Genomic DNA, 65,313 nt, shown 5'->3' on the forward strand with positions numbered 1-65,313 from the left:
CTTCTACTGTTATAACATTGTTAATATTATTAATAATAGAGATTAAAATGTAAAAAATAAGAATCAAAATATAATAGAATATTTATATAAGAACTATTTTATAAATGAGTATAATTATAGAGACTAAATATATAATTTAATTTACATAATATATATGGAAAAAGATTACTCTTAGAACTTTTTATTTAATTTAAATCTCAGAACTAATGAAATAATAAATTATAATCTGTTAGATTTAAATTAAATGACTAAGTGTAAGAGTTTTTACGCTTATACTAATATAAAAAAATCCTGTCCATATATATATATATATTTTAGAAGAACTATTTTATTTGAAGTCTAATCATTATCCACTATTTATTGACTCTCAACTTGAATAGGCCAGTCTAAAAGCAGACATATTTATGGACGGGCAAAATGCTTTAGGCAGAGATAGATTCATTTTGGATTAGCTTCAAAAGCATGTGAGAGTTGGCATGCGAAGATATGTTGATAAGGGTATCTGATAGGTAACTTTTTAGGTTTATGTTGAAAATCCCACTACTAATATTGGAAGCAGATATTTTTTGCCATCATCATCCCCGTTGTCATAGTCATTTACATTAAATTGCCTATTTCCCATCATACTGACATATTAATTGATTCACATAGAAGCCAATCACACAAGATAAAATGGTTTTTGATCCCAATCGTTGACATCCTATATATAACTCTATTTACATTTGAATACCAACCAGTTCCAAATTGTTTGTGATCAAGATTTTACAAACATCACATTCAGATATGTTCATTTCATGGCTCCTGATGTGACTTAGCATGCCTTGATATTGTATAAACCAAACGAATAACAAAATCTGATTTTTTTTTTCAAAATATGCCATTCATATCTATTTAGGCTTGCAATGAAAGGACATTTTTGAAATCATATTCAAGACAATAGTAACTGTATTAAACGGGAATGAGCACCATATACATGCAAGTGGCACTAATAAAGCTCGTATTTTTTATTCACAAATTAAGCATAAGGTTCAGAATTAACAAACTCTCCCAGCGCCAAAAAGAAATTACGCTTCAAAAACAGGAAAAAGAACACCTCATGATACTACACATACTATTTAATAAATATTATACAATAATTCACCAATAAGGCAATAACAGCATCATCACAGAGATAATTATAGTAAATCTATAATTGAACTTTACTACAAGCTAGAAGATAATAGTTATATAAAGTTCAAGAAGACAAGAACAGTTACAATGATGTACCTATGCTGCTTCCATGTCCTCGGTTTCCCTCTCCTTAAATGACTTGGTGTGAAGATCACGTGTGATTTGAGTGGTTGTATCCAAGAAATACAAAATAAATGATGTCAAGCAGCAACAAGCAAACATGGGTATGGGCCCATAAATCCATAGGACAAGAGGAAATGACAAGTAGAAAGCCCGCAACCCAAGAGACCAAGAATAACTACCACGGTTCAAGGCTTTTGCAACATATTCAATAAAATCCTTTTTGCCTTTCAGTGCATGTGTAGTGATTAAGAAGCTCACATGAGCATAGTGTCTAATAGACTGCACATTGCATAGAAATGCAACAAGGAAGCATAAAGAGATAGAGAGGCGTTTGATGGAAGAATTAAGGGACGTTTTATTGCCATAAACTAATTTGGTGTCTGAGTCATTGGTTGCAAAAACGCCAATGAGTGAACTAAGCGTGATTGCTGTTGTGGCAAGAAGAGTAGATGCCATGATATTGTTGCGGATTGTTTGAACTGCCAAAACCCCATTTTTCAAGGGATCCTGAAAGCGATGCAAAAGAGAGTTTGTTATGGAAACAACTGTCTCAGTGAATAAAATCAAACTACAATTCCCATAATGTCCAAAAGTAGCTTCGAACCCCGATCATAAACAATCTAATACTTCTAACCTTAGATGGCACCAGCTTGATCAGATACATATAACATAAACAGCAATGATACTAAATCTTAGTAAACTCGATATCACAACAGTAAGGATAATAAATCTAAGTCACCTTGCAGAGAATGAGTATGTCTTTGTCAGGACTTGTCTTTTGAAAATGTAACATAAAGAACCTAGTATATAATACAACATAATAATTTTGCAGATATACATTGACTTCCCTATAAAATCCAAATTTTATAGAAGATCCTTCAAAGAGAATGATCACAACCAACTTTCAACTAGCTAAACTCTCAAGAGATGCATATGGGTTTTATATCTATTAAGTGGTACTAACACTGCACCATTTTTTCCCTTGCCTCATAAAAAATTCACAAAGCAACACCTATCTGTCTTTTTCATTGTTCAAATTTACTACCATCAACATTGTAAGTATTACCAATCAACATGGATGTTCAAAGAGGGCAGAAGATGGCAATAAGAACAATTGCAACATGTTAGGGATACATATAATGACTATATGTGTGAACCTATAGAAGTTCAATACCTACTTAGTAAATAACTTCAAAATATATTACTGAAACAATCTAGAATTGTATCTAAATAGTAGTTACAGTACATACTACATACTAAGGACCATATGCAGGGACTCAAGCAGCTGATCAATGAACCTATAGAAGTGGAACTAAGACCATTAGATGGTTGAATATCTACTTTAAATATCAATTAAAGAAGTAATCTATAGCTGTTTTTAAAAGTACAGGTCAGGCACTTGTCAAATTCCCTTCAGAAACAAGTATCAATGATTAACATCTCCTAGGGACCCACACAAAATAGACCTAAGTCCCACAGGATACTGTAGCAAGTATCTTTCTTAAATGACTAATAGCTCGCAGGCATTATTAATTAAATATTAAAGCAAACCCTCCAAAATGAAAAGTGCAAACTAAGATATAATTCTCAACTAACAAAAACGAAGCCGTTGGAAGTTGGAATTTTTTTATAACGTGAGAGAAAACAAAGGAAAAGGGAAACAGACAATGATTCTTTGCAAATGTTTTACGTAATTTCATACAGGGCAAGATACTCTCATGTTAGATTTTCACAACTTTTGATAAGATTTCACCTATTTGATGTCTATCAAATAGAGAAACAAAATTTTTTTAGAAACTTAAGGCAGGAAATTGTGAATTCAGTAATTTGTCAACCAGATTGAGGCTAAATAAACTAATTAATCCTGTAACAAAACCTATCAATCAAGACAGTATGAAACACCGACTTCAGCTTAAATTTTCCATTGTTTATATTATTATATATTTTAATAAGCTATTGAGGACTCAATCTTGGTGAAAGAAACCTTATCTAAAATTGCAAGAATTAGGATAAAATTTCGAAAACGGCGTGACAGTTGAATCCTTTATTGAAACAATAACAGAAATTCACAGCTTTTAACAACATTGTCATGAACTCCTAGATGTCTGAAGTGTACAAACTACAAAGTTATCAAACAAGCATGAAGCAATGAACTTCCTTTCTAAGGTAATTCAAATATGTCATTCACCAATATCCAATTAAACATTAATTTGATTTAAAGTTGAGTAGAATTGATTTTGAACCGTTGAATGTGATTAAGATGTGTGCCTAAATTAATCTACATATTTTTTTTAGAACATATGTATTGATTTTGAAACTTAAAAAAAAAAAAAAAAACAAGACATAAATTGCAAACACAAGTTTACTCTCACCAAAAAACTGGATACCAATATAGACACTAGTTTATTTTGAATACGAGTCTTATTACTGGATAATATTGCAAGAGAGAATGAAACAACCAGAAGCACACAGGACAAGGTCCAAGCCATGTGAAAAGGCATTAATAGAAGGGCTGAGGAATTAGCCCAAACAACAGTACCCAAAATGACAAGAAAGTACTAAACTAAAATTCTATCAACAGCAACAGATACCTAAAGACAAAAATCCAACACTGCTAAAGCACTCCCTTTATTGTACAAGATAAACAGTCTTTATGAATAAGAACAACACTTAACATCTCTGAGCAACGCAACAGTCAGTCCAAGAAACAATTATATGTCGGTAGTGTATCAACACAAAACCACAACCATATTTGGGCCGTTGTGTTTTGGTTTGTTTTTTACCAATTCCCTTAGAAAGGTACCACAACAAAATAGCTGAGAGTAAGAAACAAGAGCCAACTTATATCATCTATAAATAGAAAAAATGTAAAGAGAGAGAGAGAGAGAGTACTGACAGCCATGATGGTGAGAACCCATTGGTAACGAGACTGAGCATTCAAGCCAATGACAGTGCGAGAAGGGTGGTGGATTATAGTGTAGAGAAGCCAAAAGTGATATATTCCCAACACCAACAAACCCACAGGCACCACTATGTAGTCCAAATCCTGTTCTTGCATGCTGCTTCTTCAATTCTTCAATCTTCAAACTTTACCTTTCACCATTCACTGCTACCTCATAACATAACCAATAACGCCTCTCCACTTCAAAATTGTAATCTTGGGATATTATTGAAATTCAAATTAGTTCCCTTTCCTTTCACTCTTACCTACCTTTGTCTTTTACACCCCACTTCCACACACAAAAACTTGTCTTTTTTTTTCAAAACAAATAAAGATAAAGAGGCTCCGTTTCCTCTGTCAACTATTAAAGTTATCTGCAAAAACTGAAATTAGATCCACCTTTTATGACAGCGAAGAAAAAGTGGGAAACAGGTTTTATTGCTAATACTATTTGTATATATAATTCACAAACCACAGAGAAAAAGATATTGTTGTTTCCCATTTCCACCTCTCTCCACGTTGCTCAATTATGACACGATTGTGTCCTGTTTGGAATAGTCTCGGATCCGCATTTACTTCAACACTAATAAATGTCACTTTTCTGTTGCATCAATGTTTATAGGTTTTTCAATATATATCCAAACACGTGTTAAATTTGACTAAAGAAACAAAAAAGATATCGAAATTTAGAGATATGATGCTATTTCAGCAAGTTGTTCTCTTCATATTTGTCAGGTCTAATTCCAGAAATTCTTATACAAGAAGCCATTACAATCGAATCAAGTGTCCATATCCTGTAATTTTGTTTCACGGTAACATCACCGATGTGTTACTTATACTCTGGAAACGGCTGAAAACCATTTCTTGGCAAAAGACATTCTGCTAAAGTTGAATTCTCAAAAGATCAGTTTCATGCTTGAATAAGGCGTACAAGGAAGGTATGATGTTGATATCTCAAGATAATCCAGTTTTAACTAGTGTTTAAGAAACTTCAATGAGATTTAAGAGAATCCAGTTTTAACCAGTGTTTATAAAGAAAAATTGCGTAAATATCTCACATAATAACTAAGCCTTTTCTTTATACATTGGCCTTGTATATAGTATGGAGCGCAAGATTTAAAAAAAATAATGATAGGGATTGAGAAGCATCAAAACTTAATAGCCTCACATATCGAGTGCTGCTGATGTATGCACCATTTTTTAGTGTTCCCTTTAGACCAATTCAATTCCTGTCCAAGTATTAGTTTAATTATTTAAGAGGTTCCAAGTGTGTGGATCACACATTGCCATAGGTACCAATCCCTAAATGATGTATGCATGAAATGGTGCATGAATCATTGTGGATATAATATTACAATTATGTAATTAACAACCTTAGCAGAATAAACCACGAATCTTGTTTATGTAGCTATCCAAGCATGACAGTACAAGGCCCCTCATAAACCATGACTAAACAAATTGTTTCTGACCTTTTCACGATAAAGTTTATGCTAAAAAAGAGGGGAATTGAATTGTACAGCAAAAAATAATAGAGAAAATTGTAGGAAGGTTCATCCCAAAGAAGTGAAATGTAACTAATGCTAAGGCACCAAAAATTAAATCTACGACCACTAACAAGAAACAAAAATTACTAACTAGTACTTTAATTGGCACATATTCGTACTTCTCAATAGTAGCATACACCAAAATTGTTACATTTTATAATAAATTATACACAATCCACACCTGAGTTTTGATACTAATTGTTGTCAGGTAAAGGAAAATAATCAGGTTCCGCCGCAGACTCTACATCCTGAGTTCCCCTCTCCTTCTTGAAAGAGTTACTATGAAGATCCCGCGTGATTTTAGCTGTTGTATCCAAGAAGTACAGAATAAGTGATGTCAAACAGCAACAAGCAAACATGGGTATGGGCCCATAAATCCAGAGGAAGAGTGGAAATGACAAGTAAAATGCTCTAAGTCCAATGGACCAAGAAATACTCCCACGATTCAACGTCTTAGCAATGTATTCCATATACTCCCTTTTGTCTCTGAGTGTAGGTGCAGTGATTAAGAAGCTGACATGGGCATAGTATCTTATAGACTGCACATTGCATAAAAACGCAACAAGGAAGCAAATGGTGATTGAAATACGTTTCATTGGATAATCATTGTAAGGCATGAAAGCCGTGTCATCAGTACCCCATGTATTGCTAGCAAAAATACCAATAAGGGAACTTAGTGTGATTGCTGTTGTTGCTAGAAGAGTAGATGCCATGATGCTGTTGCGAATTGTTTGAACTGCCAAAACACCATTCTTCAAGGGATCCTGCAAATATAGCAATGGAAATTATTTTCACAGCTTGTCAATATGATTGAAAGGCCAAATATCTGTAGCAAATAAACAATAGCAGAGAGAGTTCATGATGACACAGTCAGAAAGGATATTCAATCAAACATAAGGCCTATCACACTCTAATGCGTTCCTTTTTAAGTTCTTTCTCTTCTAAGCTTTTCTTTTTCCTATACTACAGTTAATCTTTCTATATAATAAAATGGAAGCCAAAGGCAAGGCCTTATTATTGTTAGTAAGGCGTGCAGGTAAGAACGTTTGGTAGTAGTTGTTCGATGATTTTATTTCATCATCAACTTTTAGTCATCTCTTGGGAGTTTCATAACTGGGAGTTTGATCACTTCAACTTTCGAGTGAGTGGAGTCAAACAAGAAACTTTCTAACAAAAATAATAAGATAGAAAGATAGAAGGAGAACAAAAAAGAACCAAATGGGAAAAAACCCGGAAGATTCTCGATGGAGTTAAAGTAAAAAAAGGAAAAAGAAATGTATTTAGGCTTTATTTCTATAAATACATTATCATTTTGCCCTAGCTCAAAAACACTCCAACCAATCCTAGCCTCAGCTCAACTATGATTGTTTTGTGGAAATTGCAACTAGGCACATGCTGCAAAAACCTGCAAGTCTAAAGATTTGACAAGCCCAAACACCACCAAGTTGAATTACCTCTGATACTACAAATCTTATGTATGAACCTTAAGAGAGTATAATAAAAAATTTCAGGAAACTACACTTTTATAGGAAATATATTAAAATGTTCTCTTTTAGATAGACAGCAGAAAAACGCATCTGAAAACAAATTGCTGGAAAAACAGATCCTGTCCTCAATCAGTAATATAATAAACCAAGGCGAAACCATAAGTTTATTTAAAATTTTCATTTAAACTTTTGCCGCATATTTTATTAACACAATAAATTCCACTGACTCAAACACCAGGGGATATGAAACAGCAAAACATACAATTCGATTCAGTGAAAAAGTTTTCAATACTGTATCGTATTTATGGAAACCAGGAAGAACCATTTCCGTTAGCATTTACAGAAATCAACGGTCATTGCATTTACAGTTTTGGTATATACATCAAGCATTTCCGTTTGAAGTATATCTAATAGTAGGGTGTGTCGTGGGGGATTAATTGTTATTTGCAGTTTGTGGACAATGATTACTCTCTGCTATGTCTCTTTAGCAACAAGCAAATTGCTGTATTGTGTATCATTCGTGTTCAGTAATATATTTCATCAATTAATCTCTACTGCTCTATCACATATCAACAAGTACAGCCATGAATTTCATCACCCTATTGGTATATTTTATGTGTGTGAATTAACATAAATTATTGTTATTATAATTTTAATTTATTTTAAATTAATTAGATATTAAAATTATTGAGCCATGTTATTTAGCTTTTTTTTATTAATTATTATTATTATTGGATTTATTTGTAATAATTTTATTGTTAATGAATATAGGTTTAGATATTGTTATTAAATTGAGCCATAATAGATAGATTTAGCCTATTTTATTATTATTCAATAAATTTTATACTTCTAATTACTTCAAAATAATTATTTTAAAGTAACTGTTATTCCATTAAAACTGAATACATATTTAGAATTGGAAGAGTGATAGGAAGAGTTTCTCTTTGTATTTTATTTTTTGGTTGATTTTTTCTCAAAAAAAAAGGGAATCACTTGGTCATGAACTCATCAATCTGTTGTAAGTAATGATGATGTCTAACTCAGTAATGAACTTATCAATCTCTAACCTCCTGACTAATTGTCACATTGTCTAATCCTTTTATAACATGTAATTGTTATTTTTTGAATTAGATTGAAATTTATTTTTCCTTCACACACCACTTGTCTAACTAAAACAATAGAAGTTGTAATTTAGTTTGTGCAAACTAAAAAAGTGCCTTTCCTAACAGAATCAAAATCTGAACTGCCTATTATTACTCAGGTTATCAAATTAATCAGCCATGAAGATCACTCAAGGTTGTCATCTCTACAGGTTTAGTCAAAATACCCACTTTTGGTGTTGTAAATCCCCTTAATAGTCACCCGATAAAGTGTTCAGCCTAAGTGCATAATAAATAAAATAGCAGATTCAACAACTTAGATGTTGGCTTTACATGTTCATAAACATCATCATTCAATAGGCTGAAATTAATTCACACTCAATAGGCTATGCACTTGCCATTGAGGACCATAAAGAAAACATAACACTGTTATTCTGAACTTAGCACTCAACTTTTCATATCACAAGAAAATCAAAGGAAGTGCGAGAGAGAGCAAAACAGGCAGTCTCAGCTTGGTAAATAGTCAGTTCAGAAGCACATAACTGGAGACAATGATAACAGTTAGGATATCACTAATTTTATTAAAAAAAACAACTTTTTTTTTCTCTGCAAACTATCAATGACTCACCTGCGTGATAATCAAAATTTTCTAACCATATAATCAAAATATAAACATTTTGTTGTTATTAATTGAAAGAGATAAAAAGCTGATTGTAAAATCACTCACAGTCATCATGGAAAGAACCCACTGATGACGAGACTCTGCGTTTAAGCCAATGACAGTTCGAAGAGGATTGCAACGAATGGTGTAAACAAGCCAAACATGGTATATCAGGAACACCAATAGACCCAATGGCATCAACACATACTCTAAATGCTTCTTCTGTATATTCTCCATGCCACCAACACTCGCTTATCTATGACTATGATTGGTACGACAAGGAACTTGCAAAGTGAAAAAGCTTAATGATTCATTAAAGTATATCTATAGTCAAATTCATGATTCCATGATCAAACTCATTTTCACCAAACAAAAGGGTGAAGTAAAAAGTAACTGTCAAAAACCAATGTCTGAGTACCTATCACCCATTCATTGGTTAAAAATGGATATGAATCTAATATCTCAGATCAGATGTGAGAGAAAGTTTGAAGTGTGGTCACATGATGTTGTTGTTGTTGTTGCCACTTGCCATCTTGTTGATAATGGTATTCCCACGAAAGAATAAAATAAAAAACATTTCTTTATCAGTGCCAAACTATAATTATATAGTACATAAAAAAAAATTTAAGTTCATTGCCACGATTCAGTTAATGACCAAATATATTTTGTCGCCACATGTTCATATCAGAACCCATTCCGGTCTCAAAACTGACACACATTTTATAAATTATTTAATTCTTCATTAATGAAGAACTTCTAATAGCTTTCTTAATAAATTGTCAGAAAATCTTAATTTAACTAAATGTCGCTGATTCTGTTGGTGTTTGTTTTCTTAGGAGCTATCTTGTCTTTTAACAAGAAAAAACTAAATGTCATCCATCTTCCTTTTAAAATATTATTACGGTGCAAGTTAAATTGTTCCTCCAATTAGAATTAATTTTAAGTAATTAAAATTGGTAAATTTTTATAAAAATTATTTATTATACAAAAATATAGAAGTGAAATGAATATTTTTTTAGATGCTTAAAATCAATAATATAGACAAATATTAAGTAAACTGTTTTTAAAATGCAGATAATTTCACTTAAAATATTGTAGAATCTCTTTTATTTGTCCATATTTTATACAGTTATTCAGCTATAACTTTCTGGCAAAACTCGAGTGAAATCATTTTTAGTATCAACATCATTTACACAGGAGAGAACGATCAATAGAGTAAAAAAACACATGTGCAACTGATCTTTGCATGTTTATGATATATAAACATTTTTTTTAAAAAGGTAAATGTTAACCTATATTCTAAAGATATTAATTAAAAAAGTATTAATGTACTCTTATAATTTTTAATACATTTTAATATTTTAAAAAATTGTTTAACCAAAAGACACTAATTAGCAGCAAGATTGTTTTTTTAAATATGAATGTACTATAATCCAACTACTATAAAATATATAACTTTGTAAATAGTTGGGTAAATGAAAGATGATATATGGTATTAGTCACTGCTTGTTATTAATTTGATCCCTTGATTGAAATTAAAATAATTAGAGGAAGGCACAGTGATGGGTTGAGAGTGTCGTTTTCAGATTCCAATTGAACGATACAAAGCTAGCCACTCCATTTTTCCCATGTGGTATTATTCTTTGGCCTCACTTTCTTGTCTTTCATTTGTTTTCTTATTCTTTTAAGGCATACATAAGCATTCCATCCCTTTATGATTTGACATCGTAAACGATTCCTTGGGTCTTATCAAGATATTGTTAACAATCATTCTAATTTCAAGTACAGGCAAAAGGCTCCCCAAGCAAAATTGGTTTCAAACTCTCAATACAACATTGTAAATATGAATGATATCAATATAAGGTTTATTGGGTCTGATTTATAAATTTTTTATTTGGACCATTCTTTACCACTTTATTTTTAGGGTGGGTTATTTTTTTTATCCTTTTACAATTAAGGATCAAGGATTCATTAATAGTATTTCTTTTTGTAATTTTATTTTTTTAAAACCTCTACTTGGTCCTGAAAATATTAATGTTACAGATACTGTGGGATAAAATATATTTTTAATCCATATAAATATAGTTAAATTTGATCTTAATGTTTCAAAAAAAATTATTTTTAATCCTTTTAAATTCAAAATTTTCTAAAAATAGTCTCTATCACCACTTATTCATACATGTAATGCATTTAGACATGCCACCTTAAAATGATCATTATATGGCATATTAGATGCATGTAGAGAGGTTTTATCCTTGCAATTGCACATTTTGTTCTTGCTTCAAATTCATATATATATGCTTATAGTTGCTCTTCTAAATTGTTTGGATTCTCTTCACATATGATTCTGAAAAGTCACATGCTCGTTCTTTTTGCCATGTATTTCAAATTTAATTTAAATGTATTGAACAGATTGCATATTGTAAGTTTCTGCAATCTTGTGAAATTTCCTAAGAATATTTTTCCATGGCCTTTATTTTTTGTTTCAATATTCGTTTCTGACCTGTTTCTGCTCTTAAGACTAGTCAGTTCAAACTAAGTCTTAGCAAAATTGAAGTGTCCTTGCAGGCATAGCTTATTTTTGTGGTTATGTTCCTTTCTTTTGCTGTACAAACCTAATTGCACACAATAGGAATGCCCACCTCAAGTCTAAATCTTCATCTTTGTTTAAGTACAGATGTTCTTGGAACTACAGCAATTTGGGATTTCCTTCATGGACCCTTCTTTTTGAGCATCAGACAAGGCTTTAGACTAACCCTTGTAGTAATTTCATTCTATTTGTCCTTCTTTCTTAATTTTAAAAATATTTTCTCAAACTAATTACTTTCTTAATCATAAGCTATATCATATCAATAAGTTTCTATCCAAATTAGATATTTTATTATGCCACAAACATAAATATCTGGGATAGAATAGTTATATTGGGTGTTAAACCAAGCAATATTTGGATTAGATGGTTTGAGTAAATCTTCTGGTCAATGAATTGTTTTTTAACAAATTAGTGACCAGTTACAGCATATGCATAGAATTCACTGCTCTAAATGGTAACTAAACAGATATCCTTATTAGCAAATGGAGCGTGTACCGTGTCTTAAAGACTTAAACCCTTCATTTCCTTTTGTGATGTGATTTTCTATTCAGGCTACTAAAACTTTATTAAATGTCTATATATGGCTGCCACAATGTAGCATTGAGATATTAGGCCACTTCAATATTTTGCTGCAAAATACACATATGTCAAGGCCTTTATGATCCCAAACTCCAGACTTATGTGCTAGTTCTCGTCTCAAATTAACCTTTGTGGGGCCAAATGATCTTTGGTAGATTTAGGTCTCGTGTCCTGGTGACAGCTTCTTTGATGATTTCCCATTGGTCTTGTGGCAAAATTGCAATTTCAGGAAGAAAATCATATGTAAAGATCAATATTGCTAGTGCTTGTTTAACAAGTTTGATATGAACTTTATTTAATATAGCATTTATGCCATTTATTTGTTGAGTTTTCCAGCTGCATGGCTTTACCTAGTGACCCATTCTTTTAATTGGATCAATCGCTGGTGTGGATTTTACAACCATATATTTCTGGTTTATCACTAGACAGCACTTTCAATATCCATTGCCACACACATGGTCGTGGACACTCATGTCGTTGGAGATCCTATCAACATAGTTGAGGATATCAAAATTGATGACTGTGATGATGATGATTTTGAAGAGCCTGAAATTGGTTTCATTGAATTCAACCCAGGGCCAAGAATCATGCTGACTTGCTAATTAGGAAAAATTAGTAAATTTTAGTTCAAAATCGACAAGTTAGCTTTATAAATTAAAAGTATTTGGTAAAACTATTTATTAAATTAGTTAATAAAAATAAAATAATATACTAAGTCATAACTTAAAAATTAGTAATTATATATATTTTTTAATAATAAAATTATTCATTTATAACTTATTGTAACGCTCATTCAATATTATACTATTTATTTTATTTTTTAATAAAATATTTAATTTTAAACAAAAATTATAAAGGTTTTGTACTAAAATTTTGAAGAGTTTGAAATTAATTAAAAAAACATAAAGTTTCAATAACATAAAAATATATTTTTGCATGTTAAATAAAAATATAGAAAAACAAATAAATATATTTTATATTTATTAGCTAGTTTAATGATTAATTTTTATAAACATTTTTACTTAAGTCAATTTAACATCTAAGCACTGTTAGCTAAAAATTAGCTTGGTTTTTAGTTAATTTATTAGTTATCTTTGTCTGACATAACTTATGAGTGTATTTTACACGTTGAATAAAATAGTTTTTAGCTTTAATATAATAAATATACTTTTTAATAAAAATATTAATTTTAAATGTTTAAATTTCCTTTTAAAAACTAAAGTTAATAAAGTATTTTTAAGATATTTTATTATATTATTCTTTTCATCGCTTTCTATTATACCAACCATTTTATTATATCTCCTCTCTTCTCTTCCCATTTATCTTTTATTATAAAAATATATAAACACATTTACTCATAATAAATTGTCGTTTATAGTAAGAAATGCTGCACGCTTCGACTTTATTTCAAACGAAGTCGTAATTATGGTGCTTAAGCCAACAAATCACATCACAAACTAATCAGAAAAGAAGTCAAAGTTTTCAGCTATAATTTCTAAAAAATATGTGCAATAATAATTATTACTCTATAATTGCCTGAAAAATGAAATTACTCTATAGATTGAGTACATTATTTCTTACTTTCACATGATGGGACAAAATTAATTTAAGAAAAGAAAACTAAGAGATAGTGATAACAGGCCACAGCTCACAAGTTTCTGCTGAATTCAAAAAGACGCGTTGTTCCAATCCTGACCCAGAGCCTCCATACCCCTCTGAGCTGTATCCACATGGAATTTCTTTCTTCAGCCACCAATGAATCATACATTAATAAGAGAAACATTTTTAATTTATTTTTTCACTCTTTTCCATTACTTGCCACTCAATCAATCAATCATAGGTGCAAGAATTCTTGAGTGAAACTGGAACACTGATCTTTTTGGGATCCAAAGTGATGGAACATTCCACTCTTTTGTAGTACTTTGGCTTCACCAACCTCCCAAGCACGTAAGCTCTAGATCGAATCACAAAGCTCAATTTCAAAGGCACAGGCACCGTTGGCATACCCGTTGTGCTACTTAGGCTGGCACCACTTCCATACAATGGTATCTTGTTCCCCATCACTGCCACACTCACCAATCTCTGACTCTTCCTTGATTGATAAAACTTCTTCATCTGCATCCAATTCAATTCAAATCAAATCAAAACCACTACAACGTTACTTAAAAAAGAATAAAGGACATAAATGTGTGTGTTTCTTACATCACCGGTAGCAATTACGATTTCTGAAAAGGATAGATCCAATGGTGTAGATGTGACATGGACCCCAAAGAATGTGCCAGTGTTGCGGTACGTGAATTTCAAAGTGGAATTCATAGTGATCATATCAGTGGCCACACCCGTGGAATCAGAACCAGCTTGAACTCTCATATGATCAAACTTGATACTCTGCGAGACCCACAAAACAAAATTGAAAACTGACGAAGACCCATTTAAAAACAAGATCAAAGAATGAAACTTTGAGAGAAACCAAACCTTGATAACGATTTTGGGCTTCATGGGTCTACTGGCACCCCAGAGAATGAGGGAGAAGAGAGAGAAGAGAAGGAAGAAGCCAAGAACAAAGGCGAGGAAATAGTAACGACGAGAGAGAGAGTGGTCGCGTTCTTCGGATTGAAGAAGACCTTCTTCTTCGATGACGTCGATGTCCTTCCATGGCTTGTGGTTACGGTGGTTCATCTTGCGTGAACCTGAAAAACGACTTGAAGAAGAGTGAGAGTGAGGAGGAGAACCCATGGGGCTGAGAACAGGGGTTGAGTGCAACGACGTTGTCGTTTTCTCTCCATCGTGAGAAGGGCTCTGAACGTAGTACACTGCTCGCCGGGGGGAGCGTGTGGTGGACGACGCGTCCAGACTCGTTACCTCAGAGTCTGTCTTCGCATGCATTTTAATGAATCTAATATGATGGCGATGTTGGTGTTGCTGATGTTGCTGTGTTTATGATGTTGTGTTGTGTTTTTAGTTCCAAATCTAAGAGATCTTGGTCAGGTGTGTGATAGATGTCAAAGAGAGGCCCCAACAATGATGTATGAATATGAAGCACCAATGCAATTGCATTGGTTGGTGATTATTTGATGGGCCATTAATTGGCTTGGTTGGGGATGGAATGTGGTTCAAAAAAGAAGCACATTTATGCTTTCATGAAGATTAACGCTAATTAAAACAAAAAATAAGTTTATAGTTGTTAGTTGATAAATTAATTATAAATTTACAATTTATGTTAAATGATTAGAAAAAAGTGCTAAAGAGAATGGGAAATTAAAAAATAAATAATAAAAAATCTTAAACTAAAACTTATATTAGAGAGTCTGAGAGGGACAGCACAGGGGACACGGGAAAAGGAAGAATGGGAATGCTTGCTTTATTAGGGGTGGTTGTGTAATGTGTTGTGTGTGGTTTAATTAATAAACTTTGAGTGTGAGAAGAAGAGAGGAGGAAGGTGAATCCGAAGGTGACAAGTAATGACCCGACAGCTACATTACAGTTGTCACCGAAGAGAATAGAGTGTTGGGGTGAAGTAGGATTCAATCTTTGGAAATATATTAAAAGCAGAAGCACATGCACACTTGCACTAAGCAGAGAACAGCAAAGGCTCTTTCTTTCTTGGATTCATGTTTATATGTTCCTCATCGATCTTAATCCAACATTTGTTTATTAATTACTATTATTATTATTATAGTATTTTGTTCAAGAGAGCTCTTGTTTGCTTAACGATCATATTAATGTCGGTGCAGTGAGGATAGTCATCAGCTTCACATATTAAGCCATTGACTTATAAATTGTTGAATCTATGGACCAACCAAAATAATTAGTCACTTATAAATTGTTCAAGATATTTTTATATGATTTGTTGAGTGAATTTGTCTAATTTTAACATAATATTAGAATCTATTTAGTATGAATGTTGAGTCACTTATAAATAATTAGTCATGCAAACTTCATATATCAAATTTTTTCTTTTGTATGTGAGGGAGGTGCATTAAAATCATTTATATCGATTAAGAATAGAGTTAAAATAATTTTTATATGAAGTAATATTTTTCTAATGGACTAACTTTTAAATTAAGTCAATTATATTTTTATGTCGCGTGTCATGTCAGTGCTATGATGAAATACTTAACAATTAGATAATAATAGAAATTAAATTGTAACAATTGTAATAAAATTATGATCTTTTCTACAATTTGATAGCAACTACTGCTTAGAATTAAAACTCACTTGTACAGATGCTTTAAATGCTAACCATAATGTTGGGTATTTGAACAACATAAAATAATTATATTTATATATCCTACATGTATCTTAATTCAATGAGTAAAAGACTCATGATATGTATAATAATATTATATCTTTCTACAAAATAATCTTACTTATCGTGAATAAGGAAATAGTTAAATTGGCCCAATTGACGAAATTCATATTACATTTTTTATAAAATAAAAATCATAATAAATAGTTTAATAATAATAAATCCATATATAAATATCATACTTGAGTCTTTATTTTCAAAATATTTTAAAATAAACAAACTTAAAAAATAATCATTGACTAGTTCAAACCAATTTTTAACACGAGTACTTGTCCAATGTTACTTTATTCTTGATCAAATTTTTGCTCCACCAATTCTGTAGATGACCAAACCAATTACCTAACTAATTTCTAATTCAACCACTCAACCCAACTAACTCGATTCAATTTTAATAACTATGATAAAATAAATAAATAAATAAATACATTTAACATCATAAAAACATTAAAAAAAACTCGATTATTTGTTTAAGAAAAGACCTAAATCATCATTCTTTTTGTCTATAAACCCTCCTAGTTACAAATTGAAGAAAATATTTATCATTTTTATATTTTCCAAATAATTAATACTTATCCTTTTTCATTTAATACATACTTTAGAAATGTAGTAGTAAATTTTCTTTAATTAAAGAGTGCTTAAAATACTATTTTAAACACACTTTTAATTATTAATTAAAATTTATTAAAAACATAAAAAATAATAACTAAAAGTATAACAAAATAAAAAAGAATATAACCAATATAATTATTAAAAATTTTAATAAATTTTAACTAATAACTAAAAGTGTTTGAGTGAATATCTTATTAACAGTTCTCTTAATAGAAAGATCGTAAGATATAACAAAAGTATATTTATAAGCTAGAAAATTAACTCATTTTTTCTAATAAAAAACACATTCCAATAAAATTGTATAATTCAAATTAATTTATATACATATTTCGATTATATTAATGGTTCAAAATTAATTTTATCAAAATTAATTATACTCGACTTTAAATCACAGAGTCACGTTATAAGAGAATTTAGAATCATTTGATAAAACATATAGGCAGTAACTATTTTTGGATGAAAGAATCCAAGCGGTCGGTAAAGTTATCCCACTCCTTTGGTAATCATAGGCTCATTGGAATAAATAATTACGGCTACATTACTTTTCAACCATCCATTTCCACTGATCATCTGAACAAAACAGATTATGCAATTGTTTTGCCCTCCCTCCTGGACAGTGCCTGTAAATCATAAATTCTCATAGTTATATTCTGCAAAACATCAGACGTGCATTTTCTAATCTTATGTATGAGAAAGACCTTAATTTAGTAAGAACTTCTATTCAAGGGAAATACATCACAAATGATCTATGTAAACTTTTGAAATCACTTATTCTGTGGGTGACAAAACATAATTCAAAGTACTACAAACATACTATTGAACAGTCTTTTGTTTTTTTTACATATTCAACAGTGTTTTTATCACACTTGAGTATTTGTTAAAATTTATTAAAAATTACAAAATATGCGTGAGAATCATTAAATTAGAAGTGAAACTCACGTGCTTTTTATTGTATCCTATAAATTTTAATTAATAATAAAGAATGTGTTTGCAAGAATGAGTTACTGACATCAGAGAAACCAATGCAACAAAAAGCTTAAACCTTGAACTGTGGGCTATTCAAAACTTAAGCTTGCTGATGATGATATAATTTGCAACAGCCACATGATAATGACTTGCAAATGGACCAGCTACCCTAGCATTACCAATTTACCCCTCCATAATAACTTTTATCATTTATAGTGGAATTTTCTTAATTCCTAAAAAACTGAACTTCAATAGGTACTTATTACGGTGCTCATAAAGGTATTTTATTATTTTTTAAATTGACTGTTATGATTATTCAAATATTTTAAAAATTAAAAGATATTTATGTCTTTTTATGATGGACCACTAACCTTCACTGTCATAATATTAACAATGATGATTGTTCCATGTGTGAAAAAACATCGAATTCCCTCTTGTTCTTCAAGGCGCCATAAGAATTACCACTTCAATATCTGTTACAGCAACCCCCTCCCCCTACCCAAATATATATATATATACACTCAATTACAACTTTTTATTCAAGAGCATATTGTTCTTTTAATTTCCAGTTTTCCTTGCTATAGTTCTTAGGGTATGTTGTGTTTCACTTGATACGGGGTATACAATAATAATCAAGCTTTATTCCGCTGGGTAGGATATGCACTATATAAATGGATCAATCAATGCCACTAGGTCCTATTTGATTCTTTCAGCGCTTGTTGTACAAAGTTCCTCTGTCTTGCAACTGACGCAGAAAGCAATATCCCTAACTACCAGCAATTCGTCAATGCCGTCTATTATTGATCACAGGGTAGGACATGGAAACCATGTGACAACTACACGTTTGTGCCATACAGAATAATTGTTCTATCTTTCCTAGAATGTAATGCATGTGTGAATGAAGGATGCAGATCATTTACCAATCTGGTCTCATCAATTGACTCGAGCAGCCTGTTTTTCCTCTCTTGATAGCACACAGCACACCAGGTAGAGAAATCATTTTTATACCTTTTCATCTCTCTAAAAACAGAACTGCATAGAAATAATGCACCTTTCATCATTAATTTAATGATTACCAGAAAAACTGAATAGAGGACAACATAAATTTAAATTAATCAATCTAGTGAGGTAAAAAAATCAGACTGAAAACATAAGGAAAATAACATTCTTCGTTAATGCTACAGTCATGCTGTGACAATGAGACTTCTGCTGCTTTTCCCTTATAAATTTAATTTTGAAAAATTACTTAACAAATAAAGCATATGCCACATGGTAGAAAAGCAAAATGAGAATTAGGGTGGGTTAGGGAGGAAAACTATACAATTGGACTCCTTACTTCATGTTTATCCCTTTAATTGGTAATTTTTCACATCAATACATCCAGTAAGCATAGAACCAAATTCAATTATGTTAGACTGTAAAGAAGGCCAGTAGACAAGTCTATAATCAGAGTTACTATCTTTCTGTGAAGTTTGCTTTAAGGTGAGAAAATGCTAACTCCGCCCTAACTTCAGAAATTACACTGAATCAAAACTAACTTGAACACCCCATCCCCCTTATGTCACACATCCATACAACCTATCCATGAAGTTGATATATAATGAAAAGGTGTATGAAACAAATGGAAGTAGTAATGAAAGCAAGCAAAAAATGAAAGCACCTTCTGCACCATAGAAGTAGATTGATACGATAACCCGATGTTGTAGCTCTAGCACCATGGCGATGACGACCATGATGAAGCACAGCTTGTCCAGGGACATGGGAATAGTCAAAGACCTCCTGCTTTCAAATAATGGATAAAGTGTAAAAAAATGCAGAGTTGAAGTATATAAGAAAAACATTTTACTACTTCCATTTATTCTGGCATCAGATTGTATGAAATCATACAAAGATATTTTAGAGTACAATATGCTAATATATTTCCCTCACGTATCACATGCTCAAATCTTCTCTCAGCCAATTAAATGATTGCTCAGAAAAATCAAGACAAACACTTAAGCCAGCAGAATAAACTAGATATTCAACTGTGATTGCCATCCACATCAATATTCAAAGATCATATGGTCTAGTTTGAGAGTAAAGCAATGTACGCTTACCGTGAGAATTGAAAAACATTAAGCAACACATCTTCCTAATACCAATATATTTTAATGTTTTTCCATCTCCATTACTTACCTTTGAATAACTTTCTGTATGTGCATGCTGATCACATCGCATGCCCCGAAAAAACAATTCCCCTCCAGAAAATTGCCTACCCAAGCAAACATTTAAGCTTACCTCCGAGTCATCGACATGTAAACCTACAAATGTAAGACTATTTGTTAGACTTCCTTGCTTACAGTTACCAGACAATAAAATAAAAAGTCAAGTTCTACATCAAGAATGCAAGCGTAAAGGAATACTATATCATCTAAACATTTGTTTCCCAATAAAGGTTTTATGGCTCTCACTTAAAGCATAGGTTGAAACTACAACATATGCATAAAATAGAAGTTGTCAAAATTATTAGCAACCAAAAAGCCATTTATAAGTAATTATATAGTTATTACAAAATTCATGAATAAAGATGCTAGCCTTCTATAGCATGAATGTCCAGTTTCTATGCACACAGCCTGTAACAAATCTAGTTTTCCTTTTATAGGTAAATTAGCCTTTCAAATTTGAGAAGCATTTTCTAACACACTCTCACTTATTAGTTGAAATTTATTAAAAACTACAAAAGTATGAGTAAGAATAATAAAGAGTGTGTTAGAGAGTATGATATTGTTTCTTGTGCATAAAACTGTTAGAAGGAAACTTGGGGCAATGCATGCTACATTCTAAGACATACTAGAATATGCATTCAGTGTAAGATAGCTCCGCAGCAAAGATAAAGAAATTCTGATCAAGAATAACTCTTACCCAAGTCAACATCTCTATCTTTACCATATTCAACAATAAAGCCATGATGAGAATCTAGAGTTGATCCACCAATTTCTGCAAAAAATACTGTAAAACAAAGAATCAGTTGACCTAAATATATACAACTGAAGAGAATGAAAGACTTATAGGAGGCTGCCTGGCAGCTGGCTAATCTCTTTAGTCAATAAATACATAAATGCAATTGGTCAAATCACCACAAGCTAAACCAATACAGCAGACTTCATTCACCTTTTGACAAAGGACAGATAAAACCTTGCATAAGCTTGTCAAGCATGGTTTGAAGGCCAAAGTCATCAAGTACAGAACCATATTTATTCATAGTACTGGGACGCATAACCTGAAATTTTGCTGCTTTAACCCACTTCTCAAAATTTTCAACCTAGGGAAACCAAAAATAAATTTCAATATAGACAAAATATATGTGTAGGCATCCACCTGCAGATTCTAATTTATGGAAGAATGATGCATTGCTTAATTTATACTCCAGTAGTTAAAATGATAGAATACCTCAGATACCAATAACTCACAAAAGTGTGGCTGAAGCATCTCAAATGTAAAAATGCCTGGAGCGGGCTCAGACATTATACTTCTAAAGCTTTGTTCTGTATTATCATTAATTGCTTTCAGAAACTTTGGGACAAAGAATGTTGTAGGATCAATAGTGTACAACTCTTGATGCAGAGGCTGCAAAATTGTACATTTCCTGTAAGTATTACTAAAAGTAAAAAGGACCATAAAAGAGGAGGAGATGTGGGGAAGTTTGTCATTATACTTGGAATGCATAAAATTTGAGCATAAATCAAAATTTATATTTTCCAACTCTTGCTGATTTGAATAGAATATTAGCTCTTCTACATCAGCTTCATAGATGTTAAAACGTTAATAAACTAAAAAAAGAACCAAGTGCCCAACAAAATTGCATAATTTGAATTCATATTAATATCTAGCAATATGTGAGAGAGAAAAAACCAATAGAATGTGCAACATGCTATGAACTACTACACCTTTTTTTCATAAACCTATGAATTGATATGATTACAATGGCAAGAATAGAGCATCAATCAAAATTTTGAGCAAAAAAATCTTCTACATGTAACAAAAATATGAAATTTGAATTTTTTTTGTTTTTTTCACATCAATTAGCAAAGTCATACCAAATCAAGTGAATCCATCATTTTGCAAATTATTCATTTGAAAAATGAAAAAACTGAGAAAAAATGTTGTTAGAATAAATACTACAGAATGCATACTCTCGCATAAAAACCTACTTCATGTCATTATTATATCAGTTGAAAGACTGCTTTACTCATATTATAATCACATTCATAATACTTTGAGTGAGGGCAAGCCTTGGTGCAACAGTAAAGTTGCCGCCTTGTAGCTTGGAGGTCATGGGTTCAAATCATGGAAACAGCCTCTCCACTTGTGAAGGTAAGGCAGTGTACATCAACTCTCCCCAAGCCCCACTTGTGAGAACCAACCCCATGCATTAGGTCACCCCCTTTTATAATATATTTAGTACACGGATATCATTTTATTCCCTATCAATTATACAAACAACAACAAAAACCAAGTCTTATTCCACTAGGATTTACCATCAATTATATTAGTTGAAAAAAAAAAATTGTGTGACATTCTTTCCCTGAAATTATTCTTTAACAAAATCAGACAAGAATAGGCCAACAACTAACATTTGGAGACTGCATACCTGATAATTTGCTAATATCTTCTGTCTGTATTCTCTTTGTTTTTGATCCTACCAGAATCACATTCAACCCATCATTCAAGTATGCGCTAAAATAATAGCAATAACAAGAATGATAATAAATATAATAGAGTAAACTAAAATTGATATGAAGAAAAAGTTTTCTTTTACTATAAGTTATTAACACAAGTAAAAAAAAAGTTCAAATTTCACTTCACAACAAAAAACCAAAAGTTACAATAGAACTAAACGCAGGAATAATATTGTCATGACTTCTCATTCTCAGTGCTTTACTCTTCCCCCACATCATACCAATTTTCATAATTTTCCTTTCTATATCTCTGAATCCAAAAGTACCTAAACTATGAATCTTGGCTGGGTTTGAAACTAACTATTCCAAGAACAGCCCTTTCAAGTACCACCATGTTATTCGCACCACACAACCTAAAGTTGATGTCAAAGGAAAATATAAAAATCCACCACACACCTTAACACATCCCATAATGCTACTGAACAATAGCTAAAATATTCTGTTATGATTGCATCGACACTCAGTATATGTACGCATTACGCAAATATAATTGCCTTAAATCATCGAGTTCGATTAACAGTTAAAACCAATTTGTTTTAAATATGCAATCCGATATAAACAACGTTGCTTGAGACACAAGGTAAACATTTTCGGAAGCAATAACACACAATAATATTTTCCATCATTTTCTTCCATTTTCGGAGCAGACAAACGAATCACCAGCACAAGAAAATTCAAGAAATAAGAAAAAGGGAAATCGAAGCATACTCTGTTTCGCTCTCCCGGTGGCAGATAATCGAGCAGAATGTCGCGAATGTACTTGACCTTATCGTCACGGGACGCATCGAGCATTGTGGATGGGAGGTGCCTCTCCATCGAGCTGAAAATCGCGGGTGAGAAATCCAATTCCAAGTCATCGTACTCTTCCGGCTTGTGATTCTTGTGCGGATTCAGCACCAACCTCAAATTCTGGTTATCGTCAGTGTCAGAGTCCCCAACCGCGAAGCCGTCTCCGCCGCGGCGATCGGCGTTCCCGGTCGCCGGCAACGCTGCCTTCCCGCGGTCAGTGGAGCAACCGCGAAGCGACATGTCTTGAGCCCTGCATTTGGAAGAATTACGTTTTCTCGTAGGTCGAGGGTCCAAATGGGAAATTCGAATTTTGAGGGGGAAATTAGGGTTTTCAATTTTAAACTGTTTTATTTAACCTCTTTTGAGTTCTTCGGAGGTTTGTTACAAAGAAATTTAAAAATAATAATTCAAAGAGAGAGATGTGAATACGTAAATAGTAGTACCTCTCTGAAGCTCTTAGCCGCATGGTTAAATTTAGCAACCACTCAAATTACTCTTCAAATTTTTGAATCTGTTCGATTTCCATTGTTATAAACAAACCAACCTGTATTCATAATAAATTTTATTTTTTAATTATATTTTATATAAATTTTATTTTTTATCAACTTTTTCATTATTACTAAATATACGATGCATTATTTCTATTTAATTTAAAGTTTTTTCAATTAATTGTTTTTCCTTTTTTATCAATAATTTATCATTTTTTTCATAATTTTATCCTTTTCATTTATTTTCTTAACAAATTCATCTCAAATTTTGAGTTTCTGTTTAATCTAAATTTTAAAAAAAATCATATCATAATAAATTTTAAAAACAATGATAATAAATAAATAAAAATTCAAATAGAATCAAAAAATATTTATTGAATTTTATTTAATTGTCATATTATATTCAAACCAAATTGAATTATTTGTTATTTTCATGTTTAGTTCATGTGACTTTTTGAATAAAAATTGAACCAAATAACACTTTTATTCAGAATTATTCTTATTTAAGAATTTAATTTACAAGTTCTATACGTGAACAATATAAACTAACTTTAAATAAGATTTTAATGTTTTCTCAATTACAGTCTCTTAAGAGGAATTTACTAAATTAAATATATATTGATTATCTTGCAAATATATTTATTAATAAAAAAACAAGAATATATATATATATATATATATTATAATTTTAGTAAAATATTTGCATTGAAATTTAAAAAAGTGATAACATCATATTAATAAATTGTTATATTTTAGTACTTGAGATTAATTTTATAAAAATTAATAAAAATGTTAATTATAGAATACAAATAAATGATTAAAGTAAAAAAATTCAAAAATTATTTATTATGTGCATGTTAAATTGAAAGTAAAATTTTAACTAAAAAAAAGTAAAAATGTGACGTAAACATAAAAAATAAAATCTATAGTACATTTTCTAATTAAGAAGGTACGGTATTTTTTTTACGCATAAAATAATTCTTATTGTTAATCTTAAGGTGATAGATAATAAAATTAGTGATTTAGTTATAAAAGATGTTAATAATCTATAAATTTTAAAATAATAGATAAATTACAAATTACTATCTCAAGTTTACAAATATTATAACAAATAACAAATAAAAATATTAAGATAAATGAATAATCACAAAAAAAATGATAATATATTTAAAATTATTATCAAGTAAAAAATTTTAAAAATTATCTAAAATTATTTTATTACATATAAAGAATATTTTAGAGATATTAAAGAAAAGAGTAAATTCTATAACTTCTAACTTAATAAAGATAAGTTGATAGAACTAAAAAAAATTATTATTAAAAGTAATTTTTAATTTAATAATATTATATAATTTATGTAATCAACCTTATTTAGTAAAAATACACATAATTATTATTGACTAAAATATATCATGAATAAAAATATCATTGATAATATCATATTTTTTTAAATAAAAATTTGTTATAAAATAATGATTTATGAAATTGAAATATTAAAAATTTAAAATATAAAAGAAATAAATGTGTAAATTTTACACTATCACCTACGTCAATTCTATTGTTATAAGTTAAGTAACATGCTTCATGGGTAAATATTACATAAAAACAATGAATTACCGATAGAAAAATTGTATAAAAATAAAAATATTTTATGAAAAATTGTGTTTAAAAGAATTAAAGAATAAATAAGAAAGATAAATGGTGAATAAGTTATAATATACAGGGCTGAATTATATAAAGTAAAGTTTTTAAAAGACTAATGTTTTATGGGCTAATGTCTTATGTAATAAGTATAGATTATCTACAGGGAAAAGTCTTTTGTTAAATTTTGACAAAAAAATTATTTTTTATAGAAAAATATTGCCTTTGTTTGGGATTGTTTTTATTCTAATCTAGGCTAGATTTTAGGAAATGACTTAATAGCCAGATTTTAGAAGGATAGTTGGGTTTATAATTGTAATACCCTAAAATTTAAAGTCATACAAGGTATATCTCATTCTTTATAATTTAAGATAAAATACAAATTTTGTGTATAATGAGTTTTATTATAATAACATTTCAATGAAATTTTCTTTAAAATATATTTATTTATACAAAATTTCCATCATTTGTAATATTAATGGTACGACAATAATAATAATTAATAATAAATATCACAAAACAAGATTTATTAGTTTTTATTACAACAAGTTAATAAAAGTCACTTTATAGATAGATTTGGTGTAAATAAAATTTCCTATATACGTGCAATATAAGTGGAACAACAATACTTTTAAATAATGTAATAAAACAGTCAAATATTTAATTTAAGAAACTGAACATACATTTCTTCAATCAATTATAATAATTTACAGACTATTTGTCAAAATATATGAGACCTAAAATTATATTTATATCACCAAAATAATTATATCATATCTGCAAAATTAAGCCCCAGTAATGCTCTCTATCTCGGCCAAATCTTCCAAATCCAAATCATCATCTAATCTAAAGTAACGATCGCCTGAATCAGTTGTGACCTTTGTACCAGTAACGCGCTCAAAGGTCCATGTAGACTGTCTTATGAGATAGTCATGGTCATGATATGTAAATAAATAGGTGAGGGCTACCAAAATTCTAACAGTACCACTATACGTATAGATACACAGAGTCTGATGTATTTTATTCTTGGAAAAATTAAAAGGAATACTACAAAAGAAATCAATTTATAATATAACCTAGGTCCTAGGTACATCTTAAACAAGAACAGCAAACTTAAAGTAATACAATCTTTAATATTCATTAAATATATAATTAAGTCTATTATGTACTGAGCTATCTAATAATTTAACTCTTTCCTGAGGTTCTGTCATTCTATTTTCTTGAAAATATTAGCAAGGATGAGCGTCTATTCTATTAATTATAAGCATTTTATCACAAAATCATACTTTATAGTATAAATACAATATATCCATTTTCACACTAAATTCACATTGTAATCATATTCATACCCACACCATTCACAATTTGTTATCTAATACTCATTCTCTCATTCCAATACGCACTTCCAGTGCACTATAATCACAAATATCGATGCCTCAAGTATTTCTTAAGGTCTTACTCAACTAGGTAAACAATCGTCGGTTAGCCTATGCACACGGATACAACATATACAATAATCGGGCTCCTTAGCAAAAGCATCACTCTCAGAAAGAGTATGTACGCATACGCGAATGTCGCTCAGCACCATGCGCTTCTCCTAGATTTTCATCGTCTTTGGACTCTATACCCCCAATGTATATTTATAACTATTCACACTAAATTCAATCTATATTTGACTCTTAAAGTCATTCTCAAAGTTATCTTTTTTTCCCATTTATAAGATCATGCTTAGTAAAGCACTTCCAAATTAAATCAATTTCACCCAAACCTTGTTTTATCGTAGTTACAATTACTAAATCCTTCATATCAGTATTACACTACATCATATCATTTCACCCAAACATATTTCATAAAATCACATAATAATCACTTAGCAAGTTCAATAATATTTCACATTAAGTACTCATCATGTAATGCATATACTAATCATTTAGTCCAAATAACCAATCAGTTCAATCAATCAAACAAACATCTTTTCATCTATTATTCACACAACAGATATTTCAATCATATATTCTCATAAATATTCATATAACAATGCTCTAATGAGCACAAAGAAATATTGTAATATAACGATAAAATAGAGCTATCATTACCTCAAAGACGAGTTTATGAAGAGATGATGAATCCATATTTTTACTGATATTTTAGCATAATTCTAACTCATTTGATATGGAAAATATATGAAGAAAGTAGAAAAAACTCAGAAAAAAAGAATGATTTGAAGTTTTCTTTTAATTTGTAGTTATTTTAGCAATTGTGAAATTTTAGCTTAGAAATTAAATTTTTGATCTTGTTTTTGAAGGAACAATTCGAGCAAGGTTCATGAAAATGGAGGCTTGATGAAAAGGAAGAGGAAAATAGCAAGTCTGGGCTCCAAAACACAAGAACAAGGAAATGTAGGCTGGGCGAGATCATTATTGTCAGTGAAAGTGATCACTCCAGAGCTCAAAGAAAAAGTGAAGCTTGGGCGTTTCCACTTTTGCCAGGAAAAGTGAGAGTTCTAGTGATGCCTCAGACTTAGCATGTTCAGCGTTATCACTTTTATCATTAAAAGTGAGCGTTACAGAGAGGCAAAATATCAAGAAAGCTTCGCGTAACTACTATTGTCATAGAAAATGATCATTCCAGAGAGCCTTCAACTTGGAGAATTGCGCGTAGTCACTTTTATTCATAAGAGTGATCACGCACAACTACTTGAGCTCTGCAGTGACACTCTTATCAGCAAGAGTGATAGTTTCAGAGAGCTCTCAATTCAGCAAAGTTGCGCATGACTACTTTTTCTCATAAAAGTGTTAACGCACAAACAACTAACCTTCTGCGTAGCCATTATTTTTGAGAAAAGTGATAATGTGCAAATCTAAGAATTTCTATAAATACCAGAAGCGCTCAGATTTTTTGGATTCAGTTTTATTTTTTCGTTTTTCTATTAGATTGTCGTTGAGAGAGATTGAGAGAGAAGATTGGGGTCAAGTCTTGAAGCTTCCACAAAGAGGAATCGGATTGGAGCTTTTAGCCATGACTTGGAGTTTTTTTTTTTCTTCTTTTTCTTTTTCTTTCTCTTCTCCCATGTCTGAGTAGTTTCTTGTAGTTAGGGATTTATGGAACTCAAATTGATGTATTGATTTGATTCTTACTTCTGAAATTCGAGTATTTGGATTAATTGAGTTGTTAATTCTACACTTTTACATAATCTTTGAATGGAAATTCATTTGATGAACCTTAGAGGAACATTTGCCAATGGGAATTGGATTTGATTCTCTGATCTGAATGAACAACCAAAATTAGGGAATTTCTTAGGGATAAGGAGACTTAATTCTACAATCTTAAGGTTCTAAGTCTTAATGCAACTTGAAATTGAACTTCACCTAAAAGATTAGGGTGGTTTAGTTGCTTGTTAAGGTCAATGAGTTAAGGGATTAACCTTTGGCTATTGATATGAGAAACTGATTGTCAATTAACCAAGTTCTTGAATGTTCAGAAGTATAATTGAATCAATACGTCCATTCTTGTGAAGTAAATTCTTAACTATTCTTTATTCCTATCTTAATCCATCACAGCTTTTATATTCTGTTTTTACTGCAAGTTTAATTCTCTGTATTGTGCTGGTTTACTGCCATTATATGTTACAAATCTCATTCAAAATTCGTATGGCTCAAATGGTTACAATTTTGTGAATTGATACTTGAAATCTAAATTCCCTGTGGAGACGATATCTTGTTCTTAAAAATTACTCATTACTTGTTGCAATACTAGTGCACTTGCTAGTGTTTAGATTGCAAACAACAAGAGATATAGACGAAGATTAGAGTTTAACTATGAAAGTTCTCCTGAATACCAAAAGATATCCATAAAGAACAAAAACATGAAAAACGATCAAAGAAAACAAAGTTTAATTTGGAGAAACTTAGTTGGAGTTGTTTAGATTCAATGTCCATGCTTGAATTTGAAAAGAAATCAAAGTTTATGTGACTTTTATTTAGAAAAATGAAGAGAGAGTTCAGAGAAAACTGAGAGAGAAACGTAAGTTTGGAATGAAATGAAATTTTTATGCTGAAAATCTCTTAAATACCCTTCAGCCCACGCGCTCTCGCTTTAGTAAGGAACAGCTCGCTTAAGCGACGGATATCTCGCTTGAGCGAGATATGCAAACAGTGGTCTCACCCACTATTTTCTGATAAGTTCGCTTGAGCGAGCTCCATCTTGCCTGAGCGAGATGACGTCTAGAGAGCATGACATTTCTCCTATGAGTCCTCACATGAGCAACCCATCTCGTTTGAGTAAGATCTCAGCTCACCTAAGTGAGATCACTCTCGCTTGAGTGAGGTGACAGTTTGGCTGAATTTATCCTATCTCGTTTGAGCTAGAAGCATCTCGCTTAAGCGAGATAGTCCTGTAACATTATATTCTTGCACGCTCAGTCTCGCTAGGGTGAGATTTACCTCGCCTGAGCGAGATTTCCTACACAAAAATTCTTCCAAAAATTCTTTATACTTTCTTCTAAATACACTCTAATACTACTTAATATTAAATAAAATATAAATTACCGAAAAATAAAAAGAGGGTGTTACAATAATCATTAGGTATTGTCTGGCTGTGCCATTAATCCAATTTCTGAAGAAGAGCTAAATGACCTAGTTGCTACCTTTAACCATCAAGGTCATTCGGATTATAAGAGATTGTGGGATATCCTCCCCTAGTTTACTTGTAATATGCTTTCTCTCATTAGCCCCCTGCTTTAACTAATGATCAAGATAAGTTCTTCTAAAAATTTGTTAGTAATGGTTCTTTTTCAATCAAATATGCTTATGGTCTAATTTTTGATATAAATAAAGATAATTTTATTTATAATAATTCTTTTAAGTTGATTTGGGATTAGAATGGTCCTCCTCGATTACCACTTTTTTATGGAAAGTTGGTCGTGGTAAGCTTTTAACCAACAAAGAAAGGGTCTTCCACAAAATGGTTTTCTCTCCTCTTTGCCCTAGATGTATGGAGGCCCCTAAAACTATAATTCATGTCTTAGGGATTGTTGGGTGGCCAATAATATTTGAAATTAAATCCTTCCCTCTGGCAGGTGGATGGAGTTTTTCACTCTTGGTTTATCCAACTGGCTAGACTTTAATATTTCCAAACAAAATTTCCCTTTGTATCCTCATTGGAGTTTAGTTTTTGGGGTAGTTTCTTGGAATATGTGGAAAAACAGAAATAATTTTATTTTCAAGAATAACCTTTTAATTGATCAAGAGTTGTTTTACAAAATTTTCATTAATGTTGATTATTTTCTCTCTTGTTGTAGGCCAAATCAAAAGCAGATTGCTAGTAGTTGGGGAAATGATTTCATGGTGAAGTGACAGCCTCCTTTGGAAGGTCACCTAAAGCTTAATAACGATGGATCAATATTTTGTTCTTTGGGTGTTATTAGTTGTGGTGGCCTAATATGAGACTCTGTTGATGTCTTTATAGCTGGGTTATGCAAAAATATAGATGCTTGTCATCCAACTGTTGCTGAACTCTAAGGCCTCAATTTGGTCATTAAAAGAAACATTCAAGTTATTTGGATAGAATGTGATTTCAAAGTAGTTATATCCCTCTTAGTTAACCTTCAGAGTAATTTTCATCCTTTCTATTTTGTAATTAGCAAAATTAAGGTTTTGTTAAAAAAATATTAAATTTATTTGATTTAGTCATATTCTTTCGAGAAACAAACTAGAGTACTGATTGGTTGACTAAATTAGGTGCTTATCTTGGACAGCCATTTTCTTTTTTTGACATAACTCTTTTTTCTTTAAAACTTTTCATAAGATTGAATTTTTTAGGATTTCTATAGTCTAGATTTGCTGTCTAAGTTTTCTTTTTAGTTAGGTAGTTAGCCCCATTTATAAGAATAATATATATATTTATCTTTCTTTATTTAAAAATTTATATATAATATTAAAAAAACTAAATTAATATTACAAATTTTATATAAGTAAAAAAATAATATTAAAATTTAAATTAAAATAGACGTAATTATTGTTTTAATTGTATTTATTATTATTATCATTTAAAAAAATCTTCATTAGCATAAGATTAAAAATTTTTAAATTCAATTTCAACCTTTTTTTGAAGTAATAAATTATAAAATGAGTTAAATAAAAAGTTAATATGAATTTTTAGCCGGGAGGAGATCTGCCCATGTTATTATTCGGCGCCTTCATCTTTTCCAAACAATGTTGACGCAATCAAAACTCTTACGCCACCGGCAGCTACCGTCCACGCTTTCCATTCTGCGGCGCTGCCACAGCGATTCACCATCACATTCTTCTCACAACGACGCCGAATGGAGAGTGACCCAAGTCGTGGAGCTTCTGCAACATCCAACAAATCAATGGAACTACGATCAGCTTCATCCCTTTATCTTCGACGATTCGCCTCTCTCCTCTCACGAAATCCTCCAAATCACTCATCGCCTACATTCCATTCCCAAAATCCTCGATTTTCTCAATTACCTCAGAGACAAACCACAACTCCACGATCAAAACCTCGTATCTTCTGTGTTCCAGGGCGCTCTCGAGCTCGCTTCTCGCTACCCCAATTCGCAAACTGAGCTTCTCATGCTTCACAGTTACCGAAAATCTAACCTTTGTAGTATCCCTCTTACTCCCAAATCTGCTTCCCTTCTTTTGCAATGCTTGGACAAGGCTCAAATGTTGGAGGATTCGCTTCTTCTGTTCAATGGGCTCGACCCTTCTTCCAAAAATTCTCGACTTTGCAACGGGTTAATCGAAACGTTGTTCAATTCGGGTCGTGTCGAGGACGCGCTCCATGTTCTCGACGAAATGCTTGAACCGGATTCTGATTTTCCACCTGATAATTTCACGGGCGAAATTGTTTTTGGGGAGTTGGTGAAGAGAGAGTGCCATAGAAGAGTCATTGCTGATGAGGAAATTGTGGGGTTGGTTACCAAGCTATGTGAGCATAGGGTTTTCCCTGATGCATCTAAGCTTACTAATATGATCACTAAGTTGTGTAGGAAGTTGAAGAACAGTGTGGCGTGGGAGCTTTTGCACGGTGTGATGAAGTTGGGTGGTGCAGTTGAAGCTGCATCTTGCAATGCTTTGTTAATGGGGTTAGGCAGGGAGAGAGATATTCAGAGGATGAAGGAACTGATGGCAGAGATGGAAGAAATGAAGATACGACCAAGTGTTGTGACATTTGGGATTCTTGTTAATCATTTGTGTAAGGCTAGGAGGATTGATGAAGCATTGGAGGTTTTTGATAAGTTCAGAGGCAAAGGAGAAAGAAATAAGGTTGGAGTTGAGGTTGATGTGGTTTTGTTTGATACCTTGATTGATGGACTTTGTAACGTTGGGAGGGAAGAGCATGGTTTGAGTTTGTTGCAAGAGATGAAAACGGAGAATAAAATTAGGCCTAATTCTTTTACATATAATTGCTTGATTCATGGGTTCTGTAGAGCTGGTAACATCGATAAGGCTTGTGAGCTATTTAGTCAGATGATTGAGGAAGGAGTACAGCCAAATGTGGTCACTCTCAATACGTTGGTCCATGGTTTGTGCAAACATGGTAGGGTACAAGGTGCAGTGGAGTTTTTCAATGAGATGAAAGGGAAGGGCCTGAAAGGAAATGTTGCTACTTATGCTGTGCTGATATCTGCCTTATGTCGTGTGAACAAAAGTGATAAAGCGATGCAGTGTTTTGAAGAGATGTTGAGTTCTGGATGCTCTCCAGATGCAATTGTTTACAATAGATTGATATCTGGTTTAAGCATTGCTGGAAGGATGGATGATGCCAGTGATGTTGTGTCAAAGTTGAAACAGGCTGGGTTTGGTCTTGACAGGGCGTGCTATAATGTCCTCATCAGTGGATTCTGTAAGGAGAAGAAGCCAGAAAGAGTTTACGAAATGCTTAATAAATTGGAAGAGACTGAAGTTAAGCTTGATACCGTCACCTATAACACTTTGGTTTCCTACCTTTGTAAAATTGGAGATTTTGAAACTGCCAGTAAGATGATGAGAAGGATGATTAAACAGGGTCTTGCGCCCGCTGTTGTTACATATGAAGCACTTATACATGCATATTGTTTAAATGATAGTGTTGGTGAGGCCATGAAGTTTTTTGGAGAATTGTGTTCTACATCTAAGGTTCCTCCCAACACTGCGATTTACAACATCTTAATAGATGCTCTGTGCAAGAATAACAATGTAGAAAAGGCTGTTTCTTTGATGGATGACATGAAAGTAAAGGGGGTTCAACCAAATACAACCACGTATAATGCTATTCTCAAAGGGGTTCGGGATAAGAAAATGTTGCACAAAGCATTTGAAATCATGGACAAAATGATTGAAGATGCATGCAGACCTGATTATATAACCATGGAGATTCTTACCGAATGGCTTTCTTCAGTGGGTGAAATAGAAAAACTGGAATGTTTTATTCAAGGGCATCCGGTTTCCTCTCATCCAGCATCATCACAAACTTCAATTCGTTTGTAGTATTCTTAAGCAAAGTCCAAATGGAGGGCTTTTAACTGTCCAAGCTCTACATACAGTGTGATATTCCTTTTGAGCTCACTTTTTAAAACACCATATACTTGACAGGTTTTATGCCAAGCTTAAAATAACCAGTAACTCCTTAAAATTCTACTAGATTTTCACATAGTTTTACACTATGTTAATGTTTACTTGTTTTTAGCCATTTGGTCATTTTGTATTGCTGTTGCTGTTGCCGTTGCCAGTTTCAGAGACATAGCTTAAATTCTTTCATTAAATCGTGTATTTTAGTAAAAACTTATTATATTATATATCTTTATACACATTAAAAAAATGTCTCTCTCTCACACATACACACATATATATCACCTATTCTATCATGAGTGGACCAATATTTGTAATCCATGCCTTCGTTAATTCATATCATATTCTAGGAGTATTATATTCAAATTTCATCACAGGGTTATTGATGCAATTCTTATCTTGATTGATCTCTACCTAGTCCCATGGAGCAAAATCAAGGATGAAAAAAAAAGTGTAAATATTAACCCATGTTAATAATGCATTGATTAAGAAATTGAAAGTGGATTGTTTTTTATTGCAAAAAGTTATTTATAAGGCTTTTGGCACCGATTGACCAGACCAAAAATGAATTTGACTAACACAAAAGGCACCATTATTAAGGCTTTACTCAACGCTGAGGAAGGAAGAGAATAGAAGAGTTGATGCAGTGCATGGATGCATTTGCCCGTTGATAAGAGATACAATCTTGCAAATATCCGTTCTAGTAATAAGTATAGGCACAACTACCAATACATAACGCCGATTTGTTTGTCTGTTCGGACAACTGAATTAAGTAAATGAATGGTTAGATATGAGTTTAGCAAGATTTGCAATGGACGATAAACAGCACCAGGTTTTTTTAACTTCCACGTAAATCGAGTGATACTAAACAGGCCTATAATCCAGTTTATTAGCTGCATTTAGTTTAAGGATTAGGGCTTGTTTAAATGAAGGATAAAATAGATAAAAATTAATAAAAAAGTAAAAATAGAATGGAAAAAAGATCGATAGCTAAAAATTAAGAAATACTTTTAATTATTTGAATAAGTAGAAAAAATGTGATAAAATTATAATAGTTAAAAGAAAAAAGAAACTTTTTAGTATAAAAAATATATCATAAAAATTATTTAACGATTTTAAACGAAGAAAACCTGTCAACAACCCCCCGGCCCCCATTTCCGCCTGTATTGAGATAGTAAACAAATTAAAACGTGAATATAATAGGTATTAGGACTAATTCAGCTTAAATGGAATAGGAGTTCCCTATGTCACTAGTAGTGTCCCTTCTCTTTTTCAACAATCACTATTCCAAAGCAACGGATTCTCCAAAGAAAAAATATTCAGATTCTTCAGATATAACTTACGATGTTTCATCATTCCACAAACAATGAAAAGTTGTGTGATGCTTACAATAACAACCTAAGTATACATAACCCATCACAATTTCAAGATATTAAAATAATCAGCAAAGCACCCATTCAACAAAAAAGTCACATAAACAAGTATGGCTAAGGAAAGGAAAATACATGAACACAATCAATAGCAGTGGCAATCAGGAAAATTATCAACTGTTGATGAACTCTCAAAATACACATCAAGAAAGGTTTGAAGACTTCAGCAAGCATCACAATCCATGAGGACATTCAAAATTGTAAATAACAGAAGCAGCCAAAGTAAATCAAAATAACTTAACCAAAGTCACTAGAAAGAACATAAACTACCAACATATAATTAAAGCAAGAAAGAAATAAGATGATGGATAATTCAATTCCTCTCCAAATTTCTCACTTTTCAATCAACTCTACCTCACTGTTACAATATCATCAATCTTCAAGATCATCCGCACACACTCTGTCGCTAAGGTGATAGCACTCGTGCTCACTAGCAGTGGCTGCACCACATTCTCCTCCAAGATGTTTGTAATCTGACCCTTCCTCACATTGATTCCCGCATTAATCTCACCCTGCGCATGACGGTTCCTCAGCTCAGTAACAATTGCAATTGGATTCAAACCAGCATTCTCTGCTAAAGTGTAAGGAATGACTTCAAGTGCCTCAGCAAATGCTCGAACGCAGTAACCCTCCATCCCCTGCAACACCTTAGCCCAGGCACCCAGTTGCCTTGAAAGCTCAATCTCCGGGGCGCCACCACCAGCAATGAGAAACCTTTTGGCAACCAAACACCTCACAACACACAAAGCATCATGCAAACTCCTCTCTGCCTCATCAATCACCAACTGGTTAGATCCACGGACAAGCACAGTAGTAGTCTTTCCCATGTCCTTAATACCAGTAATCTTCACAATCTTGCCATCCCCAAGAGAAACCTCCTCCACAAGATCGGCGTAACCCAACTTCTCGGCGCGGAAATGCTCAATGTTAGCGATGGGCAAACAGTTCAAAGTCTTGGTAATAAACTCAATCTCATCCCTTTCCACATCTTTGATCACCAAAATTTTAGCTTTTGCAAGGTAATGCAAAGACAAATCAGTAACAGCATCCCTTAATATGCTCTTCTGAATTAACAACACATTACAACCCGTGGCCTTAATCTTCTTAATCATGCCAAGAATATAACTCCTCTCTTCCTTTAAAATCCTATCCATCTGAGAGTAATCACTCACCACAATACTCTGCTCGATGTCGGTTTTTGGAGGCGAAATCTGAAACTGAATCACCGCAATTTTGGCGTTCTCCATGCGCGTGGGGCCACCGGCAGCGTGGCTCACCTTCTTGTCAAACACCAGCCCCTTCACGAGCTCCGTGTCGTCGACGGTGCCGCCAAGCTTCTTCACGATCTTGATGTCACGGAGGTCGACCATATCGGAATTCTTGGCATCGACGACATAGAGGACAGCATCGACAGCGAGAGGCGCGAGGAGCGTGGAGTACTGGCTGACGACTTTGCTGTTGAGGGAAGTGCTCGCGGATTTGACAAGCGAGTCGCGGTCGGAGAGCTCGACGGGGACGGCCATGGCGGTGAGGACTTCGACGGCTTTGATGGAGGCTTTGTGGAGAGAGTCGGAGACGACAGTAGGGTGGATGCCGTGGGAGAGGAGGAGGAGGCACTGTTCGAGGAGTGCGCCGGCGATGACGACGACTGTGGTGGTGCCATCACCGGCAGCGGAGTCCTGAGACTTGGAAAGCTCAACAAGCATCTTGGCGGCGGGCTGAAGGACCTGCATCTTGTTGAGAATGGTGGCGCCGTCGTTGGTAATGATGACCTCATCGGAGGAGGTGGAGATCATCTTGTCCATGCCCTTGGGACCGAGGCTGGTGCGCACGGCGTTGGCGACGGCGCGTGCGGCCACGATGTTGGCATGACGAATGTCTTCCTTGCGCTTGTTGTCGACGTAGGACTCGGTCTTAGAGGATCGCTGTTGGGGAGCCGCGATTGCCGCCATTGGTGATTGCAGAGCGTTAATGCGAAACCCTAAACGAAAGGGGAAATGGGAAACCCTAGCTTTGTGAAATGAGTGTGAAGAGGAAGGGAGGAGAGTGATGTTTTGTTGTTCAGAGTGGAGTTTTTCGTTTCCAATATACGCTTTTCTAGCAAAGTCTAGGGACTAGGGGTTTTGCCTTTTTTATTTTATTGTTTAACTATTTTACCTTTTTTCTTTCTAAATAAATTTATATATTTATTTAGGATAAAATAAGTAAAACAATTTATAATTTATTTAATTATAATTACTTTATTTCAACAATAAATCATCGCAAAATTATTCATCACTTTTTAATAGATAATTTTACATTAGTTATTTTAATCCATTATACTTCTTGACAAAATTATTATAGTTTATTATATTAATTATTCATTAGAAAATTAAAAGAAAAATATAACTCTTTTATATAAGTCTATTTAAAACTAAACGACTTGAGAATTTTAATTCACTGAAACATTGACATTAAGTACACAATTAGTAATTATTTTCTTTTGGGACAAAAACTCAATTCTTTTGATGGGAAATTAAGTTATTTTATCCAAAATACATGAACATAAACACCCTAATTCTATACTAGAAAAATTATACACAGTTGTACATAATTAAGTGCTTATTTGCTTCATCATTGTTCATCTCTTTTAAATAAATAAAAATTAAATAATTTTAGAACATATTTGTGTTATTTTTAAAAAGAGTTATTTGTTTTAAACAAAAATATATATAATAATCTCTTCTGAAATTACGTTTCTGCATTTGAAATGCAAGACAACAGAAAAATAAGCAGGTCCTTTAATATTCATATCATGTACAATTTATTTTAATACAAACCAATAAAAAATTTTACAGTTTTAATTATGGTAGTAAAATTTGATTTAGAAATTTTTACATAAGGAAATAAAAATGTTATAACAGAAAAGAAAAAAATATATTTAAATAAGAAATAATGATATAAAAAAGATAACATATAAAGAGCATGGGGTTAGGGATGCAAAATTGTGTCTGCGCAGTGCATCCTCAACTCTGCAACAGCTGAGCCTTTCACCACTCACCACCATGCCTACGCCATATTCAGGCATATTCCAAGGCTCCATCAGATTCAGAGCCCTGTCGCGGTTCAACTGCACTTCTGTCAGACCTTCTCTTCCCTCCATTTTCACCACTCCTCTTTACCGCACTTCCATTCGCCCTCGCTTTACGTCCTTCTCTGCCTCGCTTCGCCTCCATTCAAACGGCACGCTTAAACAGAGGCCCGTTACTTTGCCGTTTTGGCACCAACACAGCTCCAGTTATGGTCGTTTTGCCTATCAGGACCCGTCCAGTGACGATTCCGATGCCGAATTCGGCCCTTCTCCCTCTCATCCTCATTATCAACAATTGGTTCGATACTTTCCATTCCATTCATGATTCATCTCTTCGCTATTATATGCATTCCTATTGTGCTGAGTAATGTTTTTGGTCGGTGTTGATTATTGTTAGGGGGAGTCAACACTTGAAAACATTGATGAGTGGAGATGGAAGCTGACTATGCTTCTTCGCAACAAAGACGAACAAGAAGTTGTGTCCAGAGAGAAAAAAGACCGTCGCGATTTTGAGCAACTTTCAACTTTAGCTACTAGGATGGGTTTGTATAGGTAGGTAACTGTGTTAATTTTAGCGTCTTTTTCGTGCATTTTGTTAATTTATTGCAATTTTGAATGAATGTTACTTTTGCAGCCGGCAGTATTCAAGAGTTGTTGTGTTTAGCAAGGCACCTTTGCCAAATTACCGCCCTGATCTCGATGATAAGCGTCCACAAAGAGAGGTATTTATTACTTTGCACTGAAGTTGTTTTATGTTATGGTATAAAGGAGAAGGAGCCTGCTCCTCTTCCTTAGATTTTTTTGCGTAACCTTAATTTACTAAATGAATCTGGAGGACCAACAGTTTTTGTCAAGAAAACTAGTTTTAGAGGATACCTTATCCACCAGCATATTTTGGAATTAAGCTTTAGAATTACATTTATGGATGCAATACCTTATTGGTGGTGCTGGTCGTAGGAGTTTGTGGTGGTTGGGGGTTGTGTTGGTGATGGCACAGGAGAGGGGGTTGGTGGCAGTGGCAGTAAAAAATAGTAATAGTGATGCAAATGGCTGTAGAGAGGTTGGAGACTAACATGGTGTTCAAGGTGTTGAACTTTGGTGGCTAAGACTGTTTTCTTTAATGCAGGTGATAATTCCAAAATTAAGCATGCAAAGTGAATATTTTTGCTTTTTTGGAATATGATAAGGAATTGGGATTCCGGGTCTGAATGAATAACAGACAGAAAATCAAGAATTTAGTGTCCCAATATCAATTCCAATTCCCATGTTAAATTTTGAGCACAATTCCAAGCACCAAACAATGTAATAGTTGTCAATAGATATTGTGATATTCTGAAATTTAGGATGCAAAGTGAATATTTTTGCTTTATGGTTTTAATACTATAAATAGGTGATGTTGGGTAAATTCTCTGTCCTCTATTGCAGTTATTCTGATTGACTGCTTTTTCTGTGCTCTTGCAGGTAATGTTACCATTTGGTGTTCATAAAGAAGTAGACACTTATCTCCTTGCCCACCTTTCACAAAAGGCTACAAACAGGTTGGGTTCTTTGGATGATTCCTTACATAGATCAATTGATGCTAGAAGCATTCCTGCCGATGAAGGAATTTATGAGCAGACTGAGCCCACAACCCAAAATAGTGTTGTCAAGGAGAAAATCCTTCTACGAAGAAGTTTGCAACTGCGTCATCAGCAACAGGATTGGCAGGTTTATTTACTTATCCAGTTTGAAGTGCATTCCTTTTGCTGTCTCAGCTGGGATTCAACAATTTTGTATTTTAATATTTTGACCTAGGCTACATTCGTAGTGTGGGTGTGAATTTATGACAGCATAAATTGTAAAAGTTTTATAGTGCAGCCATGTTTCTAGTACATATATATAGCGTTTGTAAGTTTTTAAAAATGGACATAGGGTTTGGCATGAGAACTCCTTGAGTATGAGAACACTTGGGGGTATGACTAAGGAATTTTCTATAATGATATATATGTTTACATAAAGTCTTAGCCTTGTGTCATTGAATTTAGTCTTGAAAATGCTTACTAAGGATGTACAAAAAATTATCCATAAATGTATGTTATTTGTGAGTGATATAGTTCTGATTGAAGAATCAAGGGAAGTGGTTAACTTGAGCTTTGGAAATAGACATTGGAATAAAAGATTTTTCACTTGCTAGATAGAGTATATTCATTGCAATTTTAGTAAAAGAAAAAAAAAAGTAATGATTTGGAGATATAAGTAGTCATATCATACCATAGATTTCTAAGTTCAAATATTGGGGATTAATTTTACAAATTGACTAATAATTAATAAAGATGTTATCGATAGAAATAGAATATAAGCTAAATGGTTGAAATAAAGAAATGTATTGGGTGTTATTTATAATTGCAGAGTATTTAACAAGTTTAAATTGAAGTTTTATCGAATTGTTATATGACTAAATATTTTCTATAGTAGTGAATGTTGAGTTTTGAAAGACACATAAAAAAGTAAGAATAACAAAAATAATAATGTTAATATGGATATGTGACTACATTAGAAAGGACATGATATGAAATGACAATATGAAGATAAATTGGTGTAACATCTACAAAGGAAATGATTTAATTAAGGTAGTTTGATCATATGCGAAATAGGCCATTGAAAGGGGTACAGAGAGACCAAGAAGAATTTTGGAATAAATTATTAAAAGAGATGTTATGGTGAACAATATCTCTGATAATTTGGTTGTTGACTGAGTTTAATGGCATGTATGATCCATGTAGTTGACACCTTATGGGATAAAGCTATTATTGTTGTTGGACATAAGGTTTGGCTGTGGATCTTTATCATGGCTCGTATATCTTTTAATTTGGTAATGCATTTTTAATGAATAACAAAGCTATTGACAAATTAAATCAATTATGGTAATATGATTATTTGATTGCAATTATTGGGAAATGATTGAATGTTCTAGATTGTTATATTTGTGATTCATGTTATCAGGTTTTACCTTGATAATTAATGATGGAAGCTGTGTATTGATCTTTTATATCAATGATTTTTTCTGTATTTACTTAGATTTCCTTTTTTATTGTTTTATCCTCTAAAAATGTTGTAACAGATGCTGGTTAATGTATAGGAGTCTCCTGAAGGGCAAAAGATGCTGGAATTTCGTAGAAGGCTTCCTGCATTCAAAGAGAAGGATGCATTTTTGAGAGTCATTTCAGAGAATCAGGTGAAATAGGAAAAATGGTTCCCTTTGTGATTTGTAATTTATTTCCCTTAGTGATTAGTTTTTTGCTTCTGCCACAGAAAAACAAAAACCACAAAATAAATAAATAAAGGATTTGGATACAATGCTCTTGTACAATCCTTTATATAAGACAAAAACAAGCAAGCAAGCCTTTATATAAGACACTACTGTTTAACTTATAATTTATTGTGATTAGAGTTAAGTTTTCTTATTCTTGAAAGATGTTGTTGATTGGGGACAAATCGGGATATTATTCTCTTAACAATGTCTGATATGCTCAACCAACATTGGTTATACCTCAACTGCAAAGTTTTTATCTCTATTTTCATAATGTGAGGATTGGGGTTGGTGCAATGATAAAATTTGCGCCTTGTAACTTGGCAGGTCACAAGTTCAGGTCTTGGAAGCAATCTCTCTGCTTGAGTGGGTTATGCTGTACACTTGTACTCTACCCCACTGTTTTCAAAATTGGATCGGTTGTTAAATCAGTGAAAGCACTAGTTCACTGTTTATTGGTTTAATTGTGAAAATAAATAAATGCATTGATTATATATATATATATATATATATATATATATATATTGTTATATAATATATTATGTAATAAATTAATATGAAAAACAATATTATATGTCTTGGAAAGCAAAAACAATAATAGTGCATTAGTGTGAGTTGAATTGAAAAATAAATGTAAATACCATTAAAATAAATAAATACATATTCAATTAAATATAATTCCAATGTAGTGTGATAATCATGCATAAAGTATTATTCAGAATGTTATGTTATAATAAATAAATTTTCGTATAATAATTCAAAGGACAACAGTGGTGCAGTGGTCTTCAACATCTCCATCATGAATGAAATAGCACGTTCAACTCCTGGTAGCAGCACTCTCAAATATGTTTTCAAAATGAAGAACTGAAGATGAACTGGTCAACATGTAAATTGCCCGGTTCATGTTGGCTTGTGTGGTCTTATCTCCAGTTCAATGGTTCTTTGACCAGTTCATGAATCACCAGGTTAATGGGAGTGGACTGTTGGTGGACTTTCCCGGCTGAACCTTTCATACTAGCCAGTCCAGTCGAATTTTTTAATTACCATACCCCCATTGGTGGGAGCCTTGTGGGCTGAATCACCCTTTTATTTTCAGTGTGCAGCACATCGCTGTTGTATGACACTACTTGTTGAAATATGTGGAGCTTTTGCATGGGAACAAACTAGATTAGATATTGAATCATGTGGGCATATGGAAGATTTGGGTGAAGGACAAATTGGAGGACACGGAGAGAGAGATTCTGGAATACAAATTTTTGAACAATTATAAAAAAACGTTAGGAATTTCAGCACAACTTATAAATTAAATAACAGATAGTGCATTATGCTTATGCTGTTGTAAAATTTACAAGAACATACTCCTATGAAGTATATAGTATTTTTATCGATGTAACATTTGAAAGCTAAAAAGTAAACAATATGTCAAAGACCAAATCAAAAGATATGAACTGTATTATTAACAAAGAAGAAAATACTGAAGAATCAATTCTGCAATACTCAGAGCAAAGCTCCTACAAAGGTTCACACCCTTGCCCACTACTCAGAAAAAAAATAAAAATAATTGACCCGTTCTCACTCTTCCCCCCACTATATGAAACATTACATGTCAATCTGCTCTTTATAATTAATTTCTCTCTCTAATTTACATTTTGCTCCTTCGTATTTCTCCTACTATATGTTTTTCAAAATCCAAGGCCCATGACTTGGTTGGACTGGACTTGTCCACTTAGGTTCATGGGACCTAACACAATAATTTATAAAGGGTAACATAAGTGGTAATATTCTTTTTTCTTTTGCATATTTATTTCTTGTTGAGACTATGAATCCCAATATGTTTGTGCTGAGTGTTGATTTATATTAAGTGGTATTATAAATGAAAATTTGCAGGTCGTTGTTGTCTCAGGTGAAACTGGTTGTGGTAAGACCACACAACTTCCTCAATACATATTAGAATCTGAGATTGAAGCTGCACGTGGAGCTGTATGTAACATAATTTGTACTCAGCCCAGAAGGATATCTGCTATGTCTGTTTCTGAAAGAGTTGCGGCAGAGCGTGGGGAGAAATTGGGAGAATCTGTTAGTTTGTGGACCTTTTCAGCTTATTAATGCTTGAAATTCTTTAGCTTATATGCATTACTGATTAACTTAAAATTTCTGGTTGTTTTTCCTTCTGAAAGGTTGGTTACAAAGTTCGTTTGGAGGGTTTGAAAGGGAGAGATACTCGTCTTCTTTTTTGCACCACAGGTGTATTATTACGGAGATTGCTTGTTGATAGGAAATTAAAAGGTGTAACTCATGTTATTGTTGATGAAATTCATGAACGTGGAATGAATGAAGGTAGTGACATAATTGTTTTATTCCAATGTTGTTCTATTTTTTTAATATGATACTTACCACTGGTTTTCACATGTCAGATTTTCTTCTCATTGTCCTGAAGGAACTTCTCCCTCGTCGTCCTGATTTGAGGTTGATTTTGATGAGTGCAACCTTAAATGCTGAGCTTTTTTCTTCATACTTTGATGGTGCTCCAACTATGCATATTCTGGTAAGTTCAGGTTTCTCATTTCAGTGCTCTGTGTTAATGTTCAGTTGCACCACCCTAGTGTGTCTAATTATACCATTGTATTTCAGCATTTATATTTGTTCTGATGCGATTTTATCATGAACCTGTCAATGATCAATGATACGCCATTTTTATGGATGAGGTGTTTTTTTTATCTCTTGATGAACGATTGTATATGCTTTTAATAAGAAAAACTGTACACTTTAGCAGTTCAACAATTTAGTTGTTGACAGAAAACCTCTTGCTGACATTCTTTGGCATATTAACCTTTTAGTGTAAGATAGTAAACTAACAGACAGCTTATAGTTATTTTTTTGAGCAATTGCACATTTTGCTGCTTTGGCAAATTGATATATATTTGCTAACAAATGATATGAAGGATGCTAAACTTATTTTCCTTTTGATCTTTTGGGGACCTGTGCACTTTCTAGGGTTTTACATTTCCAGTTCGAGCATATTTTCTTGAGAATATTTTGGAAAGGACTGGATATCGGTTGACACCTTATAATCAGATTGACGACTATGGTCAAGAAAAAACATGGAAAATGCAGAAACAAGCTCAAGCTTTCAAAAAAAGAAAGAGCCAGATTGCTTCTGCTGTTGAGGTACACAAGTTGAGCTGGAAAGCTTTGCATTGTTTAGGTCCATAATTTTTTGTTAATTCTGTTTGTTTCCCTGTGATTTTGCATAGGATGCTTTAGAAGTTGCAGATTTTAAGGGTTATAGTCCACGCACTCAAGATTCATTGTCCTGCTGGTGCCCTGACTCAGTTGGTTTTAACCTTATTGAACACGTGCTTTGTCACATTGTTAAGAATGAAAGGCCAGGTGCCGTTTTGGTTTTTATGACTGGTTGGGATGATATAAACTCTTTGAAGGATAAACTCCAAGGTCATCCTTTGTTGGGGGATCCGAGCCGAGTATTGCTTCTTGCATGCCATGGCTCCATGGCCAGCTCTGAGCAGGTGACCTTGCTAGAATAGACTGATTAGCAAACACAGTAGATAGTTCTTGTCATTGTCTAGTTTACAATTTAATATAAGGTGTCTAATAACTAGCTTTATCTTCCTCTGAAGTTATTGAAATTATATTGTACTAAAATGGGTGCTTCATTATTGGTTTCTGGAAACACTTCTTCAGTTTGTTTGAGAAAAGGTGAGACATTCCAATATCAAAAGTTGAAAACATGATTTCAGGAAGTCTTGTCAAGCATGAATTTAATTTCTCCAATTTGGTGATGAAATTTAATGCAGTTATTGATTGTTTCAGGAGTTAGTGCAATTTTTTTTGGGGGGAGGGGATTTCTTTTCATGTTGAAGCAATTAAATTATTGTGTTGATCTCACATCTCTATTTCACCACATATTTCTTCTAGTCACATTTATGCATTACAATGTGTTTTATAATAAACTTTGTTTTGTTCCCATTTTGCCTGTTCTTCTGCAGAGGTTGATATTTGAAAATCCTGAAGGAGGGGTGAGGAAAATTGTTTTGGCAACGAACATGGCTGAGACTAGCATTACCATCAATGATGTTGTCTTTGTGGTTGACTGTGGAAAAGCAAAAGAAACATCATATGATGCATTAAACAACACTCCTTGTTTGCTTCCATCTTGGATCTCAAAAGCTGCTGCCCGGCAGGTATTTGTGATTGCTCAACTTAGTTTTGTGGTTTGGATTATTTAAGAAATACTTTTTATATTTCCTTTCCAATGGAAGCTAGTTCAACTAAAGGGGTTAGAGGAATACCTAAGAAGTTTTCAGGATACACCATTAGAAAAGACCTTGCTCCAACTTGTTTTCCTGGAAATTCACTTTTTGATTGAGCCAAATGGGATTATGCCTGGCTTGGTTTAATTGTAAATGTAATTTTTCATCAAGGCTGAAGTTTTCTCCATGTCTAGAACCTAAGAGTTGATGACAAATGTGAAAGTTCAAATCATGGTTTGTCTTGTGTGATACACAAGATATGTCGTTTTTCTTTATCATATATGCTGGAGGGCAGAATTTTAACAATATTTGTGTCAATCTTTTCAGTCTTGTTAGGATATTTTCTTTAATAATTTTAGACTGTAGTACAACTGTGTCAATTGTCAGATGCTCATGCCCAATGTTTTGATGGATTTGTGAAGTTGGACTATAATGGTTGTTCACATGTAATTGTTGTTGCTCTTAAGTTGTCCTACATGTTTTGAGTAGTTAAGCTACAATACATGACTCCCTCGTCCATATACAGCTTCATAATGTTTTCTTTCCCAGATTATGCGTTTCTATTAAACATTTAGAGCTGGTTACTCAGAAATTTTTCATTTCTTTTCATAGAGAAGAGGAAGGGCTGGTCGTGTTCAGCCTGGTGAATGCTACCATCTTTATCCCAGATGTGTATATGATGCTTTTGCTGACTATCAATTGCCAGAGCTCTTAAGAACACCGTTGCAGTCCTTATGTCTACAAATCAAAAGTCTACAACTTGGAAGCATCTCTGAGTTTTTATCTAAAGCTCTGCAGCCACCAGAGCCTCTATCGGTAAAATTCATTGCACGTTTTGGGAACATGTTTTGAAATGTGATGGGTACTATTTGAATATATTTCCCAGGCATTGTATGTGTTGAATTTAATACATTATGCACAGTGTTCTTTTATTCAATTTCTTATGTTGTCAATTAATTTCATTCTGCAGGTTCAAAATGCTGTTGAATATTTGAAGATTATTGGAGCATTAGATGAGAACGAAAATTTAACAGTTTTAGGTAAAATAACTATTGCTTCATGTTCATGGTCTTTGTTTCTCCTGCCATTTTTTATCAAAAGAATTTTCTCCTATTATAGGTTTTCCCAAGCCTTTATAATTTAGTATTTGGTTGATTCCATTGAGTTACTGCTTATATTGAGTTGTTAATTTTCAGGGCACAAATTGTCAATGCTTCCTGTAGAGCCCAAACTTGGCAAAATGCTCATTTTGGGAGCTATCTTAAACTGTTTGGATCCTATAATGACTGTTGTTGCTGGTCTTAGTGTAAGAGATCCATTTGTGATGCCATCTGACAAGAAGGATGTGAGTTACTGTTATGACTACTGCTGATATTTCCTACTCCCTCCTCCTTGTCTTTTGAACTTGGATGTTCCTCATCATAGAAATGGTGGTGGATTTTATTAGTTTTGATGTTATCAAATGAGACCGGTTGTTTTCAAGAATATTATCATTTTAGCAAATTCATGGATTCATGCTGTTTTGTTTATTGATTAGGTTGATCCCATTGAGTAAATATGGCTTTATATTGAATTTTTTGGGGTTCTTGTAATGGTTCACTTTTCATTATGAAAATGTCATTGTGTCTTCATTATTAGCCTCCTAGTGGAATAAGGCTTGGTTGTTGCTGTTGTCTTCATTATTAGCCTGGATCACACTTATCATAATCAATGTGTTAAAAGTCTGTGTTAGGTAGAGAGGTGCCTGGCTTTGTATTTAATTGTTTTCTGTGTAAGTTTTATGCAGCTTGCTGAGTCTGCCAAGGCCCGATTTGCTGCTCGTGACTATAGTGATCATCTTGCACTTGTCCGGGCTTATGAGGGTTGGAAAGATGCTGAAGCACAACAAGCTGGTTATGAGTACTGTTGGCGAAATTTTCTTTCTTCTCAAACACTTAAGGCCATTGACTCTCTTCGAAAGCAATTCTTTTACTTGCTCAAAGATATTGGTCTGGTCAATAACAATTCTGAAACTTACAATACTTGGAGTCATGAAGAGCATCTTCTCCGTGCTGTCATCTGTGCGGGTTTGTTTCCTGGAATATCCTCTGTCATGGTAATCCACTCTACAAGTCCTTTCAATTTAGTTTTCACTTTTAATTTATTTTATTTTATATTTGGGGCAATGTGTGCTTGTATATGTATTGCTATGTCTGTAAAACCCATTTTCTATTTCCACTCATGGAATTTTCATGAAAGTAACATGTCTGTGTAACACACACAAGGGCATGTATGGACCATATGGGCTTACACTTATAACACCCCCCCCTAGTTTTCTCCAAGTTCAATTTTGTTTTGCATTTAATTTGCAACTATGCTCTCAGTTGTCGAAGTGATGCAATTAAGTTCTCTAAATGGTTTGTGTGATGATGACACTTTTCAATCATTGCCACATCATATCCTCATCAACAAAGTCACAAACAGCAAAAAAAATGTCATTTCATCAAATTTAATGTCACATCAATAAAAATGAAAGAGGATTGGCATATCAACAGCTGGATATAACTCTGTTGCGAGGGGGGGTGTTACTTGATTTCATTAAGTAACAATAACATTGCAATTAGGTGGACAAATTGTTCTTTGTTAAACTTAAAATTAGGACTACCAGTACCAAAATTGTATTCTATATTATAATAAATCTTTCCACACGACTATCACATATCATCCTCTTGTTGCTTTATTTCCCGTCAAAATTGGTCTTTTTTTCTGTAAAAATGTTGGCAATAACTTGAATACAATTTTGTTAGCCCCATGCTTCTGCATGAAGTTCTGTTCTATTTAAGTAATATATGTATATTATTATATCTGTATGAGTGTGTTCAGGTATGTAAAGGTTAATCTCGTCAAAATATGGAGAGAATATTATCATGCCTTATTTATAATTTAGTTGCAATTTGTGTCATTCTCTTTTATGTGAGGTTGTACAAATTTTTGTTGTGCAGAACAAAGACAAGTCCATAGCACTGAAAACAATGGAGGATGGCCAGGTTCTTCTATATGCTGTAAGTTTCTCTTCAAATATTTGATGTTTTCTTCAGTTCTTATATTCTTATGACCCAGTTTTAATTGGGGAAATATATAAGCCATTGAAGTTCTAAAATTTTGGTGCTGCATCATGTAGAGCTCTGTAAATGCTGGTGTACCCCAAATTCCATACCCATGGTTAGTGTTTAATGAAAAGGTGAAAGTAAATTCAGTATTCCTTAGGGATTCAACTGGCATATCTGATTCAGTGCTGCTCTTATTTGGTGGGAATGTATCCCGAGGTGGACTAGTAAGTTCCTACCTTATTTTGTCTTCATTTTTTTCCCATGGATTTGTTGTTCTTGATTGTATGTAGCAAGTTTCATTTTGACTACTTATTCTGCCCTGGCATATGATTCTTTTGACAGGATGGTCACCTGAAAATGTTGGGAGGCTATTTGGAGTTTTTTATGAAACCAGAATTAGCCAAGACTTGCTTAAGCTTAAAGAGGGAACTGGAAGAACTGATACAGAGAAAAGTAAGTTCAATTCATACTCTTCCTCATTTTTCCTTTGACTTTCAGTCACTCTTCAAGTCGCTGAATAGTTACTTTATTCTCTCTCTGTTTTTCCAGCTTCTGGATCCCATGTTGGATACTCAATCGCATAATGAGCTTCTTTCAGCAGTTAGATTGTTGGTATCAGAGGATCAGTGTGATGGTAGATTTGTCTTTGGTCGCCAGGTCGTACCAAAAATAAAGAAGGAAACAAATTCCAAAAGTAGCGGTGGAGTTGGGAGTGATAATTCTAAAAATCAGCTTCAAACATTCCTTAACAGGGCTGGACATGAATCACCAACTTACAAAACAAAGCAGCTGAAAAACAATCAATTCCGTTCTACTGTCATATTCAATGGCTTGAATTTTGTTGGTCAGCCATGCAACAGCAAAAAATTAGCAGAAAAAGCTGCTGCTGCTGAGGCTCTTCTATGGTTAAAAGGGGATACCCATTCCTCTGATGATATCAACCATGCATCTGTGCTTTTGAAAAAGAGCAGCAAGAAAAGTAGGAAAAATTCATTTAGTGGTGCTAAATGGAGTTGAACTGCCTTTAAAAGCCTACCTTGGACAGATCATATATTTGTTAATTGGGTTATATACTGAAGAGGAACTTGTTTAGTTGAAGGCTGTGGTGCACTGGATTCAAGGATCTTTCCAGTCATAATTTCAATGAGTTTACAGAGCTATTGAGTGACCTTGAATTTGGCTGGTCTGAGCCCGTGTTTTTGTAAAGGGTGATTGCATCCAGAGTTTATCTTGATTTGGAGCACAATTCAATACGTGTATTTCTCCAATTGTTTTAGGCTGATTTGGCCCAGAGCAGAGATTTGCTGGCTGAGCCACTTCTGTACTTGCAAAAGAATTTTTATAGTAGAGGTGTAAGCAGCCAAAATTTATATCCATATGCTGATGATGCATTCTTTTTGCGTTGCTCTTGCGGTAGAGATGCTTCTGAAGAGGATTCACTTGCAATAATTCATTGGTGGACAAAACACTTTCTACACTCAAGACCAGGCATTTTATGAAAGAGATATGTATACCATTAAATTCCTAGTCAGATGTAATAGTTGCTCAGGAACATGTTTAAGTTAATAAAGCCTGCTGATATAGAATTTTTTAAGATGAATTTTACTTTCAAAAGCCCATTATGAGGCTTGTTACCCCTAACATGAATTCTTTTGGTACTGATTGTAAGCTGTGGGAGGTAATTTAATCCGATGAAAGGGGGAGATCAATTTTGATTTACTGAATTTCAGTTTCTGTTTCAAAAATCAATAGAATTGATTTAAGTTGTATAATTTCTAGAACTTACAATCGTCTATGGCGATAAGACAATGATAGGGATAGGATCCACTTAAAGCAAAGCTCGGTATAACAGTGCATCAGATTCATAATGGCAGTGTACGAATTTCTATGGACCTTGAATGGATTCTTTCAAATGTTATCCTCTCAAACAACCCTACCTTGGTTTACGCCATTATGTTCAAATTTCACTACAAAATAATTACAAATATCCAATAGTGTTTTTATTCTTCGCTGGCCATTCTTTTATTGTTGTAATATTCTACTGGTTTTGACTTCATCTTTTTAACTTGCTCGTCTGGTTGCGAATGATAAGAATGCGTAGGTTGGAGGATGTAACAAAGACACCTTCCAAGGAGCCCAAATTGGTGGTTTTGTGAATTTTTTTTTCTCTTGCAGGTGGTGCTATTACAAATCTGAATTTTCTTAAAAATAGAAGTGTTAATTTGGCTCCAAATTTACAAGTTTTCTTACACAATTCACTCTATAGCTCCAGTTTTTTTTAAGTTCCATACATAGTGAGTTTATTCAGACTCTAAGCCCTAATATATAAATAAAATATGTGCTAAGGTTAGGATTAAAAAAAGGTGGGTTAGCTAACACATTTTAAAAAATAATTAATAAATGTTATACTATTTTTTTAAAATAAAAGATACATGTGTTATTTATTAGTTTTATTAATATTTTATTTAAAATTAATAAAAATATATTTTAAAAATAAAAAATTCTATCAATCTAAGATCAACTAGAATTTAAAATTACAAATATTTATTAATTTTTATTAAGTTTACAAATTACTTTTCTGCATTAATAAATATTGCAATATTAAGTATCATTTGTCTACAATTTTTATGATGAGAATATTGTATTTATTTTTTTATAATATATGACTTAACAAATTTAGCTATCATTATTTTTATTATTATCAGTTTTTTGTGTTTCTATTGTGACTTTAAAAATATTAATTAAACACGTGATCTTTTTAAAATAATTTTATAAAAATAAATAAATAAACACATTTTTTATAGAATAATTAATAAATATTTTTAATAAAAAAATACATGTGTTTGTTTATTATTTTTATTAAATTATTTTATTTAAAATTATATTTTAAATATAAAAATATATTTTAAAAATATTTTTTATTAATTCTGTCTAATCAAATTATTTCACTTTAAAAATAAATTATATTAAATTAAAATAATTTAAATTTTAAATTTTTAAACATTCATTAATTTTTGTTAAGTTCATAAATTACTTTTTTACTTTCATGAATTTGGTAATATTAAGTATTACATATCTATGATTTTCACGATAATAATATTATATTTATATTTTTTAACAAATTAAATTTTATTTAAATAAATCATTTCAAATATTTTGATCATTTAATAACAAATAACTTATTAAATTTAATTAATATTATTTTTTGTGATTAATTTTATATCTATATTGTGACTTTAAAAATATTTATTAAATATATGATGTTCTTAAGATAATTTTATAAAAATAAATAAATAGAATATAATCGTATAAAAAGATTAAAACATGACAAATTTTATGATTAATACTTAAATAAAATTATAAAATAACATATTAAAAAATTTTATAATTAATAATTTTTTAAAAATTAGTTAGCCCTAGTTTTATTAATCCTATGGACTTTTTTATATTGTGAATTTTTTGGCCTAATGAGCCTTTTGATCCTGGCCCATATATAGGTTAGGACTAAATTAATTAGAACTGACTTATTTAACACCTCTACTTAAAAGTATTATTATTATTATTTTTGTAACTGAAGCGCCTTGGAAAAATTATTGGCTATTAAGTAGCAATAGAAGACCGGAAGCTCTGTTGGTATCCGGAAGAGTAGGTCTTGAATTTGTGTTTTAAGGAAAAGCACTCCCCCATAAATGGTCTCGGGTGAAAACACCCTCAATATTTTGAATTTGATTTCATATTAGTCACTTCAGTACAAGCAACAGTACATCACATAGAGTAAAGAATGCCAGCAACAAACAACTTAATGACTTCAATTATCATCACTATTATTTTGCCAAGAAAATTTTTGGCAAGAAAGAAAAATAACCATTATTTTCTCAAATTAATCTCTAGCCAAACAAGCGCTAAATCCCAAACAGGACATTGCCTAGAATATTTGTCCCCAAAAGATGTCAGCTCCATTGATCATCCTTTTCTTTTCAACACAAAAAATTTGTAGCAGAAGATGACTTCTTTGTCCTTCACTCTGTAAACTACTAGTTGAAAAACAAGGGATAAAAATCAAGCAATAGATATCTACTATATATATGCAATCAAAGTGTGATATGACACTAAAAATGGCATGGCAACGTTCCCACGCATACACTCAAAGCTCCCATTCAATCATACTGCATCAAAAACCATACTTATTGATGCATTAGCTCAAGGGCTTTTTGCAATGTTGGCCTAAACCTAATAACATCAAGATTTACATTTTGCTTGTCCAAATACACAGACTTAAATGTTTCCCATCCTATTTTACCAATTAATGGGGGATCCTTTAATAGCATATGATCCAGTGGATACTGTTGTATAAGAGTGCTTTCTTCCAACCTTATTTTGTATTCCAAGTACGTTAAGCTCATTTCCTTTGAGGGCTTTCCAAAGTCATTTGTGGCAAGCCAGTCCAATGCAAACCCTCCATAAGGCACCACTTGGATGAAAACTGCATTATCTGGAAGGAAAAGCATGTTAGTGAGACCAGCACCATGCACTCCCAATAACACATCACAAGAATTCACAGCATTTGCAAAGCCCCACATGCTGCCCCCTGCTTCCTTAATAATCACATCAAAACCCAAACTCTCAGCCATTTTCGCTATTTGAGCTGTGTTAGTGAAGGATCTTGATCTCTTTCTTGAAAGAATCATGAGCCTTGGCTTCCCACTTCGACCATCTTTGATTTTGATTGCTTCAACTCTCTTCAATGAATAGGAACTTCTCAATAAATCCCTGAAGTCTTTCATAGAATAGAAGTACTTTTGAGGGTCAATGCTTAGTTCTTTATGGTGCCGTTTGAGACCAACAATCACCCTTGGAAAACAATGAACTTCATTGTCACTATCAATGTCCATAATCTTATAGTTTGACAGCTTCTTAAGAAGTGCTTTGTGCTTTAAAATCCACCAAGGGCGGTTATTCGTTATGATCAACTGTACTTCTCCATTGAATCGTCTAGAAGTCAAAAACAGTGGAATAACAATGTCAGTGAATTCATGGAAGTGGTTGCCAACATAGCCTCCAGTGGAAAATATTACAGCTGGAATGCTGTGATTTTGAGTGCATTTGGGGACTTCCTTGCCAATTTTTACTGCTTTCAGTGACCATTTTCTTACACGATTCATTGCATCTACGTCGTCCTTTCGTGCATAAGGCTTTATGCTCAAGGAAATGTTTTGTGCTAACATGGTTGTGTTAGATGAAACAATGAAAACAGTGGAGGATTTTCCATGGACTCTGATATCTCCACGAGTTTGGCAAAATTCTGTTCTTTCTTCTGAAGTGCACAGTAGCTCCTTTTTCTTTGTTTCTATTTCTCCAACTGCAAAATAAAGAATGATTGTTTATATATAAAGGTTCTTTGAGAATTATCACTCTCAATTATTCCACAAAATTAAGTACAATCTGATTGAAGACTTTGCCCTTTCTCTTCTGGGAAGTGTCTGTATTTTTGTGGGAGGAGGTGAGTGAGGGAGAGAGTGAATCTTTATATGGTTAAACCACAGGCAGAGCTGGTTTGAACTGGTTCATGCTGTTTTAAACTTGTTGTTACCTTTAGATACTCGTGGAGAGTTTTTGGTATTATTGACAAGAATCTTTGGTGGAATGCTTTCAGCAGACAAAATATTTAGTGCTAAAGTCTAACTGAATTAATTTTATCTTTATTAAGATTTATCAGATTTTACCTTTATCCATTTGGGGAGAACTGCCAGTGCCTTTAACAAGAATTTCGGCTACAATGTCTTCAACTGTAGAACAAAGATCATCACAAAATCATTGTCAGAATCATTTGCCTCAACACACTGTATTATCAGCATCTTTGACTAATTTATTTATTTTTTAGGGAATGTAACTCTATGGAAAAACCACAAATGGAGTGAATTTAATTAGTGTTTTCTTTGTTGTTCTTCAGATTCAGATTGTCTTACCTTTGGCTATTTGTGAAGAGCTTCTTGTGTCATTGACCATCAGCATTTTGGTGTTAACTCCGATGAAGAGCTTCAAGTTCACTGTGGAGGAACAAAGGAAGTTAAAGATATACTTAATGGCTACCAAAAACATCTTACATTACAATATCATATATTAGCATTTCATGCCAAAGCGCACTATGCTTGAACTTGGTCTTGAACTAAGGAAACAGGTTGCTAATGCAAGTGGGTAAGAGTGAGAAGTGAAGCACTCACAATCATGTATAGGACCCAAGTAAGGCTTAAACACAGTACAAAGACTCAAAACTATGAGCAAGAAGCTAACAAATGCTCCATATCCCAACCTTTTCTGCTCATAACGACTAAAGCTTTTGGCAAATATTGTGTCGTAAATCATTTTTTATCACTCAACACGAAACCTTGCTCTATGTTTGGACTACAATGCCATCTCACTAATAGAAGCCATTTTGATCAAAAGATGATTAGTGGATGACCATGAAAATCTTTGCACCCGTCCTTTATGGTTTGAGTATGCAAAATTTTGAGACACTTCTATATATGACAAATGGAAGAAAATTGAGGTGCATTTTTGTATTGAATGCTGCCCCCCACGTAGTTGTTAATTCTTGAATCAGGAGGATTCTCCAAAACTATTATTATAATAGAGAATGAAAAGGACTCTGTTGTTGACTGCTTAGAGTTGAAACCCTTTTATCATTAATATTTGGTTAGGCTATATTTTTTTTCACATATGAAGTATGAACTGCCAACCGTGGAACCCAGCTTTGAAAAGTATTAACCAACTAAAGTTTGTTTAAAATGTTTGATATCAATTATTGCAATTCTTGAATCACCCTTACATAGTAATAGTACCATTAGATTACCATCCTTAGTGACACATATATAGCTCAAGTGGAAATCTTACTTGCAGCATCTCTGCATGAAAATAGCAGCTTAGTTAACTTAGTGAACAAAAAACCGAGGACAAATTAACAATCAGTGTGAATTATTAATATCTAAAGTTCATTGCATTAAAGTGTAAAATGGGCCACTTCTTAGAGTTTGATGGTTGGATTTCTTTGTTTACTTTACTGATTTCTCTAACGTGTTTAATGGTACATATTAAAAAAATAAGAAGTCTTTATTGAAAAATAAAATATTTAACATCTACTATGCATTAAATTTTATGACATCTTATTATTTTCAATAAAAATATACTTATAATTATATACAATACATGAAATGGCAATTCAAGTGACGATCACAGCTGTTTGATACCAAAAGTAAAATAAAAAACAAGGAATTACCTCAAAAGAGAAATGGAATTGTCGGCAGAAGCTGAATTGAAGTTATTTAATTATAGTAACGAAAGGCATATCAAACAATCCGTTTGGTAGCAGAGAGCAAGACATTTTAACAATAAGAGTATTTTTTTCAAGTTTTTGGTGGGGTGCATGATCAAGCTTGGAATTATATGGTTTGATCTCTTACTGAGTAATACGTGTGTATCATAAAATAATTAAATATTTGATTGTATAATCATTGGTAGTTCTAAAAGTAAGAATTGTTAATGGATTTGATTATGTCCAAATTAAAATGCAACCACCCTAGCTAGGCCCCCATTACCTAGCAGGTTGAGACATTTTAGATACTTGTTGGTGACATTCATATATGTATATATAACTCATCATAAAATAATTATCTTCTCTTTCCCCCTCTCACCACGCATTCATGCACCACAACAAATCCTTGACCTTAAAACTTTTGCAGGCTAATGTTAATCTTTACAAGTCAATGTTAGGTAGCAAATTGTGGGATTAGGATAAATAATGCCTATAACTAATTAAAATGTACTGTGTGCGCGACGCATGTTTGAGTTTTTATGCATTTCTTTAGCTACGTTTCTTTATGATATTCCCACATGCTGTTGTACACAGAAATTTATCATCTATAGAGTAACACTCTATATTCATGCATTACTAATTAATATCGAGACAAAATAAATAAATAAAATAGTTTTATTAAAATTTATGTTAAAGATACGTTAAAAATCATAAAAAATAGTGTCATATTTTTCATAGTTTTTAATTTTAATTTCTCAATTAACACCACAAAAATATCCATAAATATTTGCTTCATTGTTATAATAAACTAATCATTTATTTATATTCTTATAATATAATTGCATAAAGGAAATGTGAATATACTCAATCCTTCAAAGTTTCTTATCATCTACTTGATTAACGAGTTCACTGGTAGAGATGGAGTTGTCAAATTCGAATTATTCAACCTATTTCAATATAGTTTCATATTGATAATAAATTTATACTCGTGGACCTAATTTTTAACCCATTTTATTTTTTTCTTAGAAAATTCATCTTAGTTGTTCGTTTTTAACCTATGTTATACTTATAAAGATTACATTTTAATTTTCATTAAATATTAACATATTAAATTCAACAAATTTAACATAAATTCAAATATATTAAACTTAAAGTTCATCTAGCAAATTGAAAACTACAAGTGATTTCAATTATTTAAAATAAATACTCTAATGCAGATAGTTTGAGTCTGTTTAAGACATTTTTTAAGACTAATTTATTCTAGAAAAATAATATTTTTTATTTTTTAAAAATAAAATTTATCATAATTTATATTTTTAATGCAACAAATATACTTTTTAATAAAAAAAATTATTACTTTTAAGTGCTTAAACTTAATTTTAAAGACCAAAGTTAACAAAAAAATATTCTGCTTAAAATTATCTAAACAAAGTCATTCTATTTTATTTATTTATTGCGTTCACCTTTTACTAGAACAAATTGGGCTTGAAAGGGAACAAAAAGGTCAGCAAATTTTAAAAATCATGCTTTTCTTATTAAACTAAATTGTTATATTATTATTATAAACTAAAAAAATTGACAAAAAATAATTCTTTAAAAAATTAACATGTAAAATGATTTTTTAGAAAAATTAGAAACTAATGCTAAAAAGAAGAAGAAGAAGGAAGCAAATAGAAAACAAATTATATATAAGGAAATAGAAAGTAAAGCAAAAATTATATATAAGACGGTGTAGAACACTTTAATTTTTTGTTTTATATTGTCTTGTTTTTGTCGAATTGATTTAAAGTTAATTAAGACAAAGACAACGGATAATAACTTGTAATGTAATGTATATAAATAATTATAATCAGACAACAATGTACTTTGAATGCGGAAAATAAGTAAGCAAATGCGTTAAAAATAATTAGATGTTATTCTAAGGTTACTGTTTCACGTGACAGTGCCATGTTTACTTTCTATTAATCATTTACTTAGTTATTCGGTGCTTCCGGCAATCTCACTGGTCAATTGCGTGTAAAAGAATGTTTCATCAAGTTTATTTTATGGATCATTACAGCTTTTTTAATTTTTATTTTTAAAATAAATTATGTTAATTAAAATACCTAAATTTTAAAATTTTAAATAATACATATAAAATATTATATTTTTATTTTTAGAGTAAAAAAATTTAATTATTATTTCTTTTAAGAGTTAATTTTTTTCTAATCATACTAAGTGTTTTTTTATATTTTTTTAAAATTAATATGAATTTAAATTTATTTAATATAATATAATAAATTATTTATTATTAATAATTATAATATTTACTCCTTTTAATCATTTAATAAATTTTAAAAGTTACAAAATATGTTTTTTATTATTTTCTAAATAAAAATAAATTTAATATTTATAAATAAAAGTGAATATCTTGTCAACTCAAGTACTATAATAAATAAAAAAAGTACATAAAAAATTAACAGTTAATATACATAAAAATGAGTCTTTATTTTTTATATTTTAAATAATAATAATGATGATGCTTTTTCATAAAAAATACTTACAAAAAAAATCCAACTTTTACTACTTTTCGCCCGGTGGTAATCAAAATATAGAATCGTTTTGTGCAAATTATAAATTTTATTTTGCAATATTATATGTTCTTAAAACATACTATAAAGATTCTATTAGTATCTAAACACATCCATGCTTGGCTTGTAATTTATGGATAGATTTTTTTTGGGGTGCTGTTTGTAAATTTCCTAACACGTTAACTGTTCGTATTTTCAGAAATTGGTCGGTCTCACACACACACACTGAGTCCATGTGAAAAAATCTTCTTTTCATTTTTTATTTTGAGTTCAAACAATATGCGTTAGTTCAACATATTTTTCTAATTATTATAATTGGCTATTGCTTTAGAATGTGAACTTTGGTTTATATCTCACATGGCCACGTATTTCGCTTTTCTGCCTTATGGCCAACTGGTAAATAAAAGACATAATCATTTTTGTAAAATTATATATTGCAATTTGCAATATTTTATGCACTAAAAAAGTAATGTAAGGATTTTGTTGGTATCTAAACACAAACGTGTCGAATGCTTTGTAATTTACCAACACAGTTTTTCAATTTGTAATGTTAATTAAGAAACTAATACGTTATTGACGAAGTTGAACTTTTGGAATGGAGGAGATGTAGAACCTACATGACAAAAATCTGGCTAAGAAATTTTCATGATTCTGATGAATTGATGCAAGCTAGAGGGCAATGGGAGGCTCTTTCAGTTGTTTCTTATATATTCTTTTTTATCAAAAATATCTTTAGAAAAGTTCGTAGAGGATCATAAGAAATTTTTTGAATTGGGACTATTTATATGGTGAAATATGTTCTTTTGAAGTTGAATAAAATTTATTTGAAAGAAGTTAATTTTGAATTATTAAATATAATTGGGGTGCATGTATAAATTGTTTAAATTATATATATATATATATATATATATATATATATATATATAATACTTTTGACTATTTTATTATTTTCTCCAACCTAATGTGGGCCTTCTCAGCTTGAATACAGCAACTACTGTGTGGATGATCTCATTTGGTTTTAGTGGAGCAGTAAGGTAACTAGTGCTTATCAAGTTTACAATTTCATAGCAACCTCACTATTTAACTTAGTTACACATCAGTGAACTTTTATGTTTTGTGTGATTTTTTGCAGCACTGGTGTTTCAACTGCACGTTTAGCGGTGTTTATTGTCTTAGTAATGGCCGTCATTGAAGGTACCCTAGTTGGAACCATGATGGTGCTAATTCGCAATATTTGGAGTTATGCGTATAGTAATGAAGTTGAAGTGGTTGAATATGTAGCAATCATGATGCCAATTCTTGCAATATTATACTTTATGGATGCACTCCAATGTGTACTTCAAGGTTTTTCTTCTTTTTCATTTCTCTTATTTCTTTTGTACTTGGAGGCTATAACTTAGAAGCATTGATAGGGACAAATCTTTGTACCATAGCTACTTTATAACCCCTTCATTACCTCTGATGATCGGTAATAGTGCTGGATACCAAATATTATGGCAATGCTTTAAAAAACTATTTAAGTGTAAAATCTTTATTTAGATTCAAAGATCTAAAATACACTTTTTATCAAAATGAAAATGTACACTACTAATAATGTATTTCCTCAATTTTTCTAAGTTGTGGATGTATCTCAAACAACCCAATTTAAAGGAGTGAGTAGTGTCATTTTCTCCTTAAAACACTGTTCCTCATTCTAGAAAATCACCTAAATGTCACATTATGTAACAAGAATTAGGAAATGGATAGAACTTTGAAGTTTCATGGAAATTCTAAGAGGATGCTTGTGTTGAAAGATATGACAGCTAAAAAAAAATGAAAAAGAAATGAAGCAGAGAGGGATAAACACTGGATGGGGGAAGAATGAATGAGAGGCTTCTCTAGCAAAGAAGGGGCTGCAAGGTTTTGGGAAAAATTGCTAATACAATTGCTTTCTCTCGCCCATCTTCTTCCTTTGTGTTTCTTCTAGTATGGTTAGTAACAGTAGCTAATTCTAAAATATCATCCAAAGGTGCTACAAGAATCAATACAAGAAATCTTAGAGCAAACTAAAGAGTGTACTAGAGCAGTGTCTTACTAGAATCGACAGAAGCATACAGTATTTCATGTCAAAACATCCAGTAGATCAGATTTTGATTTTCTTTTAATTTATAATGCCTATAATATGTAGATGAAATACTCACAATTGAGGCATAAAAAAGCCAAGCTTGTGATTTAGCCATTTTTCTGAGACTTGCATTTTATTCTTGCACATCACATAAAAGCATGATCCAGATAAAATTATTGTGAGCTTAATTGATGGATAAGTGGCTTTCGTTTAAAACTGCAAATACAATGCCATATGTTATTTTTAGCTACATAGAAGTAACCTTCAATGTTTTAACTAAACGTTAGGCATAGCTAGAGGATGCGGATGGCAGAAAATTGGGGCTTTTATCAATTTAGGCTCTTATTATCTAGTTGGGATTCCGTCATCTGTTGTGTTGCTCTGGTTGGGGATCATATGTGCACTTGTTCAAGTATTATCTCTACTGATCATAACCTTACGTACTGATTGGGAGGATGAGATGCACTGTTGCCTTTTTTGTCTAATCTTTGTTCCTTTCATTTTGTGATGCTGGTTTGCTCATGTGGGTCTTTATCTGAAATATTATGCACTAAACTTATAACACCAGAGAAATATTACTCATCTGAAATATTTTCTTACTCAGGCAAAGAAGGCTTCAGACACAGTCTATGATTCAATAACACCAGAGAACATGAAGCTGTAATTTCTTAACACATTCAGAACAATTATTTGGATGAAAGAGGAACTAGTTTTGTTAGTGTTCTTTCTTTTGGTAGAAACATCTTAATTAATTGGTAATTGAAATTCAGTTATAGATAGAACGATACTCTACTCGTTTTTACTAGTTAAAACAATTGATCTACTTACCATTTTCAGTCAGTACTGAAAACTTTTGTATCTAAAGGATACCAATATCTTTAGTAAGAAATTATATGCACTAAACTTATAAGATTAATTTGTGCTGTGATTTTTGTCTCTTTCTTTTGTTCATTTACTGTTTAATTGTTGTCTTCATCCAATAAAAAATGCAATAACTGTAATTTGTGTTAATTTTTTCGGTACTAAATAGCGGAACTCTTCTTGTGATGTTAACAAACATACAGTTATTCAATTTTAAAAAAATTATAATTATTTAGTTGTATGTTCATTAAAATTTTATTTAAAACATACTGAAACATAATATTTACCATTTTTTTCAAACAAACTCTTTCTTTGTGAACAATCGTTTTTGAAGTATTCTATCTTAGCATTTCTGTTCCTTATGTATTCAGCCTTTACAAACCTTATGTAAGCCTTTAACCTCCTTGTTCTGCTTACTTGTTTTACTCTTACTACTATTAACCTCTTCATGAAATGTAATATAAACGAAGGGATTTTATATTTTATCTAGCTTTCCTTTCTTCTGAAATAGAATGACCTTGACTTTCTGTAAATTTTATTTTTTTTAATAGTGTTATAATTCACCTGAAAATGACAAACTTAGGAGAAAATGAGTTCATGATGAATTGTATCAAAAATATTTCACTCATTTCCATGCTTATTGATTTTAAATTTGTTGCTTAATTGATCATTTCAATCATATGATTATGAATAAACTGTGACCAATCAAACTTCTTAGTGGTCAACTCAATCAACAAGGTATTTGAGACGAACTTATCAGTAATATCTAACTATGCAAATTCCTTTATTTTTGCTATAAATTTTCTTGCATTGTCAGTTTTTGACATTAATGACTTCACATTTTCAGCCATAATCATTCTCAACAAGCTTAAGTTTAGGCTATTAGACCTTCCCCAAGCCTTATAAAGAGTTTTTTTTATCATTTGTACTAGTCTTAGTAATGGTTGCAGGCTTTTCATCCATTGTGATTGCTAGGTCCAGATCTATAACACCTAACGGGAATTTAACTTTCTCAAACCAATCTACATAGTTTAGTCTATTGAACTTGACTATACTATTGCCTAGACCAAACATATTTATAGAAACTGCAAAATATTATACATGCATAAAACATTAATGCTTTGAATTCATAGATAGAGCTTCAAGTTCGCCAATTTTGGGATCTCTCTGTCAAAACAGAAATCACCAAATATCAAAAAAATGGGCTAATTGTTTGGCTACTTTTAAACCACGTGATTAAGTATACAACTACCCATACTTCCTTCCAAATAGGAGGAAGCCTCTTTACCCCAGGTTGTAGGTCACCATAATTAACATATTTTTTTAGAACCAACACCTTTTTCTTCCTTCATAAATAACAGTAAATGATTAGGAATATTTACCCATTTGGGGATGGTGTCACTGGGGAAATTTATTGAGGTTTGGGCAATAATCTGTGCCTCTAGTTGCTTTCAGGCCAAGTCCGTTTGCAATCTGCATAAAACACAAAATTAACAACTCAGGATAACCATCCAAAAAACACATAACAAGAATACAAGATTTAAAAGATGCGTAAAGAATTGAAACCATGAGAAAACAGTCATTGAAACCAGAAATTCTGAATGAAATACAGCCCAAGGGTGCAATCAAAGAAAATACAACAGTTTTTAACATTTAAAAAAAATATTTCAAAACTTAACAGAGAAGTTCCCTACCAGTATTTAAGTTCCAAAATTCATCAATACCAGTGTATTTAGAATTTAACCGTTCCTCAATCTTCAGACATCTTATTCTATCAAAATGTCGTTGGCATCCAAATTCCAAAGGTCTACAATCTCCACCTAATTCACTACTTAAAACAGTGATACATAAAGCAACTCCATTGTCTGCTATACACGAAAACAATACATGACAATCAGTGTAATTTTAAGGCAAAACTCTTGTGAAAGGGAAATGAATAAAATTTTAATAAAACTATAGAAGCAGAGAGGGGAAACCTCACCACACACTTTTGGAAAGTGTCATGCAGCGAAAGCAACGCTTGCGTGTCTTCATCTGTGAGGTGATAATTGGGATCTGCGCATGGATACGTTACAATGATTTCACATTTAAGGCACGCGAACTCAACTCTTACAGTATTAATAAGATACATATAAATACATACATACATACATACAAAAGGATCAGAGAGTCCAGTGATGTAAATAGAAATGGCGGCAAATCCGGATGCCAAAGCAAGCAACAAACCAAGCTTAAGAGCCGTCATCGGAAAGAGTTGCTGAGTGAAGCAGCAGAAGGAATTAGGGTTTATCGAACTCTGAAGATTGATTATGGTATTATAAGCAATTGCACCATGCGAAATAAATCATTCCCTTCACTGATTGAGAGAAAAGAGGGACAAAAATAAAAAACAAAAAATAAAAAAATTACGACGCCACTTACGCTGCAGTAAGATAGCTTTTGTAACAACCTGTAATGCTGCCTCAAACTATAACGAACTCGTTCAAGTGTGAAGATAAGATAACAGAAATTGTGTGTGAGAGAGATAGAAGGTGTAGAGAATTGAATCGTGTTATATTATTATATATAATTGGATTCATACATGCACAATCTAAAAAATTCAAAAAATAATAAACTATGATAATTAAATAAAATTATCTTAACAATTAAATAAAGTTGTTTATAACAACTTTTAACAAATTACAACAGAAAAAGTTGTATATAATAACTTTATCTTCGTACGAATAAATTGTTTATTTGAATTAACCAACTAAAATTATATGTAACAATTTTATTAATTTATCATATCGTTTATTTAAATTAACTAACTAAAGTTACATGTAACAATTTTATTGATATGTAAAATTATTTATTTAAATTAATCAATTAAAGTTACATGTAACAACTTTGATAATCTCACAGAAATTATATATAACAACTTCATTAATATGTCAAGATATTTATTTTAATTAATCAATTAAAATTATATGTAACAACTTTATCAATAGGTTAGATTGTTTATCTGAATTTACAAACTAGTTTAACACAAG

At 32.1% G+C, this 65,313-nt stretch overlaps 8 protein-coding genes and 1 long non-coding RNA gene across 12 annotated transcripts; 2 read left to right on the top strand and 7 right to left on the bottom strand.

The window, feature by feature from the left end:
* Positions 1-982: 982 nt before the first annotated feature.
* Positions 983-9,170, bottom strand: LOC113853970. The gene is made up of 4 exons (XM_027484718.1): positions 9,093-9,170; positions 5,960-6,542; positions 4,190-4,617; positions 983-1,800 (listed from the first exon to the last, which is right to left on the bottom strand). The coding sequence occupies exons 3-4, from the start codon at positions 4,349-4,351 to the stop codon at positions 1,267-1,269; spliced, it is 696 nt and encodes a 231-aa protein (XP_027340519.1). The 5' UTR covers positions 4,352-4,617; positions 5,960-6,542; positions 9,093-9,170; the 3' UTR covers positions 983-1,266.
* Positions 983-9,468, bottom strand: LOC113853968. Of its 3 annotated transcripts, XR_003502716.1 has the most exons (4): positions 9,093-9,468; positions 5,960-6,542; positions 4,190-4,617; positions 983-1,800 (listed from the first exon to the last, which is right to left on the bottom strand). XR_003502716.1 is itself a non-coding variant. In XM_027484717.1 (3 exons), the coding sequence occupies exons 1-2, from the start codon at positions 9,261-9,263 to the stop codon at positions 5,973-5,975; spliced, it is 741 nt and encodes a 246-aa protein (XP_027340518.1). In that variant the 5' UTR covers positions 9,264-9,468; the 3' UTR covers positions 4,379-4,608; positions 5,960-5,972. The 3 variants fall into 3 exon arrangements, 2 of the variants coding, with proteins under 2 accessions (XP_027340518.1, XP_027340517.1); XM_027484717.1 differs by lacking the exon at positions 983-1,800 and having other exon boundaries at positions 4,379-4,608; XM_027484716.1 differs by lacking the exons at positions 983-1,800; positions 4,190-4,617 and having other exon boundaries at positions 5,378-6,542.
* Positions 9,469-13,855: 4,387 nt separating this feature from the next.
* LOC113855448 lies at positions 13,856-15,171 on the bottom strand. Its single transcript, XM_027487091.1, has 3 exons — positions 14,671-15,171; positions 14,398-14,583; positions 13,856-14,310 (listed from the first exon to the last, which is right to left on the bottom strand). Exons 1-3 carry the CDS (start codon positions 15,079-15,081, stop codon positions 14,026-14,028), a joined length of 882 nt encoding a protein of 293 aa, XP_027342892.1. The 5' UTR covers positions 15,082-15,171; the 3' UTR covers positions 13,856-14,025.
* A 2,350-nt stretch (positions 15,172-17,521) lies between these two features.
* Positions 17,522-23,903, bottom strand: LOC113856151 (uncharacterized PKHD-type hydroxylase At1g22950-like). Its single transcript, XM_027487844.1, has 9 exons — positions 23,506-23,903; positions 22,710-22,757; positions 21,509-21,685; positions 21,230-21,380; positions 20,981-21,067; positions 20,255-20,379; positions 19,740-19,858; positions 19,000-19,111; positions 17,522-17,733 (listed from the first exon to the last, which is right to left on the bottom strand). The coding sequence occupies exons 1-9, from the start codon at positions 23,824-23,826 to the stop codon at positions 17,698-17,700; spliced, it is 1,176 nt and encodes a 391-aa protein (XP_027343645.1). The 5' UTR covers positions 23,827-23,903; the 3' UTR covers positions 17,522-17,697.
* An 8,016-nt stretch (positions 23,904-31,919) lies between these two features.
* Positions 31,920-34,525, top strand: LOC113855092 (pentatricopeptide repeat-containing protein At3g61520, mitochondrial-like). The gene has a single exon (XM_027486563.1). It carries the CDS (start codon positions 31,928-31,930, stop codon positions 34,208-34,210), a length of 2,283 nt encoding a protein of 760 aa, XP_027342364.1. The 5' UTR covers positions 31,920-31,927; the 3' UTR covers positions 34,211-34,525.
* A 1,104-nt stretch (positions 34,526-35,629) lies between these two features.
* Positions 35,630-37,824, bottom strand: LOC113854444 (T-complex protein 1 subunit delta). Its single transcript, XM_027485418.1, has one exon. The coding sequence runs from the start codon at positions 37,671-37,673 to the stop codon at positions 36,072-36,074; it is 1,602 nt and encodes a 533-aa protein (XP_027341219.1). The 5' UTR covers positions 37,674-37,824; the 3' UTR covers positions 35,630-36,071.
* Positions 37,825-38,693: 869 nt separating this feature from the next.
* LOC113856549 (DExH-box ATP-dependent RNA helicase DExH3) lies at positions 38,694-51,440 on the top strand. The gene is made up of 19 exons (XM_027488404.1): positions 38,694-39,089; positions 39,189-39,343; positions 39,426-39,513; positions 40,253-40,498; positions 41,910-42,005; positions 43,968-44,156; positions 44,258-44,417; positions 44,495-44,625; positions 45,075-45,248; positions 45,335-45,607; positions 46,088-46,282; positions 46,964-47,167; positions 47,322-47,391; positions 47,548-47,696; positions 48,138-48,446; positions 49,333-49,392; positions 49,512-49,664; positions 49,783-49,893; positions 49,990-51,440. Exons 1-19 carry the CDS (start codon positions 38,766-38,768, stop codon positions 50,455-50,457), a joined length of 3,555 nt encoding a protein of 1,184 aa, XP_027344205.1. The 5' UTR covers positions 38,694-38,765; the 3' UTR covers positions 50,458-51,440.
* A 2,184-nt stretch (positions 51,441-53,624) lies between these two features.
* LOC113855818 (alpha-1,3-arabinosyltransferase XAT2) lies at positions 53,625-55,803 on the bottom strand. Its single transcript, XM_027487448.1, has 4 exons — positions 55,662-55,803; positions 55,407-55,487; positions 55,164-55,226; positions 53,625-54,799 (listed from the first exon to the last, which is right to left on the bottom strand). Exons 1-4 carry the CDS (start codon positions 55,801-55,803, stop codon positions 53,625-53,627), a joined length of 1,461 nt encoding a protein of 486 aa, XP_027343249.1.
* Positions 55,804-63,438: 7,635 nt separating this feature from the next.
* LOC113856508 lies at positions 63,439-64,700 on the bottom strand. Of its 2 annotated transcripts, none has more exons than XR_003502891.1 (4): positions 64,436-64,700; positions 64,266-64,339; positions 63,667-63,757; positions 63,439-63,451 (listed from the first exon to the last, which is right to left on the bottom strand). It is a non-coding gene; the product is annotated as an uncharacterized LOC113856508 (long non-coding RNA). The 2 variants fall into 2 exon arrangements; XR_003502890.1 differs by having other exon boundaries at positions 64,432-64,700.
* Positions 64,701-65,313: the final 613 nt, after the last annotated feature.

Source organism: Abrus precatorius, unplaced genomic scaffold, assembly GCF_003935025.1.
Source record: "Abrus precatorius isolate BTA unplaced genomic scaffold, Abrus_2018 Scaffold11, whole genome shotgun sequence".
NCBI lineage: Eukaryota > Viridiplantae > Streptophyta > Magnoliopsida > Fabales > Fabaceae > Abrus > Abrus precatorius.

Coding starts and splice junctions, on each gene's coding strand:
- LOC113853970 (XM_027484718.1), bottom strand. CDS start 4,351: ATGCAAGAACAGGATTTGGACTACATAGTGGTGCCTGTGGGTTTGTTG. Junction 1,801..4,189: donor GGGTTCTCACCATCATGGCT/GTCAGTACTCTC, acceptor CATCGCTTTCAG/GATCCCTTGAAAAATGGGGT.
- LOC113853968 (XM_027484717.1), bottom strand. CDS start 9,263: ATGGAGAATATACAGAAGAAGCATTTAGAGTATGTGTTGATGCCATTG. Junction 6,543..9,092: donor GGGTTCTTTCCATGATGACT/GTGAGTGATTTT, acceptor CTATATTTGCAG/GATCCCTTGAAGAATGGTGT.
- LOC113855448 (XM_027487091.1), bottom strand. CDS start 15,081: ATGCATGCGAAGACAGACTCTGAGGTAACGAGTCTGGACGCGTCGTCC. Junction 14,584..14,670: donor AGCCCAAAATCGTTATCAAG/GTTTGGTTTCTC, acceptor TGGGTCTCGCAG/AGTATCAAGTTTGATCATAT. Junction 14,311..14,397: donor TCGTAATTGCTACCGGTGAT/GTAAGAAACACA, acceptor AATTGGATGCAG/ATGAAGAAGTTTTATCAATC.
- LOC113856151 (XM_027487844.1), bottom strand. CDS start 23,826: ATGTCGCTTCGCGGTTGCTCCACTGACCGCGGGAAGGCAGCGTTGCCG. Junction 21,068..21,229: donor TATCTGTCCTTTGTCAAAAG/GTGAATGAAGTC, acceptor TTTGTTTTACAG/TATTTTTTGCAGAAATTGGT. Junction 19,112..19,739: donor CTACTTCTATGGTGCAGAAG/GTGCTTTCATTT, acceptor ATTTCTATGCAG/TTCTGTTTTTAGAGAGATGA.
- LOC113855092 (XM_027486563.1), top strand. CDS start 31,928: ATGTTGACGCAATCAAAACTCTTACGCCACCGGCAGCTACCGTCCACG.
- LOC113854444 (XM_027485418.1), bottom strand. CDS start 37,673: ATGGCGGCAATCGCGGCTCCCCAACAGCGATCCTCTAAGACCGAGTCC.
- LOC113856549 (XM_027488404.1), top strand. CDS start 38,766: ATGCCTACGCCATATTCAGGCATATTCCAAGGCTCCATCAGATTCAGA. Junction 39,090..39,188: donor ATCCTCATTATCAACAATTG/GTTCGATACTTT, acceptor GATTATTGTTAG/GGGGAGTCAACACTTGAAAA. Junction 42,006..43,967: donor GAGTCATTTCAGAGAATCAG/GTGAAATAGGAA, acceptor GAAAATTTGCAG/GTCGTTGTTGTCTCAGGTGA.
- LOC113855818 (XM_027487448.1), bottom strand. CDS start 55,803: ATGATTTACGACACAATATTTGCCAAAAGCTTTAGTCGTTATGAGCAG. Junction 55,227..55,406: donor CTCTTCACAAATAGCCAAAG/GTAAGACAATCT, acceptor TTTGTTCTACAG/TTGAAGACATTGTAGCCGAA. Junction 54,800..55,163: donor TTCTCCCCAAATGGATAAAG/GTAAAATCTGAT, acceptor TTTATTTTGCAG/TTGGAGAAATAGAAACAAAG.